General features: G+C 41.6%; 5 protein-coding genes across 6 annotated transcripts in view; 1 reads left to right on the top strand and 4 right to left on the bottom strand.

The window, feature by feature from the left end:
- LOC114573160 (G-protein coupled receptor 26) overlaps positions 1-853 on the bottom strand; it is a 4,204-nt gene extending 3,351 nt beyond the window's left edge. Inside the window, exon 1 of the mRNA XM_028605136.1 lies at positions 1-853. This exon is cut by the window's left edge and continues 66 nt beyond it. Coding sequence (XP_028460937.1) covers positions 1-608 — 608 coding nt within the window. The 5' untranslated portion in view covers positions 609-853.
- Positions 854-18,593: 17,740 nt separating this feature from the next.
- On the bottom strand, positions 18,594-26,379 carry LOC114571583 (serine protease HTRA3). The gene is made up of 10 exons (XM_028602626.1): positions 25,752-26,379; positions 24,620-24,725; positions 24,078-24,300; positions 22,514-22,708; positions 22,324-22,356; positions 21,264-21,378; positions 20,176-20,226; positions 20,029-20,086; positions 19,167-19,262; positions 18,594-18,989 (listed from the first exon to the last, which is right to left on the bottom strand). Exons 1-10 carry the CDS (start codon positions 26,173-26,175, stop codon positions 18,821-18,823), a joined length of 1,470 nt encoding a protein of 489 aa, XP_028458427.1. The 5' UTR covers positions 26,176-26,379; the 3' UTR covers positions 18,594-18,820.
- A 4,174-nt stretch (positions 26,380-30,553) lies between these two features.
- On the bottom strand, positions 30,554-48,979 carry pi4k2b (phosphatidylinositol 4-kinase type 2 beta). Its single transcript, XM_028564720.1, has 11 exons — positions 48,312-48,979; positions 42,115-42,266; positions 41,116-41,196; positions 40,842-40,961; positions 39,600-39,731; positions 38,141-38,294; positions 35,697-35,755; positions 35,099-35,201; positions 33,086-33,219; positions 32,889-32,948; positions 30,554-31,960 (listed from the first exon to the last, which is right to left on the bottom strand). The coding sequence occupies exons 1-11, from the start codon at positions 48,664-48,666 to the stop codon at positions 31,787-31,789; spliced, it is 1,524 nt and encodes a 507-aa protein (XP_028420521.1). The 5' UTR covers positions 48,667-48,979; the 3' UTR covers positions 30,554-31,786.
- Positions 48,980-51,008: 2,029 nt separating this feature from the next.
- On the bottom strand, positions 51,009-54,390 carry zgc:195282 (cysteine-rich protein 1). Its single transcript, XM_028564600.1, has 4 exons — positions 54,226-54,390; positions 51,584-51,678; positions 51,431-51,485; positions 51,009-51,312 (listed from the first exon to the last, which is right to left on the bottom strand). Exons 1-4 carry the CDS (start codon positions 54,266-54,268, stop codon positions 51,302-51,304), a joined length of 204 nt encoding a protein of 67 aa, XP_028420401.1. The 5' UTR covers positions 54,269-54,390; the 3' UTR covers positions 51,009-51,301.
- A 7,933-nt stretch (positions 54,391-62,323) lies between these two features.
- Positions 62,324-71,562, top strand: part of rnf38 (ring finger protein 38) — a 25,124-nt gene continuing 15,885 nt past the window's right edge. For both annotated transcript variants that reach the window (XM_028564684.1, XM_028564677.1), the window contains exons 1-2: positions 62,324-62,432; positions 63,452-64,133. In XM_028564684.1, the coding sequence (XP_028420485.1) occupies positions 63,530-64,133 (604 nt within the window). In that variant the 5' untranslated portion in view covers positions 62,324-62,432; positions 63,452-63,529. The remainder of the gene's footprint in view (positions 62,433-63,451; positions 64,134-71,562) is intronic.

Below are 71,562 nucleotides of genomic sequence, written 5' to 3'. Positions count from 1 at the left end.
GACCTGGCCACCCTCAGGACCTTCAGGTAGGCGAAGCACAGCACCAGGAGGCAGAGCGCGAAGCTGCCGCAGTGGAACAGCGCCGTGAAGCTCGCATAGGCGGCCAGCTGCGACCTCTTCCCCCCGTCCAGGTGGACGGTGCACGAGGCGTACGTGTGGCTGTAGCCTCCCCAGGCCATGAGCAGCTGGGTCAGAGAGAAGGAGAGCGAGTGCAGCCAGGAGTACGCCACGATCAGACACGCGTCCCTGTAGCGCATCTTGCTGGAGTACCTGAGGGGAAACACCACGGCGACCCACCTGTCCATGCTCAGCGCGGCCATGCTCAGCATCGCGTTGGCGGTGAGAAAAGTCTCGGCGAAACTCACAGCTTGGCAGAACAAGTCCCCGAGGGGCTTTGCCCCTTTGGCCACTCCGAGAAAAGTGGCGGGCATGTTGATGACAGTGAGGAGGATGTTGGAGAAGGAGAGGTTTAGGATGAAGATGCCTGGCACGTGGGATCTTAGCTCGGCGCTCTGGGTGAAACACAGCAGCACCGACATGTTCGTCAGCAACGAGACAACAGCTATGACCACGATGGACAGTTCCAGTAGGAACTCCGGTATGCTCATCTCTCGAGGCTCGGCGTTAGCAGCAGTCGTGCGGAGGATGCCGTGGGGAGTCTGCCGTGCATTGCTCTCTGCTCGTGCCTCCCCACCAGCTGTGACGGATGGTCGCTTTACCACATGCCACAGAAGCGCACGCGGAGAGAGCTGTCCAGTACTGAAATGACGACTCCAGGTTTACCACGTGCGCCGTGTTTACTCTCGAACATGCGCACTATCCGGCGCCTCCTCTCTCGCAGGCAATGCGGTGCGCCCCGCACGTGCAGTCGGGAGCTGGCATGTGACGCTTGAACAATATTCATGCACGCAGGAGTTAATGTCAGAGATGGGGATGTCATGGTGTGTGTGTGTGTGTGTGTGTGTGTGTGTGTGTGTGTGTGTGTGTGTGTGTGTGTGTGTGTGTGTGTGTGTCTCTGGAGGCTTCATCACTCTTCATTTGAACGTCGCCTTGGCACTGATTGGTTTTGATTTGCCTGTAAGAAGCCATTTGCCACAGCGCAAGATCCATGAAAATATCAGCCACTGTGTGGCATAATCTACATTACAAATGCAGTTTGAGGAGAGGAAAGATCAAGGGAAGTATGAGAGGAAGGATGGAAGTCGAGGCTGAAAAGAAAATGAAATGGATTAAGGGGGAGGAAAGTCATGTGCAGGATAGAAAAATGGATGGACTTGCCTTTCCAGAATGTGTTACAGGCAGCTGATTCTAGTTCAGGTGTTCAGTTATTTCTATAGGCTACACCTTCTAAGTATACAACAGAACTCTGCTCATGTGGTTTAATAATGATAAATAATACTACAAAAAGCATTTAGGTACATGGAGTGCTAGCGAAAAAACTAACGCTAGCATAAGGCATGGCTAACTTCAAACTTCATTCATTTCTAAAACAATGCTAGAACTTTTTTGACAGCATGGTACACATTAACGATGGTATTACTATATTTGTCCGATGTAATTTGTTACCATAAGTCGAAGAGAGAAATTGACATTTCCCTCAGACAATAATGAGTAGTCACTTGTTCTCCACTTAGCTCTTTTCAGCTCCCATACTTTTCACCTTTTTTGGTTCACGGGGGAACTTGTGAAATTGCACTATGTCAATGGGAATCAGATGAATGTTGGTATCCAACATGGAGTCCACGAAACATGTGACTACCTCGGAACCAATTGCATAACGGGATAGATCAGAACATTCCATTCCCTAGTTGGCCAAACTCTCTATGTAAATGGTACGAGCCAAGACGGCACTGCCCAGTGGAGCCATGTGTTCTTTACATTCAGAGTACACATATAATACACAAGAGATATTGACTGACTAGTTAGTGGTAGTCACGCGCACATCGCCTGGTCTGATTTAGCACTTTAAGATGGTTCCTTAATCTCAGTCATGAAAGAATTAATTCATTTAATATTAAAGACAAAAAGCTAAATAATTGTCATCTTAACATGTTTTATATTTAACTGACAAGAAAGTGCATACGTCTAAAGAAAATACAAATAACAATGTGTACTGTATTTCACTTTATTTCTGCGATTTGTTTTTATTTAGGCATTTTAAATCCTCCATACTTTCACCTCTGCAAGCATGAGTGAGCTTGTGTGGAGAGTGCGTGGGCAGCTATTACCTCAATATATACTGTAGATATCATATATGCTTGTCTGTAGGCATGAGGGTGGGCTACATACATTTTCTTCCCACCAGCTCCCCAGATGTTGTTTATTTGTCTTGTCACCAAAGGCTCCATTTATATTCAATCATTAACAGGTTCTTTGAAGATCACATATACAGTATATGCAGTAATATGCCCAATTCGCTGCCCCTTCTTTTGTCATCCTGCCATCTCCTCGGGCGGGTTCATCTTGCCGTGAAGGAAAACCCTTTTATTGCAAAGAAGGAAGAAGAAAGAGAGAAAGAAAAAGGAGGGAGAAAAAGAGGAAGAGAGGGAATGAGAAACCCCTCAGCTAGAAAGAGCCCTCTTAGTGGTCACGTGTATAGTGTTTCCAGGGTTGGAGAAGCTGTTATGCAAGCAACGGAATGCTGATGGCAGAAGCACTTAAGCCATTGCCCCTATGTGACTCTGTGCATATACTGTGAGTGTGTGCGCAATTACACAACATCACAATTCCCACGGTGGGCAACACAATATGGAGCACCCTCATAACTCTTAACTTTGCCTCTATTCCTTTCCCTGTAAATAATTGATACTCTCTGTCTGTCCATCCATCACTCCAATCTAACTGCTGCACGCAAGTCAGCCTCCGTCCTCCTGATGCTTGGTTCCCTGCAGGTGAATTTTGTGAAGAAGGTGTCTATTTTTCACCAAAATTCACTTTTTGAAAGATAATTTTTTTTGGCATTTTTAAGCCTTTATTTGATAGAATACCTTAGACATGAAAGGGGAGAGAGAGGAGGAATGGCATGCAGCAAAGGGCCACGGGTCGGAACCGAACCGAATTTGAATTCATCCTCAACAGTCTTCACCCCTGGGCGTGAAGCTCTTTACTCCTACTAACGACTGTAGTGACTGAGAGAAGAGAATCCCTCCTTTTTGGCAGCACTTACCCTGATCTATCTGATCTATTCAATTCAATTTGATGCTCAAAAAACCTGAGAGCACGGCATTTTGTTGAGGTGATGGTAGCATGCCCCTGTCTAGCGATGACGGCGATAACGACGATGGTGATGAGAGAAGAATACGAGATATGAGATGAGAAGATAATGTGAGAGGGAAAATGAGGAGAAACAAATGTCATGTGTGAGTTGTTTCCGGAGAGTGGGAGTGGGAGTGTAAAAATAGGTCTTAGCCCTCTGAGCTACAGAGCAAAAGCTCTGCACAGAAACACTAACTCAAACAGACACTCACATGTCCAGACACACACATACACTCACTTTCATCCAGGCTCTCTGTCAGTCTGCCTCCCTCCCCCTCCCTGCCTCTCTTTCCCGCTTTATCTCAACAACCCTACACGTTACTACCACGGTGACTACTTTAAGGGGAGACACCCCAGGTGAATAGGAAACAAAAATTAACTTATAGATATCACCATGAAACTACCCCAGTTGATTACTTACATTAAGACAAATATATTTTGTATTACAAGTTTTCTGTATTTTTACGTTTAAATATGGAAATGATGCATTATCTTGCAAGATATGCGCTAATTCGCATACATTTCCAGAAGAGAAATCTGAACATTGTAAAAAGCCAGGTTCAAAATCCTTCTTTTAATTTTGTTGACATACTGTATTAGGGTCAAAGGTTTTTACAGAGGGGATTTTGGATATCTCCTTTTATCACTGCATAAATTAGAATACGGTGTCAACAGCGATAAAAAAAATCCATATTCGTTTGTAGATAGAAAATGTTACATATATCAGGCTATTAATGATATCTGAACAAACCCCTCTGTTAAAACCTTCAGAATATAGATAGGAGATAGGAGTGAAAATGGAAAGTTTGGTGTATGTAAGTGCTACTGAAGTGGAGATATCTGGCTCAGAGTCTGATGTGTTTTAGATTGATTGTGTGTGAAACAATTAGAAGGAAGTGAAGTTTTAGCCCAGAAGCCATGGACAAGAAATAATCAGTTTACCTTGTGTATACTGTATATTGATAAATGCACTTGCACTTTGACACCTCTGACATAATGTGCTTTTCTGCAATCTGGCCAGTGTGTCTTGCTCTTGATCCAATCTCGGAAACCTATTGGCTATTGGTCTGATGACGATTTAGCCCCTGGGGGGCGATGGTCAATATTTTGGGTTCCGAAGTAGCCAGCAGATATCTGGATAACAGATATCTGTGCCAAGACTTCTTCTTCCGTGTGCTGGTCATTGTATACAGTAATAATAATATTTCATCACATTTAGCACTTTATCCATAGACAGTTACAGAAATGGACCAACAGATCCCGTGTCTGGACGGAGACCAGTGAAGGATATTAGAAGCACTTTTCCAGTGCTGGCTGAGCGTTACTGAGCAGCCTCCAACTGAGCTCGAAGACGTAGATGTGACGTGAGCAACCTGTCTGAAAGTTGTAAGTCTTCTGGTAGCTGTGCCAAAAGAAATCTCAATCATTCCCAATCTTACAGAGACGGAGAGCGTAGGTATATGTAAGGAGATAACATGGGCACAGGCTAATTATTGCTAACTAAAGTGCTAGTTAACATTAGTAATTAAACTTAAACAGCTAATGTAAGTCGAAACTGCCCGTGAGCTTCTCCTGTACTGTACAGTAATTCCTCTACTATGCGACAGAAAGTCGCGTGGTTATGACACAATCGTTAGCCTATTTTTATAAAAACGTCTGCTACGGAGCCATAACGTGAGATACAAGGTAATGGAGCCTTTTATACATTGTCGTGTTTCTTTAGAAATAAACAATGGACAAATAGAGTCTTCAGATGTAAAGTTATTTGCTGTCAAAGTGGCGCCAAAATGAATGGCAGTCAATGGAATGCTAACGCCGGGTGATGGCTTGTTAGCAACAAAATGGCTCCGTAGGAGCTATGGTTTGTGGACGCTCGCTTACCCACTTAGCTTTATCATAGACAAGGTGTAGCACCCACCTGGGTGCCAGACGCCTACCACACATCAGCTCGGTAGAGAGGGAGGGGAACATGTTTTTAGTGGTGGGGGAAACCGGAGCACCCGGAGAAAAGCCACAAAAACATGCAAACTCTACACAGAAAGGCCTGGGACGACCAGGGTTTTAATCCAGAACCTTCTTGCTGTGAGGCCACAGTGCTAACCATTGGGCCACCGTCCGGCCATCTCTATAAACAGATAAATTAATTAACCCTTGTGTTGTCTTCCTGTTGACCATGCAACTTTAAATTTTTCTGGGTCAAAATGTAATGTTAAAACTTTTTTTTTTGGTCATCACTATAGCTTTGGTCAGGTTTTGGCTGCACTGAAAGACAGGGAAGTGGCAAAAGATTTCACAAGTTCCCCTGTGAACCAAAAAAGGCGAAAACTATGGGAGCAAAAGGTGAAAAGAGCTAACTGGAGAGAAAGTGACTACTCATTATTGTCTGAGGGAAATGACAATTTCTCTCTTTGACTTATGATAACAAATTACATCGGACAAATATAGTAATAGCATCGTTAATGTGTACCATACTGTCAAAAAAGTTCTAGCCCTGTTTTAGAAATTAATGAAATTTGAAGTTAGCCATGCCTTATGCTAGCGTTAGCTTTTCCTGATGTTTTTGTCACTCTTTTTCCCTACGTTTTTGAAGCTTTTCTCACGACATTTTTCAACGTTCTTTTATCATTTTTTTCAAATGCTATAAAATTGAATAAAACACCCAAATTCAATGAAAGTAGTGAACTGATCATTTATTTTACTTGTGAAGAGCGTTGTCTGGAACCATCCACGTTTTGGTTGAAAGAAACCCAAATTTTTGATACAGAAACTTTTTGAAAATGGGTCAAATTTGACCCGAGGACAACAGGAGGGTTAATAAGCTAAGAAAAAGCTAAATCATCGTTGGACGATAGCTGATGGGTTCCGAGATCGCACTCTTTTGCTCTCTTTTTGATTGGTCAATACTACTACAAACAGAAACCTTTAAGCTTGCGATACCAAAATCTTGTCCCTGTGCCTACAGGTTCTGCATTCATATGCAGATATTTGTTTATAGAGATTAATCTTGTCTAAAACTGTTAGCGTGAAATCCTCTGATAGGAGAACAGAGTGATGGATGGACAACCAATTGTCCTCCCATCTTTATATCCTACCGGGAAAAAACAAATGCATTGCCATTCAGTCAAAAACTGTTGTTTTTATTTCAGCAAAATTCTAATCAGAAATGCCATACTTAACCCTTTGAATATGCAGAATTAAAGTTCTTAATGCAGAATTAAAGGCCATTTTCTTCTAGTAAACTGTCTTCTGGGCTCATTTTGGATTCCTCTTGTCTTTGCAATCCAGCAAGGAGCTTATTGTTTTTAGAAATGACAATTCTGGCCTCCGCTCAGGCCATTAAAGAACACGTGGTCCTCTACCTCTCCAAGATCCAAGATACCCAAGATTACAGTTTCCACTTCATTTGGCTGGCTTGTTGTTTATCTTCACAAATGTGTGTTCCAGATGTTTGCTGTTCAGTTTCTGGGAAAGGGAGTATTCTAGATGCTGTAGCCTAAAAAATAAATTAAAAAAAGCTTTCAAAAAACACCATTGTTTTGCCTCTTCCAGCAAATCAGGTTTATGACCACCTGGCAGCATAACGCCACCTGTACTTCTCAGAAAAGTAGTGACACCACAGCCAAAAACTGTCAGACATAACGGACTAAAAGCTTAAAATTCAAGACAAGAGGAACTCTTACCAACTACAGGAAAACGCTGGTTTCTGTGTGCGTGTGCCAACTTTACCCACAAAATCCTGGGCCTCTAGCTTGGGCACAGCAAGCATTCTCATTAAGAGCTATACAGCTTCAGTAAGAGGCAATTACTCAGTTTCTTCAAACACAAAAGAAACTGCACAGACAGAAGGGGTGATCAAGACTGTTTACACACATTAAACACACTCACACACATACAATCCGTGAGCTTAACCGACACAAACGCTTACAATTATATCGCTTATGTGAGCGCACAGACATGCAGAGGTCACAAGATAAGGGAATGCAGTTGAATTATTTAAAATTTCGAGAAATGCCTGAGTGAGTACGGGAGAAGAGCAGTTGAGATTCAAAGGCTGCAGAATGGATTTATAAAGAAAGAGAGACAGAGACAGAGAGAGAAAGCATGAGTCAGCAGTCTGCCAGAAACAGGGAGTTGAGAGACAGAGGAAGGGCTCACAGGATTTAGCTATTGCTGGAGCCCTGACAAAAGAATTTCTATGCTCAGTTTACTGTGTGTGTGTGTGTGTGTGTGTGTGTGTGTGTGTGTGTGTGTGTGTGTGTGTGTGTGTGTGTGTGTGTGTGTGTGTGTGTGTGTGTGTGTGTGTGTGTGTTTGTCATTTCCTCGGCAGGGTGTATTTGAGGCAATCCAGTTCTAAAGAATTTGCGTAAAACCACAGCAAAGCACTGGCTTCTATCTCTGCTTTGAAAGAGATTTGCTGAACAGTTTAGATCAGAGCATGACATATACTTTAATTACAAAGGAGTAGTTCAACATTTTGAGAACATTTTTATTTAATTTCTTGCCGAGCATTAGATGAGAAGATTGATTCGGCCAGCAGGCATTTAGCCTAGCCTAGCCTAGCCTAGCATAGCACCTAGCACCACCTAGCACTACTTGGACACAACACTGTCACAGCCTATACGTTGATATGCGAATGTGTTTCCTATTGACACATCCAGCAGTTGCAGAGCAAAATTAGTAGCATTTGGAGTAATGTTTGTGTCCCTCTAATGAATGTAAGTCTCCACCAAAATATCTGAATCTTCAAGTGTTACATGCTTCACTGTGTTCACAAGGTAGTCTTTAACTGTGTCTTCCTGCTGTTTGGTGCTGGGCAGGTAGCTGCTTTGAGGGCGGTGAGAGTGACCCGAAAAGCTGTGGGCCGGAAAACCAAAAAATATGAGCTGAAAGTTGCTATTAAGCTCTTAGCCTGGTAGCTTGGATGTCTAATGTTAAAACAATTTTTCTTGTATCCACCATGGGAGCCGAGAGAACATTTAGGTGTAGCTACTGCAACATGAAACAACTGCCCAGACCCAGAAACGATAAATTAGTACCTTTAGTGCTTGAGGGTTAGAGACCACATAAGAGACAGATGAAAAGACCGAAAAAATAGACAAAATATGGAAGTTAGAAACTGGAAGTACAGAAAGATGGGACAGGGAGAGAGGCTGAAAAAGTGTGAAAAGATCTCTCAGCACCACGTGTTTGCACATGTACTGTACGTATGAGAGGGCAAAAAAGTAAAAAATCAAATACTATTGTTTTTTTAGTTTGTTTTAAATCTTTTGTATAATCATCCCGTTCGGTCTGTTCGCACAGAAAGCTGTTTGGATGGACCAAAAGGACAAACAAGAAAGGAGTCTTCCACTGTCTCCCTTCAGTCCAACAACAACTTTGAAATGACTGGGGATAGACGGAGTATCTTCAGAAAAAAACTCATCACACTGATCACACGTTGCCAGGAATGCCTGGAATTCCAGCCCTCATTAAATCTTCCAAAAAGATGTGGCCTTTAGAAAACGAAATATTATGTTTTATTAGCTGTCATAAGGATACACATAGACTATCCTTGCATATACAGATTTGCACTTGAATGTGCCATTTTATCCCATTTGTGGAGGTGGAGGCAACGTATAAATTCCAGGCAGAATACTCGACGTCAACACATGGATTTCATTTGCTTTTTCCAGGACTAATTGTTGTGGAGGCTGATTGTGTGAGAGAGGTTGCCCTTAGCTGTATTGTACTGTGTGTTTAGGTTGCGTGGGTGCCTGTGTGTGTGGTGGGTTGAAAGATGTTCTTATTTTCTCTCCAAATGTCTGCTCAAAAGTTCTCTTCTCTTCTTTTCTAATGAAGTAAGATGCCCACAGTCTTTTTGGCCAGTAAGGCTCTGAGTCAAACAGAGAGTGAGAGTTGGAATCCAGACAGATGGAAGTAGTTAGGCGTGTACTACTGTATTGCCACAGTGTGACAGAAAAAAATAAAATTGAGTCCAATCTGTTTATAACTCTGCTGCCATGCCTGATACCCCAGTCTGTGCTTCCAAAGTTCCTCCAGCTTACGACTTTACTGTGAACATATCTCTTGAGCTTGATTCAATTGAAGCCACATACTGTAATTGTACTGGTTTGCCATTTTTTCTTGGAACATTTCCCATTTCCTTGACCGTATGAGAACTGGCAGGCACACACCCACACACACACACACACACACACACACACACAATCGAGTGGTGTAAAAAGCACTCAGATCTTTTACTAGGTAAAGCAATAGCACAGTGCAGAAATATTCTGTTACAAGTAAATGTCCTGCATTTAAAACTTCAGTAAGCAAAAGTACAAAAGCATTAGCATCAAAATGTCCTTAAAATACCAAAAGTAAAAGTACTCATTATACAGAAAGGTCCATATACCATATTATTGGATCATAATTATTGATGCTTTCATGTGTAAGGATCACTTTAATGATGCTGCTAAAGGTGGAGTTAATTTATACTTTACATACCTTGTATACTGCTAACTATCTTAAATGTATAATCATGATTTCTTTGCTGGTCATACTTTTTATAAATAATCTGAATCTGAAAAGTAATTAGTAACTAATGTTGTCAAATAAATGTAGTATTTCCTTCTGAGGTAGTGGAGTGGAAGTATAAAATAGAAGTACAAGTACCCTAATAATTGTACTTGAGTCAATGATCTTAGTTACTCTCTACCACTGCCAAAATCCAGAAGGTTCCTTTTTTGTTATTAGAGATTACCAGCTCAGCTGATAGCAGAAGCTTCCATCTCAGGTTCATTTGCGTGGCACATAAAATGCACGAGTGCCTGTGTTTGTTTCCAAACTGCAGAGGTGGTTAGCATCCATTAATAGCTGCTGACAGCACTCAGAATGTCACCAGGTTCTGAGGTCACGGATGACTCACAGTTTGACATTACATAGGGCATTATGATTGCGCCCTATTATAAATGTCTCTCAGTCTTTATCTCTTTCTCTCTAAATGATGAACCAAGCATCATGAGCCCACATGACTGAGCTGAAGGTCCATTATTCCCTATGGATGCCTTCCCTAGAGGGCTAAGGTCCCTGGACCCAGGACCCCAACCATAGAGCTGGGCTTAAAGCACGGGTAGGCCCCCTCTGCCTGAACTAATGCCATGCTTCATTTAGTAGCCTATTAATTAAGAATTTAACACTCCAGAACTCATAAAGCAAACATAATCTGATTTATTAGAAATTGTGTGGGAGAGATTTAATCAGATTTGATTGACGGTGCTAGCAACATAAGCAACAATCCCACAACTTTCATAAGAGTTTAATTCAAATGTTGCTAAATCCTGATTGGATTGGATGGCAATACATGACATTATCTTTCTGTCTACTTGAAAACTGAGTAGAGTTCAGATAAAAATACAAATTCAGAAATGTAAAATAGCCAAAACTGTTCGAACTTTGGCAGAAGATTGTGTGTAGGACTCCATCACTGATAGAAGCTGATTGAGAAAACAGGGTGTCAGGGCCATAGATGTTGCTCCTGGTCAAAAAGTTCCTACAGGGGAACGTCAATAAATAAAAAACCCTCAAGACAGGCCAATATACAGTAGTGTGTGGATAAAGGGTTCCAATTAAAAGGAGTACTTTCATAAGTTGGGCGACTCATGAGAGACAGATTCAACTGATTAAGAATGGTCAAAATTACAGATACAAAAGCAGAGATATCTTGACTTTTAGTCATGGGTCAAACTGCTGGATCTTAGTTTTTGTTAGACCTTCCCTGAATGGTATGTGCCCAAATCTTGCAGTTTGTAAGGCTTTCTGTTATTAATTTGTAGTCTCCACGCCCAAGCTGAGATAACCCTGATTGTTGTAATGCTTAAGATGTTAGCGATCCTTCATGCCGCTAGGTGGAGCTTTCATAATTATGTGATACTAGTTTCAGTACTCCCTCAGCTACTGTGTGTTAAGCAATGTTTTATTTGCTAGAAGAAGAATGCTAGTTCCGGGCTCGAGTGACTGTCGTTTGCCTGTCCACATTCACTATTAAAAGCCAACACTCGGTACAAACTTCATTGTGGTCCTTATGATTGCCTAAGTTACCACATATTTTTGGCGACGAGGTGAACCGGAAGTGTTTTTACATTCCTTTTTGTTTTTAGCGTTACAGTGCTAGCTAGTCAACGGTAGGCGGCTAGTTTCATGAGAGAAAGCAGTGAAGAAGAACATGAGGAGGCACACGGAGCGGCTGTAGGGCAGCGACAAGAACAAGGAGGAGAGCCTTGCATGCAGATGGCTACGTTTGGGACTATCTGTGAATTGGTGGAGGGGGACGAGGACTGGACAGAGTATGTGGAAAAGTTGGGACACTTTTTCGCTGCTAATGGAATTACAGAGGAGGCTAAACAGGGCTCTATTCTCCTGAGTGTGTGTGGGGAAAAGACTTATAAGTAATAATAAGTTGATAAGGAACTTAGCCATACCGAGGAAACCGGGGGAAATGCCATACGATGACTTGGTCAAGCTCGTCGGTAACCACCACAATCCAAAGCCATCAGTAATAGTCCAACATTTCAAATTTCACAGCCATTTTCGGAAGTCAGGTCAGTCTGTAGCTAACTTTGTTGCAGAATTGCGGCAGCTGTCAGAACATTGTGATTTTGGGGCAGTCTTAGGCCCCGTTTACACGAAGGGAAGACGCAGATATTTTCCTGCGGTTTGGCCTCTCATTTACACGAAAACCCCGTTTTTATTACAGAAAACGATTATTTCTAAAAACTCTGGTCAAAGTGGAGATTTTGGAAAACTTTGTTAGCACGTTTGCATGTAAACTGAGACAAACTGAGGTTTAGGCAGCTGAGAGAGAGAATGAGGACGTGATTGGTTGCTGTTGTTGCTATTGTCTGGATTCTGATTGGCTAACGTGGGCTTGAGCTTCTTGTTACACTGCCAGCTACAGGTCTGGCGTGCTCTTGACTGCATTGACGGCATATATACACGGGTACATATAAACAAACACTTTTCTGAAAACGGAGAGGTTGAAATGTCCGTTTATGAAAATAGCCGGCCACGTGTAAACGTAGCATTAGATGACATGCTCCATGACAGATTAGTGTGCAACATTAATAATGACACCATTCAGCACTGCTTGCTGGGGGAAACTCCGCCACTGACTTTCAAGAAAGCCCTAGAAATTTCGCAAGGGATGGAGATGGCTGCAAATAATGCAAAAGACATTCAAAAGGGTCAGGCACGATCGCAGTCGGTGGCGGTACACCACGTGAAGAGAGAGGTTTTAAAACCAGCAAAGAAAGTGGAGTGTTTTAGGTGTGGAGGGGCGCACTATGCATTTGACTCCAAATTTAAAGACACTGTTTGTCATGCCTGCAATAAAAAAGGACACTTAGCAAAAATGGGCAGGAGTGTTAAAAATAAGGCTAAGAATGAAAAAGAGAAAGCCCGGCAGGCTCAAGCGAACCACACATTACGTTGAAGAAGACGAAGGAGATGCAGCCTGTGGATTCAACATGTTTGGGGTGGACACAAACAAGGAACCGCCTATGCCCTATTATGCAACAGTAACTGTTGAAGGAATGGACATTAAGTTTGAAATTGATTCTGGAGCTACGGGATCGGTCATCAGTGAGGAGACCTACAGGAGGACGTGGGGAGACAAGCCACCTCCTATTGAGCCTTTGACACTCAGACTAAGGACATACACAGGTCAGGCCATACCTCATTTGGGAGTGTTACATGTGAACATTTCAACAGGAGATCAAAAGTGGGGCCCAGTCTTTTAGGTCGTGACTGGCTTTGCAAAATGAAGCTGAATTGGCATGAGATCAAGTATGCCCACACTACAGAGGACATTTTGCAGCAATACAGTGACGTGTTCAGAGAGGAACTGGGCACACTTAGAGTGACTGTGAAGCTCCATGTTGATCCAGATGCAGTGCCACGTTTTGTTTAAGCCCAGAGTCGTGCCATGCAATGAAAAGCAAAGTAGAAGAGGAACTGCAACGCTTACAGGCGCTGGGCATTGTGGAGCCAGTCCAGTTCTCAAGGTGGGCAGCGCCCATCGTTCCTGTTCTGAAACCGGATGGAGCTGAAAGGATCTGTGGGGACTATAAACTTACCGTGAATCAGGTGTCAAAGCTGGAGGAGTACCCGTTGCCACGGGTGGACGACCTGTTTCATTTCATTTCATTTCAGGTTTATTTAACAGGGACAATGCACGCTAATAATACATAAAGAAAATGTACAGTGTGCCAGAATTAGCCAAAAGGCTATTTTACATCTGCTGTCCCTGGACAGATCGTACAATGTCACACCTAAAAAGATAAAAGGATTATAAAAGTACATAGAAGTTTAGTCCAATACATGTAAAATTGACTATAAATGTAAAACGAAATGATCAAACATATAAACAAAAACAGCTGGTCAATATCAACATCACTACCAACACACAAACACACACAAGCCACACTGACTACGTTTACAAGCTGTCAATTTTCGGGTTATGGTCGGGTTAAGGTCACTATTCGGGTTTCTGAAACATTCGGAATAACCTGTTTACATGCGTGAGCAGAGAGAGTTACTCCTGTATACATGGAATTTGCAATATCCCGATGTAAACGGCGACGCACGGTTAGCGTCTGGACATACGGACAACCTTAAGACGCAATAACTTTTCGGTCACCTTCTTATAAATCTCACTATCTCTGTACTTTCTGCCGTCAACAAAAGATATTTTATTCATGGTTTTCACCACACTAATAAAGAAATTGGTTTCCTCCTCGCTCCAAAAGTGTGGTGCTGTGCTGCGTCTCGCCATGTTTACCTCTACTTCTTGTTTACTTCCGGTATACTGCGCGCAGGTTTTCTGCATTGACATATATATATATAACTATATTATTATAGTATATAATTATTATTATAAGTATGTTTTCTGGAAGAAATAAGAATATAGAACATGCGCAGAACACAAATAAATGTTCCTTTTGATGGGGATATGCCAATACCCGTTTACATGACCAAAATTTTGGGTTAGAAAAGGGGTAACCCAGGTAGCATATTCGAGTTTTTAAAAACCAGAATATGAGCATATTCAGGTTTTTGTCGGTGTTTACATGGCCGTGCGCGATGCTAATATTCCGGTTTTGAACGGGTTATTGGCTGCATGTAAACGTAGTGACTGTCAGTCCAACAACCTCATAGGCATAACACAAGTGACACAAACAAACAGAAAAAGACAAGATAGCAACAAGATTTTGTAACTACATGTAATGTTGACAGTCCTGATTACCCTGTTAGCCACTTCTTTAAGTTAAATTTAAAAGAAACATAAGTTTTTAAAAATTCCTAATGTGAGTAGGAATGAGGTTCCATTCACGAGCAGCCATGACTGCAAAAGCTGTTTGGCCGAATGCACTTTTCCTCAGCGGAACAATGCAGTCACCTCTTGCTGCACTCCTTGTCGATCTGTGAGCATTTGGTACTGCGTTTACAAACTGGCTCAATACATGAGGAGCTAGTCCATGTAGAATTTTGTACATAAGACAGAGATCTGTATATCTAATCAAATTTTCGAAACTTAAAAGGTTGTATTTTTTAAAAACATGACAATGATGATAGTATATGGGTTTCCTATCAAGTAGTTTTTTTATATAAAGAGAGTAGTGATTTGAGAAAAGTGTTGCTTGCTTGTGACCAGGTTGTCAAACAGTACGTGATATGGGATAAAATCATTGAATGCGTAAACATCATTGCAGCCCTTGTTGACATGCAACTGCGGACATGTCTAAAGTTTGCCAGGTTGAACGTAATGCAATTACAAACCTTCGTCATATATGATTTAAATTTAAAATTGTTATCAATGTATACTCCAAGGTATTTAAAATCTGAGACGACTTGTAGTCTCTCCCCTGCTATGACTACATCCGGTTCTGCACAGCAACTTTTACTAAAAAACATACAAACAGTTTTGGATATATTCAGTTGAAGGCAATTATTATTTAGCCATTCTATTATCTTTTGCATTGAGTTTGTTAGCAGATCAGCAGCTTTAGCTGCATTGTCAACATGTACAAAAAATACTGTTTCATCTGCATACATTTGGGTGTTGGCATTAAGACAAACATTTGGCAGGTCATTTACATACGAAGAAAATAAAAGTGGACCCAAGATCGAGCCCTGTGGGACACCTGCAGACATGGAAATAGCATCTGATTGATGATTCCTAACTCTAACAAACTGAGTCCGATGTGTTAAGTAAGATTCTACCCATTTAATGGTGCATTAGGGGAAGTTCAAAGTTTTTAATTTAGATAAAAGAACTTCATGATAAATGTATCAAATGCTTTTTTTTTATCTAGAAAAACAGCACCAACAACCCCTTCTCGATCCAACAGTGACTTGACTTTTTCAACAAATTAACAATTGGCGGTTTCTGCCAAATTGATTTGGATGTAAAGGATTGGAACTGGTATTTAAATAATTTGTCATTTGCTCTAAGAGAAGTTTTTCGGCCACCTTAGAAAACACTGGCAGGATACTAATGGGCCTGTAGTTGCAGATAGACAAGCGATCGCCTCCTTTAAATACAGGAAAGACTGCTGCTAATTTCCACACATTTGGGAACAATCCCTGTGCAAATGACAGGTTAACAATTTCCGTAATTGGGTAGACTAATGATTCAGAAAGGTCTTTCAACATAATAGTGTTCATAGACCTGTTTGCAACGTTGGCTGGAGGTAAGCTGTTCACAAAGCTGAATATGAGTCACTCTTACCAACAGCTACTGTTAGATGAAGAATCCAAACAGTACATCACAAGAAATACACACAAAGGATTATTCAAGTACAATCGCCTCGTGTTCAGAGTGGCATCATTACTAGTGAAACAGTTGTACATTTTTGCTCCCCAACTTGCACATTAAGTTTATCTATATCTATTGAAACAGTTATACATTTATTTTCCAAATTGTATATATTTTAAATATTGCTCGTATGTATATTGTTTCCTATTATTTAATGTATACTCTGTATGTGTGCTGTGTGTCTGATATTTTGCTGCTGCAACAACGTTATTTCCCATTTTTTGGGATCAATAAAAATCTATCTATCTATCTATCTATCATCCAGCCTGGCCATTTTCCAAAGGACAATGGACACTCTGTTACAAGGGATTCCACATGTAGCCGCATATTTAGATGACATTCTAATTATGGGGGCTACTGAGCAGGTGCAGTAGAGAGAGCAGTAGAGCAGGTGCTCAAAAGACTCCTTTGCATCCCTGGGAGTGGCCAGATCACCCCTGGTCTAGACTACATCTGGACTTTGCTGGCCCTTTCATGGGGCAGATGTTTCTCATAATGGTGGATGCCCACTCCAAGTGGATAGACACTCACATCATGACCAACGTAACAGCACCCGTAACCATAGTTTAAATACCGCCTTACGCGGTACTTAAACTACTACTACTACTACTGCACAGGCTACTACTGCACAGGCTCCAGCAGAGATGTTGATGTCAAGTCAAGGTTGGACCTGTTGCGTCCAGACATAAAGGCCACAGTCCTGAGAAAGCAGGAAAAGCAGAAGGAGGGTCATGATAAACAGGCAATAGAGAGACAGCTGAAACTTGGTGACAATGTCTATTTCAGACAGAAATTTCAGCAACAACACTACTCAGAAATGGCTACCTGGAGAGGTCCACTCTCATTTGTTGTTGAACTGACTGATGGACTAGTGTTCCGCAGACATCATGACCACGTCCGCCTGCGTCATAATACAGGCCCAGAGATCGTCAGCACTTGAGAGTTTCCCCTGGTGAGCCTGACTACTGTGAGTCCATCACCAGAGGAAAAGTCACAGCAAGAAAAGTCTGTGCCCTCTAGAGAGGATGGACAGTTGATCAGGGACACACAGAACCCTCTTGTGACCCCAGTGCCTGAACCACCCAAAACACCTAAACTAACAAATCTCGCATTATGTCTGGATATTACTCTAATTGTACTTTCATCCAAAAATGTATAGTTGATTAAGATTTTAGTCTGCTGAGAATGGTCATTACTGGTCACTTGAATGTGTCATTCAGTGGTAAAAATAACTTAATCCAGTGCGCTCTACTTTAGCTTCAACATTAGAAACCAGAGGTATATGTGGACTTCTATACTTCACTTATACAGTAGCCTTATAATCTGAGCATCAGTTGCCACGTCAGGACTGAATTATTACACCCAACACGCCATCTAGTGTTCAATTTGGGAATCATAATTTGGGTTGAATTTAAACAAGACTTGATTCCATTCGGCCTCTAGATGGTGATACATTCATTGCCCACGGCTTGAATGGGGCCTTATGGGAAATAAACTGTATATATTCCATTGTAGATGAACGGATTTGATGCGCATGTATCTCTAATTTCAGCCTAGAAACAGGCATTGTGAGAGGTTTTGATTGTATGTGAGCCATGTGTGAGCTCAGTGACACCGTTTTCATTTTGTCTGTATAAGGACAAACAGCTGTGTCCCCTGTCTGCCCCTCTGGCGCTCTGCTATGACAATATGTATTGTTGGCAAGACTAGAACACCTCACACACTCTCAAACAATTGGGTCAGTGTGAGACACACACACACACACACATTAAAGAAAGACTCCTGTTGGGTGATATGGTAGTAATGTGTCCACTGCGGTAGTCTCTTATTCTCTAAGCATCATTTCCCCCCTTTTTCTTGGTTTCTATCCCATTCTCTTCTCTTTTTTTCCATCATCCTTCTGTGTATGTCTACACAGCCAACAGTAACATGGCACTGTTTCTAATCAAATAAGCAGGAAGGACTGTCTGTCTGGGTCCAGTTTATGAACTGTGCACACATACAGTATCAGGTGCCAGGTGGGGTCATTCTTAGCTAATGTCATCATGGGAGGAGACATCTGTACAAATCAAGAGTATAGTGTAATGTCAAGCCACCAAGAAGAGAGTTTGCTCAGGTCTACGTATTTGCATTTTATTTTATTTTGAAGCAGATGCTACCAATTTTCCATCATTAGCTTCAGGCTGCATTTGGATTATCTAAAAACACCAACAAAGCAGCCCCACAAGGATTTTCTGTCCTTAACGTCAAGGTTCAGAGAACGTTAAGCATGTAGAATTTTCATTACCAAAACAGGAGAGGATAAAAGTGAGTTTTCCAGTAACAGCTCAGTGTGTGTGTGTGTACGCTGTGTGTCTAGGTGTCGGATTAGGTTTGTTTAAATTAGGAAATTTGTCTTTCCAAGGCAGAGTGGAAGGGATAAGAAGACATAAACAAAGGAGTCAGCTGCAGCTGCAGGACAGACACATACATACCAGTGCACGGGTTCTTGTTTGGGAGCTTTTATTCTGAAAGTCTTCGAGCTTCGTATTATATACAGTGCAATATATTTCCTCTACAGTATGTTGAGTATTGTAATAAAATACTATAGTTATTTAATGGTTGAGCACATCATTCATTCATTCCATCATTCATATTTCCCAACATGACTTGTTCATAAATCCTTGCAGTATGTTGCCCATGGCCAGGTAGACCTTTACTGACTCCTGTCCTTCAATGTACTATAACTTGAGGGTGGATGTGGAACAGTAAGTCATCATTGCCTCGGCGAATCTCCAGCAGGAGAGGCTGGTCCCGCTGCAGCACCTCGTGGATGTCTCCGGTGGTGTGGACTGGTTGTCCATTTAGTTTGACTATAACGTCACCTTCCTTAATCCCTCCACTATAAACACAGAGGAAACAAACTGTACTCCATGATTTGCTATAGTATGTCGTAATGTAAAATGTGTACATGCCAAACACATGACTGAACAGATTATGCAACAAGTCATCATTTATGTATAAGAAATCCTTTATAATAGTCCACACGTTGGGTTTTTGCATGTGTGTGTGAACGTACATTTCTGCTGCAGTGTCAGGTATGACCTGTTGCACCAAAACTCCGCTGCTGACCTCGGGAAAGTCTGGATTCTGACGTCTCAACTCTGCTACTAGACTGAGACGCACACATATACAACGCTAATGTTAATGCTAATACAAATACCAATATTAATACTAATAAACTTCTTTTCATATGTTGCAAAAACTAGTTTCACTGAGGCATCCATCACCACCCTTCCATCTTCTATGGAGGGATATATACAGTCTGTCATTATCCATACTGAGTGATTTCAAATATTACTAATTAGAGATGAAGGTTGTTATAAAGTCTGTAACGTAATATGCCTTATATATATGTAATGGTGGATAGATTTTGAAATTAACAATAAATAAAACCTATATTGAATATGCTCAGAACAGACAGAATATGTGGCATATTAAAAATAATGGACAACTACAAATAACCTAATTAATAATTATGTCAACATTTTTTTTATGTTACATTTTATTTTGATCCAGTTTACATTATTTATGTACTTTTTTTCTTAATTTATTGTATGCTATTTTACGTTATTATTAAATTGTGTGTGTATGTGTGAGTGTCTGTGCGTGTGTGTGTGTGTGTGTGTGTGTGTGTGTGTGTGTGTGTGTGTGTGTGTGTGTGTGTGTGTGTGTGTGTGTGTGTATGCACTGTATGGTATAGATGCACTGTACTATAAGACAATAAATACAGTTATAAAAACTAGTTTCACTGGAAGAAAATGGGTAATAAATCCATCATCATTTAACTAAATGCTGAATTAAATTTTTGTGATGAAAATGCTCAGGCTTTGTAATAAAAAGCTACAATCTCAAGTGTGTGTGGGGAGGGAACAACTCACGCTTTGGTTACAGCAAGCATCCTGATGCCTAAAAAATGTCTCTTCCCTTCCGACACGTCTGAAAACAACACAGTAGTATAAACTTATTCTTGGAGAAAGAATGTGACCCCCGTCGTGGAAATTTCCATGACGACAGACGCTTCTCACCTGCATCAGACTGGGGCTCCTCTGTAAGTCTTCTTTGCAGTCTGGTCTTTTCTGTCACAACAACAACAACAACAACAAGTGGGATGGGATTTAATGAGAAATACTGAGAAAGTAAGTAAGTAAGTAAGTAAAGTTTATTTGTATAGCACCAAGTGCTTCACAATAAAATGTAATACAATACAACAAATTAAAATACAAGAAAATTGAAATACAAATAGGAAACATAACAAACAACCATAAAAAAAAAACCTTGACTAACTAAAAGCCTGCTTGAACAGCAGAGTCTTCAATTGCTTTTTAAAAGATTTGACAGAATTCACACAACGTAGAAAGGGAGGCAAGACATTCCCCAGCCTAGGAGCCACTGCTAAACTGAGTGCGGGGAACCACTAATAGCCTCTGACTCTGATGAAGCTGTATCAAGTCAGAGATGTAGGGAGGAACTTGACCGTGCAGGGCTCTAAAAGTACGGACCAGGATTTTAAATTGAATTCTATACTGGACTGGTAAACAGTGAAGTGAGCCTTAAACAGGTGTGATGTGTGCTCCTTTGTTAAAGTGAGTTAAAGGCCTTGCAGCAGAGTTCTGAACAGCCTGGAGACATAGGCGCCAATACCGTGTGCCAGACTACCAGTAGGCTCCATTCATTTAAAATTAAACATTGCAGTTGGTGCTAAGTGGAGCGTCTGTCATAGTGTGATTGGTTATGTCGGTGTCATTGATTCTTAATTTCCCACGAAGCTGATCGCGGTTACGTGTCAGTTAAACTTTTCATCTCCAATCCTATCTGTATTTGTCAGAAGTGGCTCCGTCCTGAGTTAAAATCCTACTTTACGGCTTTATTATCGAGTTAATAGGCGGGTGTTCGCATCGGACGCTGTCCACTTCCTAAGGTTCTGAAATGCAAACAATTTTTGACTACTTTTTTTTTAAAGGGCGTGCGCCTGTGAGCACCCACGGAGGAAAACATAAATCGGCGCCTATGCCTGGAGACGGTTAAGCTCAAAGAAACAACCACTTTGAAGCCTATGAATCCATGTGTTCCTACTCTTATCTATCTTTGTGCTGTGCGAGCTTTGACCTCTGACCTTTGCTGTGTTTGGTCTGTGACTCTGCGAGGAAGCGTCTGATTCGGTCGGAGGGAATAGCGAAGGAGATCCCTGCTGTCACTTTCAGCGTGTTGATGCCTATCACCTCGCCGTCCTGAAATAAAATACACACATTTATCACATTTATCATTTGGATTACTACAAATACTATCTAAAAGAAGACTGTGTCTAGTCTAACACGTTAAATATTGCTATACACGCTGTATATATGCAATCATTTATGCAAATGTTAGCCAGAAAAGAAGACTGAATTGCCAGTTTACTTCATTCATTCATTTGAATAGCTCAACGAATCGTAGATGTGGGCAGACATTCAGCGGTCTATGTCTATATAACTCTGCTGCTTGGATCAGTATACAAAGTACAGCAGCCAGCTTTTCGTACTTATTTTGTGATTTTTGGGGGAAGTGTGCATTCCTGTTTGATGCCATAAATGACTTATTTTAGCATTTTTTTATGTAACAAGTTTGTAATTGTTGTCTAGCAATATTTTTCAAATCAAGTCAAATTGCATTATATAGTCCAAAAGCACATATTTCCACAGTAGTAATATAGAAGCAGTGGGGTGCTCCCCCAGGTGGGGTGCCCCACCACATGCAGAACGATTTCTAGCATGTAGGGCAGCCTATATGTGTTACTGTTAGGGCGACCTAGAGCACTTGATCACGTTTTCTCTACTGGTAGGGAACCCTAGGGTGCTATGCATTGTGTTTTATCTATCACGGCCAGAGGGAGAGTTTTATAATCTTGCAATCAGAAGCCCATGTAGAGTTTCTTGATAAGCTAATACAGAATCTTTATTGTCATTGCACATCAGGTTTATACAATGAAATTGCAGTGCTTCTTCGGCCAGTGCATAATAAATATAAACAATAAATATATAGATATGCAGATCGGTGGGGGGGTTCAGATATTTCTAATACTGATTTCTTTAAATGTATTTGTGTTCTGATTAAAAATAATAATAGTTTATGTGGACCTCTGACAGTCCCATTGAACAATCCTCCACAATCATCCAAGTCATCACAACACTACTCACCAAGTTAAGAAGAGGTCCTCCAGAATTTCCATACTTCTCACAGATCAGATGAAATATGAGACAGAGACAATCACATCAATGACGTTTGACACAAATGACAAAAATCCATATACAATAAAACATCTCATCCAGACTGAATGACCTGTGTGTGTGTGTGTGTGTGTGTGTGTGTGTGTGTGTGTCTCATCACATTAATAATAGCGTCGGTCTGGATGTAGTCCATGTCTGAGTCCTTGATGCCGAGCTCCTTGCCGTCTCTCTGAGTGGTGCTGACGATGCCCGTGGTGACGGTGTTCTGCAGGGCGAAGGGGCTGCCAATAGCAACCACAAACTCCCCTGGTCTCAGATCAGCTGAATGGCCCAGAGACAGCACAGGAAGCTTTTTCTGCTCCCAAATGGGCGCACGCGGATCAAACATACCAACACAGGTAGACACGTGTCAGATGGAGACAAGAAGACAGAAATGGTGCCAAGACAAGTTGTATGGCCCAGTTATGGAATCGTCTATTAGATATGGACGCAAATAGGTTGACAAGGAAAATATTTCTCTGGGATAAACATATTCTTGGTCTTTGGTCTTACGACATATGCAAATTGTTTTGTAATTATGGTTTTGGGGATTTGTTTCTTAATAATGAAAAGCTGAATATCGGTTTGTTTAAAGAATCTGTGTTTGCTAAAGACAAAAAGCAGTGGGCTGATGATACATAGGCTAAGCCAAAATTGCGTATTTTTGTAATGATAAAACCAGAATATGGCACTGAGAATTATGTTGTATATAATTTGTCAAAAAGGCAAAGATCCTTATGCGCTCAAGTGAGATCTGGTGTTTTGCCTTTGACTATTGAAACAGGACGATATGTTAATGTAGAAGAGGAAAAACGGATCTGCCCTATGTGCTGTTTGAATGATGTAGAAAATGAGGTCCATTTTGTTTTCTATTGTCTTTTTTATCGTGAGCAGTGTGATTTTTTTGTTTTGTAGGATAAAAGCAAAGATTGATTTGGTAAATATGGATGATGCTGAAAGATTGAGATGGCTGTTCACATATGAAACATATAAATTGGCCAATTATTTAGATAAAGCCTGAGAGAAGAGGAAAAAAGCTCTTTATCGAGTGTAGATGAGAACTAGTTGTTTGTGTGTGGTATGTGTGTACGTGTATATACATGTATGTATGTGTATGTCTATATATTTGTATTCATGTATTTGTTCGAAGGATTTGTATATGCAACAGGAAGATGTTTGTTGAATAAGTGAATTTGTGGTATCTTGTAATCCCATGTGGGACGGGCCAAGATGTTTGGCATGACACAGAAATAAAATATAACTAACTAACTAACTAACTAACTAACTGTACAGAGAGCAAGTTGCAAAGGATGAAGGGAAATCAATTAGGAAAAGAGACAGACAGAGAGGGGAATTAAGAAGAGTTCAATGCTTACAAAACTGTCCAAGTATTTGAGATATGGGTGTGAGAATACACACATCAGTGCGGTGTCTATGAGTCACAGAGCTGGTGTTTAGGAAAGTATTCCCGCTATGAATGTCTAGCAGAAAACCGTTGGCACAAGACACGTGTCAGGATGTGGGTAGTGTGCAAAAGTTCAAGAGATGTCTAGAATATACATTCTAAATACTAAAGTACTAAAGTAACATTACTTGAATTTGGCAAAAGGGTGAAGAAGAGTGATGATGAAGTTGCCTGGGCTGGATGTAAAAGCCCCTCCTGTGTGTGTTCAGCATGCTCTCACCTGGGGGTGGACTTTGATCGTGGCGATGTCCGCCTTCCGGTCTACGTCTCTGACCGTGGCCTCGTACGCGTCGCCGTCGTTGAGCTGCACGCGCAGCTGGGGCCTCCCCGTCACCGTGGTCGCTGTGGTTACCACGTGAGCGTTGGTCACAATCACACCCGAGTGGTTCACGATGAAACCAGAGCCGCTGGAGAGACGCACGTGTTGACCAAACAGGGGATGTCTGGAGACAGAGAGAAGGGGAGAAGGAGACAGGGAATGAGAAGGAGGCACAGGACACAGGACACATGTTGGAATTGTTGAAGTTGTATCACTATAATGAAGTACGTACCCAAGTAATGCCATAGGAGTATTTTGTATTTAAAGTTAGAAGGGGTCAAACTTCAAAAACACTCTGCTAAGACTGCTGTGTCTTTTACTCAACACTCCATGTAGCTGTAACATCTCTCTGTACACACACACACACACACACACACACACACACACACACACACACACACACACACACACACACACACACACACAGACATACACACACATACCTTATGAACAGTTCAATGTGGACAACAGCAGGTGCTATTTTCTCCACTACGTCAGCGATGAAGTTGAACTTGTAGCGAGGGCTGCTGGGACGGACCAGTGGACGACCTGTACTGACATGAAGAAAGCTGCATTAACAGAAACACACACACACACACACACACACACATTCAAAAATAACAATTCAAATTAGTGCGGCAACTAGGGATTATTTTTATTAGGATTAATCCGTCTATTACGTTTTTGATAAATCGATTATAAAATATCATCAAATAGTGAAAAATATCCATCAGTGTCTCCGAGTCCAAAGTGAGGTCTTCAAATAGACACAATACAATATTAAAAAACTGAGAAAAGCAGTAAATCCTGAAATTGAAGAGATTGAAATCAGAGGATATTTGGGGGTTTTTTGCTCGAAAATGACTGAAAACAATCGGAAATAGTTGCTGATTAATTTTCTGAAAATCAACTAATCGACTTATTATTGCAGCTCTCAATACAGAAGGATCAGTACGTCCAGAAACACTATTTTGATGGTAAGATGAGGCAAGGAGAGAACTTACTCTTACTCCATCCAAACTTACGCCATACTCCATCACTAAACCTGTTCTGTGTTCAAGTATGAATGTATATGTATGTCTCTCTATTGAGGGAATTTATGCAGCTGCATGATATAGGAATGTTGTGTTCCAGGATCGTCTCCTTTTAAGGCCAGCGTTAAACACACACACACACACCTTACTGACAAACATACGCCCGCAGCCTGTCCCCAGAGGGAGATACTGGACTTGCAAAACAACATTGATTTAGGTGAGCATCTGTCATGGCGCCATTATTAATAACTTAACTTTACATAACCCAAACTTGACATGTGTTCAGCATTAGATAAATGTCTCTTGGAAATGCAGAGTGCCTCAGAGTTGGGATGGCACTAATCCTAAATCTCCTCTACCGAGATTTCAATAAATGGTTCAAGTCTCCCAAACTTCACGGATCCAGGGTCGAGCTGCTCCTGAGTTTTCCCTAACAGTAGCACTGTATACTATTAAAGCTATATGCCAAGGAGACGATGTTTTATGAATTTGTATAATCATATGTTTTCGTTAAACCCAAAAAGTGAATGTCTTCCCATACCTGCGCCGGAAGGTACACAGGGTCCTTTGTGCGCTTGGCTAACTGCGGCTCTCCCCTTCTGCTCACCTTTACGGCTGGCCGCTCTCATCTTACACACATTACCGTACGTTTTCCCGTCGCTTCCACACACTTCATCCTCCATTTTACACCGGCAGACCCCCTTGGAGCCTCGGCGCCTCCCCGCAGCGAGCAGCTTGCACTCCAATCCATCCCCGCAGGGCAGGTCGTTTTTGCGGCCGCAGGGGTCTCCCTCGCGCGGTGAACACGCCAGGCAGCAGTTGCATCTATCCGGGACGTACCCGCCGGGACAGCTGGGGCTCGGACACAAGCTCACGTCGCAGCGGGAGGCGCACTTGTCAGAGCGCACAGCTCCGGTGAAGTCGTGCGTAAAGAGAAGCGCCGCTGCAAGTAAAAGGAGCTGCATGGCGATGAATGTTGAAAGCACCAGCCAGAGAGCTCGGAGGGGGGGGGATTCAATTGGTTCCTTAGATCGTCATATTAAATGTATCTCTACAAATGTGTCCCTGTGTCCAGATCCTGAATAAATAAATATAGAAACACTCCACGTGTTACTTCACTCCACAGAGCTGTGGCGCTGTTTGAGAAGCGATCGGGCCTATGAAGCTCGTGTTCTCTGCTCTCTGCAGATTGAACTCACGACATCGCTGAGTCAACAGTGCCTGCGTATTTTGACAGCCTGGTGACTGGATACATCACTCAGTTGTGTGAGTGAGAGCCCGAGGTGAACTGGAGCCAGGGAGCCACTCACTTTCTCATGATGGGAAACGGATCAACACCATTTAAAACCAGCCGTTCAGTAACGAACTCGTAAAGGGCCTGTTCCCCCGACTAGTCTACTAGAGCAGAGATCTTCTTGGACTTTGGCTCGATTCTACATTGTCATGGTCTGATCACATCAGCAAAGTTGTTGCTAAAATGGGCAGAGCTGTTGCAGTAATGCGTAAATGTGCACAATTTTTAAATTCACGGTTGTTTAGTTGTGTTGTTTGTACATTGGTTTTGTGTCATTTGGATTATTGTTCTGTTGTATGGTCTGCTGCATCATGCAGTCATTTAAAAAAATTACAAGTGGCTCAAAATAAGGCTGCTAGACTGGTCCTTGGTTGTTCTTTGAGAACTAGTGTTGCAGAAATGCATGAACGTCTTGCTTGGCTGGTGGTCAAGCACAGACTATCTGCTAATATGTTAGGATATTTTCATAGAATTATTAACACTCGGATTCCAAAATTTCTTTATGACAATATAATTTACTATTCAGATATGCACTCACATTACACAAGAGGGGCGAATAGTCGACAGATTTCTTTACCCCTACCTAAATCTGACTCTATGAAGAGGACCGTGTTTTATAGGTCAATTGTGTTTTGGAACAATCTTCCAGTTGGGGTTCGGGATATCAAGGGAAAAACTGGTTTTAAAAAAAGACTAAGACTATATTTGTTTTCAACATCATAATATTGTCTGGATTGGCTGAGAGTTGTTGTATAACGTGCTATGTTGTTTTGTATTATTTTACTATTATTCTAATCAGTACTTTTTGTATTGTTATTTTTTATGTGTATTAATATATGATATTTTTGTGAGTAATTGTGATTGTAATTACTCACATATACGTTTTGTATGTATTGTTTGGACCCCAGGAAGACTAGCTGTCGTCTCGGCGGCGGCTAATGGGGATCCTTTTAAATAAACAAATAAACAAATAAACAGGGGGCTGAAAGGGGGGCACGGGGTGGCACTGGAAATTGTTTAAAAAAAAAGTGGCAGACTGAGCCTATAGAAAATGGGTATTGTATTCAGATATACAATTTGTTTAAAATGAAAAAAAGTGAAACTAATAATGAATGTGATGTTTTATTTAGGTACTAAAGGTAAGATTCACTGTGCCACATGTATGTTTAACATTAAAACATGATTTATAAAATCATGCCAACCATTATTATTTTGATAGATTAGTATTATATGCAGTTGAAAGGTATGTATAAAGGCTTTAGGCCGCCCTACACGTTATTGTAGGCCCATTTGAATATGCAAAATCATTTTATACAATGCTCCATTTCTCTTTCAGCTAAGGGATCCTTGGGCTAAAAAACGTTGAAGAACCCTGTACTAGAGATTCCCTCTAGACTGCCCTACTTTAATCTAAAACCAGATTAAGTCCGTTATTTTGCACTGAACTGATGAATGACATCTTGTAACATGAACATAAAATACATTTATTTATTTCAACCTTTGTCAGAGATTCTACAGGACATGTCTGAAAACTTAAACAAAATATGTTTTATTAATCATATTCATACTTTGTTATTAATTAAAAATAAAATTTCCCTCCCTGCACCTTCAGGCAAAATAAGTAAGTTGCTCCAGTGTTAGAGTTTTAGTACGCCCCCTGCAGGCAATATGTGCAATAGCTGCATTTCTTATATCTGTGTTTTTTGTGTGTGTGTTCTAATGTCAGTAGGAAACACACAGGTGTAAATACTCCAATGAATGATGGCTGAATCTCATTTAGCTGCTTTAGATTCAGGGTCCTGGTATTGCACACACTGGGGCACTTGAACGGAACAGAGCCATTGTTAATAATGTTAAAGGTGCAGTAGGTAAGACTTAACAATAATTAACCCTAATAAAACTAACTTTCTGTCATATTTGCTGAAACTGACCCTATGTTCCAGTAGAACTACATGAAGCAGGTCATTTAAAATTTTTAAAAAATCCACCGCTCCCTGTTCAGATGCACCAATCAGGGCCAAGCGTTGGGTGTCTAACTGCGTGTCAGTCGCTGCTCATGCACAGCATTCATTCTCCCTTGTGTGGGGAGGAGCTTAGGAGAACGTTTTGGGCTTTAGTGGAAAGGGGGGGAGGGACTGAGAAGTTGTTGATGTTCAAATTTTTTGGCTAAGTCCTGGATCTTCACAATCCTACCTACAGCACCTTTAACAATGGCTCTGTTCCGTTTGTGTGCTTTTCCTACTATGACAAGTCCTAATGTGTGCTGTGTAAACGGCCTATTGTGTTGACACTCCTGCTTGTGACTGTGAAGCACTACAGCGTCATACTGCAATCATAATTCAAAAAAATAGGCCCGTTTAACTCAAAATATGACTGATGTAAACAAGCAGTGTAAAAAATACCAGTTTAATATTGGTCATTGTTTTAGAAGATCTGTCAGTCAATTTGAGTGGTAGTAGTAGTAATTTGTTTTGGTCAACAATCAACAATTTTCCAAAAAGAATGCACAAAAAAATAAAATAAATAACAATAAAAGGGGAAAACGAAGCCAATTCCAACTACTGCACTTTGAATTTCATGACATGTGCCTTTAAGTTTAGCAGAGTGAATGTTTTCCACATGGTGGCAGTGTTAAGCTATGTGTCCCTCTACATCTTACTGCTGACACTGATCATATTGCAACAGCTTTTTCTTTTATATCCGCTTTCCTCTCACAGTATGTGTGGGTGCCGAGGGATGAGTGGGTGGTGACACCTTTAACTACCTCACTTCTACCAGTGTTACGGTTGAAGGGGCATACTGTGGAGGTGTGTGCATGTTGCTGCGTGTGTTTCTTTTGCACATACATGTAGAGATGTTTTAATGAGTGCATTTCAATTCTGCACGTGCTTGTGTTCACAGGATAACATCCGCTCATCAACGCCTCCATTCAACTCGTTAGATCAGCTTAACCTTACAGCGTGAACTGTGGATCTGCCCACTGACACACAATCAAGGTTTTAGTATCACTACTACCGATTACCATGATGAACCATGCTAAATGATAGTTATTACCCCCCTCCCAAATCCTGAAACTATTACACAATTCATAAATTTGTCGAATTTCGATAATCAATTTTCATTTGGAAAAAATGCCGAATATTATTCAGTTCAAGCATCTCAAATGTGAGGATTTGTTGCTTTATTAAGTTTTATATTGTTGTAAATTGACTATCAATTTTACGACAATTGTAGAAAGAAAGAAAAGCAAGGGTGCCTGAGTAGCTCACCTGGTAGAGCAGTCCGTATATAGAGGTTTACTCCTCGACACAGCAGCTGTGGGTTCAACTCCGGCCTGCGGCCCTTTGCTGCATGTTATTTCCCCTCTTTCTCCCCTTTCATGTCTTCAGCTGTCCTATAAATAAAGGCCTAAAATGCCCCCCAAAAAAATCTTTAAATAAATTGGACTCTGAACATAAACTGTAAAAATGACATTGTAACTAACTAACTAAATGATTACTTGATGTATATAAAATGATTTTTTTTTAGTAAATCAATCCTGAAAAAGTTAGGTAAGATACATGACTGAATCCCCACAGTACAATCACAAAAGACCCATGTTATTGACAGTACTAATCATATCTCTGTATTTAATAGCTATTGTTTTACGTTTAAAATGTACACGTGTTTTCTCTTTTCCGTTTTATGGATATACACTGTATATTCAAATCTTATAAATTACTTTAGTAAATAACTCAAATAGTGTTCATGTTAGTCTGCGTTTGTATACAACCGTTATGAATAGCTCCCTTTGTCTTGATGTATTACGGTTTTGGAGATCAGTTAATCATTAACTCTACAAGTGTAATGGTCCGGCCAGTCCCAGGTCTCTGCTCTACACACCTTTGTCAACAATGTTTGAAGGCAGTTAATGTACACAGCTGTAACCCTGTGTACCATTTTGCATCCCTCAGCAGTTAAGTCAAAAAGCAGATTTCATCTTTATCTCATTCCTTACACAATCACGCGTTTTCTGTGAAACTGTAATATACAACAGACCAAAACAAAGATTTAAATTTCCCAAATTTTATTTTTCATCTGTTAAATATACAACTTTACTCATACAATCATCGAGTTGGAATACAAATTTCAAGATGCATACATAAGAAAAACACAACGGCATCGAGCAAGTGTGAAATATCGTTCTCCGTTTTTGTTTTTCCTCTTCATATAATGTATTGTAAAGGTCAGGGACGAGGTAGCCTTCCACCCATGCCACGAGGTTCAAGAGAAAGCTGCTGGCCAGCAATTAAATACATGTCTAACAACAAATACATTCATTGTTACAAAAAAAAAGAAAGAAAGAAAAAACTATTTTTGACAGCATTCACTCGTATTGAAATGTTTAGGAGCAAGAATCTGTGTAGAAACCGTAAACAGATTACATTCAAGCAATGTGTTTATTACTAGTCCTCCTACCCCCAAATGTCATATTCAAGTTTCAACAATATTCTCTTCTTGAGGCTTTTAAATATTCCTCCCACAAGCAGATTTTGGCAGTAGTGAGAGTTGAAGACACTGTTTGTTCAACAGAATGGGAAAAACAAACACTGGATAAAAAGTGGTTTGACGCGGTTCTGTAAAACTAGTCAAACACCTCCAGCAGTGCAAGTGCACGTCTAGATTTTAACAAGTAATCCTACAAGGCAAAGCAAATAGTTTGGGACTGTAACCCCAGACCAGGAACAAAAATCACTTCCTGGAGAGATCTATGAAAGCAGTCCTTTAGATTCCCAAACATAGTGGACCACACATCTACTTCTGTGGTCTGCAGGTACTTTTCTTTGGCCATTAACCCCACTAAGAGACCTTGCAAGAGACTTCATTAGGTACTTTAGGTGGGTGAAAAAAAATAAAATAAAAAAAATCTCCTTTCTGCCTTCTAACAATAAACAAAGCCCACCTCTGTGGAAAAGCCGATTATCCAATCAAGTCACCATGGTAACCACAAACAGCCCCAAGGTCTCAAGGAGACAATGGTATGCCAATCTCTCCAGCTGCCATGCTTCTCGCTGTTCTCTTCACAACCACGAGGAATGCACAGAAGCCAAGTTTCTTCATCTTAACTTTCTATCATCCGTGTCTTCCTCTTCATTTCTTCTCTCGCCAAAAGAAATATGTGCCGGTGTGTCCAGTGCGATATTCACGTCTTCTCCCTCACTTCAGGACGACAAAAAAAAAAATTAATAAAAAGAGCTGTTGCAGAAGTCTTTCCTCAGCTCGCCCTCCTCACCCATCTCAGACTACCACGAGGAGAAAAAGGGCCGCTTGCAATGGAAGGTCTGTGTGAAGGCATTGCCGAGCGTGACCACGCGTCCGTGGCCGCCTGAGCGGCTGCGCTCCACTACCACCCGGGGCATCTGCACCAGCTGGATGGGGCTCCTCCCGTCCTTTAGCGCCTGGGTCAGGTTCAACACCTGGTGGAGACAGGGTTCATGATGTACACGTACACAAACCATTTTTTACATTCTGGGTATTGGTTGCATTGGTTGCAGAGTGTCAGTGTGTGTGTGTGTGTGTGTGTGTGTGTGTGTGTGTGTGTGTGTGTGTGTGTGTGTGTGTGTGTGTGTGTGTGTGTGTGCACCTATGAAATCTGAAGCAACATGGATCAGCCTAATCTAAAAATCGGTATAAAAATGCCTTCAACAATTAACAAATCAAAATAAGTCATTTTCTGTTGAATCGAATAACCGCGCCGGCTCTTATTCAATGTTCTGAGTTACTAAGTCAATATACTGAGATACTAAGTCAATATATTGAGATTCTAAGTCAAAATTCGGTGTTACTTAGTCAATATAGTTAGATACGTAGTCAATATTCTGAGATATTAAGTCAATATATTGAGATACTACTGGAAATAGAAGAACACAACAACACTGGGTATAGTAAATTATGGGAACTACATATAAAAAAAAAAAAAATAAAAATAAAAAAAAGAGACTTGCTTCATGGAAATAACTGTCTGCTTTGTGTTCCTTTGACCAACGTAATCATTATGCTATGACCATAGACTGTTATGGCTATGACACACTCAGTGGTCATTAATCAAAAAAGGTAAACGGTTGAGATGAGGAGTAGAAATGAAAGACATGAAAAAGGTGAGGGCTGTAGGGCAGTAGACAGGAGGGTGGAGGGTGAGAAATTAGGACAAGACGGATGGTGATTAAGTCACAGAGCAAACAACGAAAGTGACTGAAAGTAGGGCACGGGAGAGAGGAAGGAGAGCATGGTAGGATAAAAAAAAATATATATATATATATAGGACACAAAAGGAGAAAGACAAGGCAAAGAGGCTGATAGCAACAACAGTCAAAAATACTTTCTTTAAAAAGAAAGAAAACTCACCTGTCCCCTCATAACCGACATCTGCCTCTCAAACATGGCTTTGTCAAAGCCTTTATCCGTCTGAAGAGAAAAACAATAACTCCTGTTAGCAGGGGTCCTGTCTCATGTTACCATGCCGACAGACAGCTCTTCTCTTAATTGTAATCTGTCTAAACAGAGAAATCAGGGAGAGAAGAAAGTTACGGGGTGGCTCGTACCTTGAACATTTCATAGAGGTCCTCACAGAGGTCCTGGACAAAGTTCATGTCGGAGAGGCGGGACAGCACCAGGTCTCTGGTCTCCTGGGAGAAGGCCACCTTAGCCTGGGGGAGCCATGCCCAGTGGAATGGGTCTGATATGGGGGAGGCAACGGTCCACTTTGTCACAACACGCTGGATGACATTAAACAACGGTTGCCTGCCACTACAGTCATAGCCTTCCTCTCGCACAACTGTCTATAACCAGTCCCTCCAGAAAAACGTGATTATGAGATTGCATAATTCAATGCATAATCAGCCAAAGTCCGCAGATTCATGCGGGGGCCGCATTTTTCCAAATACGCCGCACTTTCGCCGCATAAATTGCAGATTTCCGCGCTAAATATGCGGGGCTTGCATGATTTCATAATCCCCACATTTTCGTTGCAAAAAAGTCACATATATCTTAGCAGAAAGTTGAAAGATGTTGCGTTTACTTCACACAAGAACAGGCATTTTCCCATGTTGCCATGGAAACGTTATGAAGTGACGTAATTACGCGACATGAACATCATCGAAAAGCAGGGTGTTGGGGAAAAAAAATCACTTCTTTTTTTTCCCCCTCTTTTTCAACAAACCGCAGTTTTTGCAAGTTCCTGCAATTTATGAAAGTTCCCGCAATTTCATCGCATAAAATTGCATAAATATCCCGCATATTCCATTGCATTTTTTAAGAAAATGTGCCGCATAATCAAGGATTTTTGCTTGCAACAATCACAAAAAACTCTTTTCTGGAAGGACTATATAACTATTTGTAGAGTACACACTATCTTGTTATATTATGTTGCATCTATACCGTTTTGTAGTGCATTTTTACTGTTGCTTTTATTTATTGTTAACCGTCTTACAACTCATCATGGCGAGAATAAACAAATCTAAATAAATAAGTGGTTAAGTATTTGAGGGACAGGCAATTAAAAGAATAGTTAGAAAAAACAAGCTAGTTCACGTTGAGAGCTCAGCTAGGAGGACTGAAACCACTCTCATGTTTGTAGGGTAAATATGAAGCTACAGCCAGCAGCTGGTTGGCTGAGCACAAACACATGAAGCCTGGCACTGTCCAAAGGTAATGTTTGTTTAATCCGTACAAAAAAACAATGTGGTTGTTTTTTTCTTAACCTTTGGAAAATGCCTAGCTATCCATGTGAATGTGAAACCAGTAAATGTGTAGACAAATCTGTAATCTGTCAATGCAGACTTCGATAGTAATGGCTGAAAATCACTTTGCTACAAGAGCTGGAAATACAGACCGACAAGTCATCAGTTACTACTCAGGCAGACCTCTTAAAAAGGTGCTGCAGGTAGGATTGTGAAGATCCAGGACTTAGCCAAAAAATTTGAACATTGACAACTTCTCAGTCCCTCCCCCCGTTTGTGCTAAAGCCCCCTCCCCCCACAAGAGAGAATGAATGCTGTGCATGAGCAGTGATTGACACGCAGTTAGACACCCTCCCCCCTGGCCCTGATTGGTGCATCTGAACAGGGAGCGGTGGATTTTTGCAAATCACACTACAGGCTGGAGGTGGTGCCAGAGGAGCTGGATTTGTTTTTTTAAATGACCTGCTTCATGTAGTTCTACTGGGACATCATGACATGGTCAGTTTCAGCAAAGATGAAAGAAAGTTAGTTTTATAAGTATTACCTTCTGTTTTTTTACTTTTATAAGTCTTAACTAATTTAATTGGCTGTCTTTTTACACATGATTGTTGCTACACTTCTGCTGTGGCAGAGGTCTGCCAATGTGTGTGGCGTGTGTGGAGATTTGTCTGTACCTGTCCCATCTCTCTCCACATTGCGCCTCAGTAGTGCCTCCATGTACACATTTACAAATCTGATTACGCATACATGGATGGACACAATTTACCACACACGTGTGCAAATACTTCTGCTACAATAATGCCCCCGTAAGAGACAGTGAACAGAAAAAACAGAACATGTATAAAGAGAAGTGAGGGAGGAAATAGACCAACATACAGGCTCTCCATTCGTCCGGGTGTTTAAAGGGGAAGGCCAGGCCGTTGTCGATCGCTGCAATCTTAATGCAGGACTCGGAACTATTCTCTGGCCACTCTGCATCCTAAAGTGAGAGGAAAAGAGGATCACAGAAGTCATCACCAACAACCGACAGAGGGATTCATGATCGATGACCAGACGAGTCATTGATCACGGTCCAAAGGCTGATTAATTGGACAGATGGATGACAACCTTTTGCTCATTTATCAACGCATGGCAAATGATGATTAATGATGGGGAGGCAGACCGTGTTATGGGATCTGTAACCAACAAAGTCTCTGGGGCACTGGTTTGTTCCAGACCTGCAATATCCAAGCTATTGTCTGTCAATGTGGGCCCCAATGTGTCCTGCATATGGATAAGTGACAGAACATCAAGTACACAAGTGTGTGTGTTTTAGCGTTTGTGTGTGTGTGTGTGTGTGTGTGTTTTTAACATGGGATGTGTCCCACAGTGACAATGTATCAGCATTCCAGCAGTTCAATTGCATGAGGCAGGCTGAGAATTTGTTATTTGATCAGTCTGAACACACCCTAACTATGTGTGCATTTAACCTTACCTTTTGTCCCTCTCCTCCTGACTTCTCATACTTGATCAACCAGTTGTCATTCCCTCGATCTGAGGACGAAGAGAAAATGGAAATAAGTATGCAGGTAGGAAAGACCACAGCCAGACAGCTAGCTTTTATAAATGATTGGCCATAATGACGAGCACAAATTCAAATGTAACACACTAGTGAACTTTCAAAAAGGCTGACAATGTCAACACACAGCAATGTAGTGCAATGACTGTAAATGGCTAGAGTGCAAAAGAAAAACTCACTCTAGTAAAATAGGACGAATGGCAGTTTTGTCATTACCAAAATCGGTCACTCAATACAAGTAAAGTGGCCAACATTGTAGGAACAGGAACGTGAAAAAGTCGGGAGTGATGGACTGTTATTACGGATGCTTATTTAGAGTTATTTTTTTTTTTATTTTTTTTTTTTTTTTTTTTACAAATTACATTGGCAGACCTTCCTCCACAGCGCTGCGAAGGAGGGTCTGGCGAGACCACACAGCATTCAGGCATGGGAGAAAAACGTGCTCTGGTTTGTTGGCATTTCTTTAAACCAATCACAATTAGGGCTGGGTACCGAACGTCGATACTTTTATGGCACGGAAAAAAATTCTCTGATACTATGAGTATCTAAAAATTATAAATTTTTCGGTGCCAAATTTCGGTTCCAAAAGCGTCTGAACGCTTAAGCGCAAGCTTATCTGTCCTCTCTGCATACTGACAGCGAGCAGAGCTCCGACACACACACACACACACACACACACACACACACACACACACACACACACACACACACACACACACACACACACACACACACACACACACACACACACACACACACACACACACACACACACACACACACACACAATTTTTGTGTTTAATGTATTTTTGTTGATGTTGAAATGGATTTTAAAACATATGGTATCGAAAAAAGTATCATTAGGAACCGGTATCGAAACTGAGGTATCGAAATTGGCACCGGATCGAAAGATTCTGAACGATACCCAGCCCTAATCACAATCACGTCCGAGCCACGGTGCATCTGCAAAATAGCCTCGGGAAGGAACATGGTGGAACATGTGTCGGGCAACAGAAAAGTCAGATTGGACAGATAGTCTAGCTAGCTGTCTGGATTTACCCTGCAGAGATCTGAGGAACAGTTAACAATAGTCCTCAGAAATCCACCGGAGTTTAGAACGCCAACACAAAGAAAGAGGAAGGAAACGGACATCCGGCTGAAAAGAGTGACATCCGGAGGAATTTTCTGGCGGCACCGAAGCAATCCCAGAAGTGGAACGTCGTTGATATAGACTGACCGATTATTGACATTTTTCACGGCAGACATTTTGTCATAGTAGGAAAAGCACAGCTGAAATTTATAACCTTAACGACGGCTCAATTCCATCAAGTGTCCCAGTAAGCTATTTCAGTGAGTCAGCATGCACAATACCAGGGCCTCTCCTAAGTGGAATGCAGCCATCATTAATGGTTTTGATTACACTTGTGCTTTTCTTACATGTCAACATGTCTGCCGTGAAAAAGGTCTATTAACTGTTAAACGACAAGCAGGCAACAGAGTCCCAGTTCTCCCATCTGTGAGGCTAGGACACACTTTCCTGCATATGCAGAGAGCTGCAGACTTGTACCGGCTGCGCAAGTAAAATAAATGATCCGTTCACTACTATTATTGAATTTGGGTGTTTTATTTAATTTTATAGTATTTGGAGAAAAAAAATTAATAAAAGAACGTTGAAAAAAATGACAAAAATGTCAGAAAAAAGGTTCAAATTGGAAAAGAACAACAAAAACGTCAAAAAAACAAGCACAGATAAAAAAAAAAAAAAGAAAATCAACAAACTTAACAAGAATAAGTGACAAAAGACTTGGAAAAAAGAAGGGTTGTGCTCAATTGAAGAAATTCTAAGTCGACTAACACTCCTTCAATTGTATCGACTAATCGATTACTTGATTTAATCGACAGATCTGTAAATCTGAGTTTCTCCGCAAAGAGTCATGCAAAAGCACCACTTTAATTCTTGTGTTTACCAGAGATGTGCTCGTACGTTTCTTGGAAATAAGTCATTCAGCGTGAAAGAGCATAAAACATGACTAATGGACTAAAGAAATCTAAGTTGACTAAGACCAAAATGACCGATTAGTCGACTAATTGACTAAGAGGGAGCAGCCCTAGAAAAAAGGGACAGAAAAATAAATGTTTGAATTTTAAATTTTGACCCCCCAAAAAAAACACAAGGGTTAAAAACATTGCTTTTAACAGTTCAACTGATAGTATTAATAAAAAAATAAAAATAAAAATCGGTCAAAATTCTTATTTTCAGTTAACGGTTAATCATTACCATCCCTAACTGCAATGCTGTGTTTAACTTTAGTACACAGTGTGTTGAATACATGTCAACACAGACCCCCCCGCCCCCTCACCTGTGTTTCGGATAATGTAGTCCAACACTACCAGCCGCTCAAACTGTGAGTGCAGCTGCTTCCTGATGTTCTCTGGCAGAGGTTCTGCCTCAAAGCGCCGCAGCCAGTAGTCCGCTTCACGGTAACCCTCCACAAACAGCTGAAACGAGCCCACCTGGAAACAAAGACACACCTCATCACATAAACATAAAAAAAAAAAAAAAAAAAAAAAAAAAACAGCGTGTTCTGAAATAGCAAGCAGCCCGTTTATATGGTAATGATGTGGTGGGGTGCAATGATGTAACGTGAAATTGTGTGATGTCAACAGGCTAAAATGTCAGCAGTGCGTGACATTTGAAAACATGAAGCCAACTTCCTCAATACGACTTCCTGAACACATTCTTCCAGCCACCTTTTTTTTTTTTTTTTTTTATAACAGCCAACACCTACAAAGATATATGGAACGAGCTGCCTTTACACATCAGACTGACTCTCTTGGTGTTTTTAAATCTCGTCTTAAAACTCATTTATTTTCTTTGGCTTTTAACTCAGTTTGAGGGTTGACTTTGAGTTTTGTATTGCTGTATTCATTTTTATTGTTTTATTAATATTGTGTTGTGCCTCTGTTGTATGTTGTTTATTCATAGACTGTGTTCAGCACTTTGGTCAACAGTGTTGTTTTTAAAGTGCTTTATAAATAAAGGTGGATATATATATATATATATATATAAAGAAGAAGATGAGACAGAGGGAGCTGCACAATACGTCGCTTTACATGTTTTTGATGAAATGCTAAACTTGGTTTCAGGTGTGAGTACAGCAGACTGCAAAAGAGACAAGACTACACAATCACTGTTTGAAAGACGGTGAAAAAAAGAACACAATTCAAAACAGAGATGGCATTTATGCTTCCTCTTCCTACCTTATTTTCTTAAACCCGTTTTTTTCAGAGAGAGTGTGACACGATTCCTTTTACCGTCCTCTGCCAGGCAGCTATTCTGAGCCCTCTGCTCACTGAGAACACAGCGCTCTCATTTCATAATGATAAGACAGCAGACCATGTGCAAATGTAAAACAAAAACGTGACATTTAAAGAAACTGTTTTAACATGTTGTGTTAGCAATACAAATATTTTTAGTACACATTAGTATTTGTTCTAATTACACCATTTGTATAGGCCTTCTCAAACAAAGAAAGAGTGGCAGCAGCGTTGCCGTCATTGGTTCGATTTGATTAAAAAAAAAAAAGAGACGTGCGCGACGTCGGCTCGGCCGGATATTGCATAATTTTGACGTCACGATGTCACGCGCCACCTTGGATGCATGCGCAACCAGATGTTTGAATAGTTCAAATATTCGTTGTTATTTTAGAGGGAATATTCAAACGTAATTTTTTAAGCGATTTTGACAGCCCTATTGCTCATACAAAACAGCTTAATGTTGGGGACATTAGACCATGAAGGGGTACCACTTTCTGTTACCTTAGGTGGCAGGCCCACTCTGTGGAAGCGTCGTCCCACCTTGGGGACTTTCTCTAAGGCGTACTTCTTCCCCCTGGATTTGGCTCGGTCGATGGCGCTGTAGTGGAACGTGTCACTGGCCAGATACACCACCTGATAAAAAAGGAAGGCACTCCGTTACCACTGGTTTAGTTGTACCTTGTGACCACTGCTCGATAGTTTCTCTTACAGCTAGAAAAAAGAATATCACATCTACATACATATTCTGTTTCAGTACATTCACAGGAGTTCAGAATTTAGTCGGATTTCAGTCAAACTGTAGACTGGGATCTGCCGGCGATTTGATTTCACCCTGCAGCTCAGGCTGGAAACGTGTACGTTTATGTATCCTGCTTCCGTTACAAATTTGCGGAAACCTGGCTTCCACCTGGCAAGCCACGATGGTGATAGAGAAGCAACCAAGCAGCTTCTTGTTTATGTTCACCAAGCCGGCCACCGAAGCGCAGCGCTCCATGGCAGCAAGCCGTTGATGCCACTGTCGCTGCTACGTCACCCGATCGTTGGTCTGATTGGTTGAAGGACTATCCAATTGCGTAGAGAGACATTTGAACTATGCCCGTTGATCACGCCTCTTGTGCAGAGAAAATACAGAGCAGACTCCCCAGACTAATGTTTCAATCTTAAAAGACTGAGCTTGGTCTGGTGATAGCCACACTAGTCAAACTGTGACATGTTGCAAATTCAAAAACTTTTAAAGTGCTCATATTATGCTTTTTGGCTTTTTCCCTTTCCTTTATTGTGTTATATATCTTTTTTGTGCATGTTATAGGTTTACAAAGTGAAAAAGCCCAAAGTCCACCCCAAAGGGACTTACCATCTCCAACAGAAAACACTGTTCACAAACTGCTCCAAACAGCTCTATTGTAGTCCAGGCTTTACTTCAGAGTGCTGCTAGCGTACCACGCCCTCATACTCTGCTTCTGACTGGCTAGTAGTCCTTACCTAGCCACTGCGCATGTGCGACTCCCAACAAAGATGGAACAGGAGTGAGTGCCTCACTCTGTAGCTCAAACAGGGAGCTCAACACACAGGGTGAAAAGAGGAGCTGCAGCAATGTACAGTACAACACAAAGACGGTGTTTTTTGATAATTAAACCACATAAACCTATTCTGGTACAACCTCTAAATACAATTAGGAACCTGAAAATGAGCATAACATGAGCACTTTAAATGCAATAACACGCATGCTCTCAGAGCCCCCACCTTGGTTTTCGGCACCACTCCCAGGCCGAGCTTGGTGTCAACCAGCGAGGCAGCAGCCTCGGAGAGGTAACCCTGGTTAGGCAACAAGCAGCCTCGGCCGAAACAGCACGGACAGCACAGCTAATGAGAGAGGGCAAGAGAGAGGAAGAAAGAGTGGGCAACCAGGAAACGTTGAGAAAGCTTTTAAAAAAAAAGAAAATTGGTTTAGAGTGTTGTTGGCTAATACTCCCTCAGATTGTTAACACACACGTAACAGATCAGTCACACAATGTACCTTGTGAAAATATTTGGTCCATTTGGGGTTAAGGTGACCGTAAGGTTCCTCTGACTTTGGCTTGAAAACACCAATGACTTTCTGTAGAGGGAAAAAGACAAGGAAAAAGAGCATTATATATCAAAATGCATTTTGCTATACATTTGGCACATGGGAGAATACAGCACAGACAGGGATATAACCGGGACAGAACTAGCCATTATTCATGTTATGGCACCTTTAAAAGAACAAGACTAAAGAACCACAGGCACGCCATGCAAAGTTATGAGCAACAATCGTGAAGTGACAGAGAAGCTGCTAACATGTTAGAGATCAATATCTTTTTCCTGTTGTGTGATGCTAACCGCGCATACTGCCGGAGTCCACCTCCTGCTCTCTCCGTTCAGCAGCTCGACTCTGGTCTAGAGCAGTGTAGAACCACCTTAAAAGGGAGCTTACAGTAAGCTAAATGTCACAAAGCTGGCACATTTAATCACCAGCTAGAATTTCTACACTAGCTGGGTAAATCTGAGGGGGGAAAGTGACTATATAATAGAGATGTTCCAAACATCTCTATTATATAGCTCCGATACTGCCTGAAACGCTGGTATCGGGAAGTACTGGAGTTTATGCACCGATCCGATACCACGTAATAAAGCCCTAAAGAAAATCTACGTTAAAAGTAGTTTATTTATGTTCTTTTTCCGTTATAACTGACTGTCAAACTGGACAATAAAAGAAAGTTCTGTGGCGTTCATTGTTTGTGTTTGTTCACGTTTCACAAAGATAGAAATAATATCACATCCATACAGGGATAATAGTATACAGCTGTTAAAACATAATAAAATATATGACACACTGGTATCGGATCGGTACTCGGTATCGGGCGATACACAAGTTCAGGTATCGGAATCGGGAAGCAAAAAATGGTATCGGGCCATCTCTACTATATAATGCTTTCTTAAATCTCATAACTCCTATTAAAAAAGGCTAATGTACAATCCTCTATGTGCTCCTCACCCCTTTTGGGTCTTTGACAAAGTAGCTCCCGCTGGAACCCTGGGAAATCCTCTCTGGAAAGACGCAGTTCTCTATAGCTTGTTCCGCCCTTTTGATAATATCTGCAAACTCGGGATCGTCAGGGAAATGGTTGAAGTCTCCACTGTTGGTACCTAGAGCGGGACAAAAGTTCAGACTGATATTTATATTTGCGTTGTGGGTGATCAGACCGTGCCACAGTAAAACAGCAACGGCTTTTCTTATGATAATGTCATTCATGCCACTTCCAAAACATGGTGTTAAATTAAATGGCACGCAGTTAAAATCGTTGGCAATAAAGTTTTGTGAACATCAAAAGCACCATCAGGAAATATCCATGGCAACCTGTGTCATAGCATATAAAAAAGGAGCCAATTGCCATGAAAGACAGTCTTTTTAATCTGTCTGAACGATGAAGAATATAGAAAAACACATACTGTAGGTCATCTTTGCAAACCCTATTACAAAGTAAAAAGATATTTCTCTATAAAAAAAAATGCCATCCAAATAAACAGTTTTGTATTAAGATCATTTATGTATATACAAAATCCACTGAAAATAGTAATTTCATCCAAATAATGATATTTCTATATGCTTGTAAGCTGATCTACAGGTCAATCTTTTCCATCTGCTGCTTCTACTCTAACTACCCTCTCCACTCATGCACACGGTTTGTATGTCAGAGGCAACTGGAGCCATCCATCCGTCCATTCTTCTTCTGGGTCATGGGAGGCTGGAGCTTTTCCCAGCACTGCACTCACTGGGAGAGAGCTGGGGTACAACCTGGACAGGTGGCTAGTCTATCACAAACAGTCACACTTGTGGGCAAATTAGAATCACTATTTCTGGTGCACCCTGCTAGCTCACCTGGTAGTTCTCTGTGTGTCTGTGTGTCTGTCTCTCTCTCTCTCTCTCTCTCTCTCTGAACATGCATGTCTTAGGACTGTGGGATGAAACTCGTACGGAGAACATGCAAACTGCACACACAAAGGGTCCAGTGGGTCAGTGGATTTAAACCCAGTACTGTTCTTGCTGTGAGGTGACAGAGCTGATGAGTGACCCTGCCACACATCAGAAAAATGGCTATTTTCTATCGCCTTGCAGGTCTGATATAATGCCATGAATGTGAATGCTGTCTAATTGGTATTGGCCGCTAATTATTCCTTTGATGAAGGCCCAACCATATGACAAAACACCTTCTACCGCCCCCTCTCACAGGGCAGAACTGTCAGCTGACAGAAAGGCTTCACATGCTCTGTATCAGTCACACTAAAGCCACAGCGGGACGCAGGGAGTGATGAAGGAACAGACACAGGGATGGGGGGGGAAGAAGGGACGTGAGGACAACTAACATGCTATTTGTCACAGAGAGATAAGGAGAAACAAAAATAGCTTTGAAGCTAATTCACTTCCACGGGGGCTGAGAGAGAAGCAAATTAAAAAGAAGGAAGGGGAAAATAGCAGGATGGGGATATGCAAAAATTACATCAGGGACCTGGATTATTTAAAAAGTAGATACTTGTGTTTTTCCCTAACAAAATACATTAAATTATCATAGTCTGTTTAGTTTCTAATTCACTTTTACTTACCAGGCAAAAGGACTTCCACCCAGTGTTTTTGTTCCCATGTTGGCTGATTTGTGCTTTTATGGATTTCTATCTACCTGAAAACCACCAGCGTCAGTATTATCACTGGCATCGCTCTCTGAAAGCCACATACTACTGCATTTTTTATGTTTTCAAGGTCGGTGCACGAGATGCACCTCAAAGTAGTTCTAGAGGCTACCAAAACTATGTTTTAGGCGAGGCTATGCTTGTGTTTTGTGCTCCATTTGGCACTTGTGTAGCCTAAAATACTGTGTAATCATTAAAAGCATGCCTTGAAAGTAGAGTAGAGCGAGATGATTTTAAGACTTGACTGTCAAGACAGCCCTCCTGATGAAACCAATTTCCATTAAAGTAAAACATATATAGTTTATATATTTATTAGTGCTGTCAGTTAAACGCATTATTACGTTAACGCAAACCCATTTTAACGGCGTCATTTATTTTAATCGTGAGATTAACGTTCTTTTTGGCCTGGCAAACTGTCATTTTTTTTCCACATGCTGTAGCAACAACTAGTAACGTTAGAAAAACTACAACACCACACCGGATCTAGCTAGACCGGAAACAAAACAACCGGCACGCCGCACACACTTGTTTGGGCTTGCGAGCCGGCCGCAAAATTACAAATCAAGACCCGCCCTACGAAGCAGCTTGATTGGTTGGGGTTAGACATTTGACCTCAAGTGGTTAAGGTTAGGATAGCCGATTGGTCAGGGGATAGGACCTGAACAAATGGGGTTACGTTACCTTGCGTTCTCATGGATGCCTGGCCAATAAATGCCATTCAAGGGACGGGTCTTGGCGTGGCCATAGTGGGATTCGTAAGATCGCGAGCTGGTCAAAGAGTAGTAGGCTAACGTTACGTTTTAAGTGGATTGCAAGACGGCAAAATGGATGCCAATAAGATTCTGAATGGAAAGTTTACTTTTAAAAAGTTGCCAAATGGTTCCATTGACAAGACCAAAGTGATCTGTGTGTTTTGTGGTTGTGAAATGAGCTATTATCGCAGCACGTCCAGTCTGAAATACCACTTGAAGCACACAGCTGATGCAAATTCTCCGCCCCCTTGTCAAAGCCAGGCGACAAAAAGCACAAAGCAAGCCGATCCACTTTTCCATGTTGATAAGAGCATTAAAATGAGAAAAAAAAGGGACAAAAAGAAATCAAGGGACATTTAGAATAGATAAAAATGTGCGATTAATTGCGAGTTAACTATGACAATGCGATTAATCGCGATTAAATATTTTAATCGTTTGACAGCACTAATATTTATAGACAGTTTACATGGAGTAGAGATTCCAAACTTGATCAACTCACACACATGTTGTATGTGTATGTAATTATTTTGCATCCTAGTGGTCCAATTGGAAAATACTTAATATTAAAAAGACATGCAACATGTGGTCCTCTGGTTTTTTGTGTGTGCCATGCCATCTTCGCCCGATTACCTACTATGAGACGGGTCATTTGCCTCAGTTAGGCCACAATGCAGTGCACAGCAACCCCCTGAGGTTGTAAGGTCTTCTGGTTGATGTACAATTACAAAGTTCTAATTTGCCACCCTGCCAAAAAGTGTGGCCATGTTTATTTTGGTGGTCTGCAGGGAAACTGGTTGTTATTTAAAAACAGCTTCATCTTGACTTTAATATGGAAATAATACGGTGTCAACATAAACCTAATGATAGATTGTGATAAAGTACTGCGGGATGCCACTGATTTATAACACAATATATCGGCGTGTGAGACAGAGCTGACACAATATTTTATCTTCATTTAATTTCCAACAATAAATTCAGTCTGTTTATTCAGCTGTCTTACCTGATGATAAATGTATGCTTGCACTGGACTGTACTGTTGATGAAAGTCTATGATAATGTCATTGTGCGCTGTGACAGCAAGAGGCAGAAATGTCTCGCTCGCCTTCCATTATTCTCGCCCCACAGAAAGCTGGAGTGAAAGTAAATACACATGCGTGTCTGTCTGTGGGTTTGCTTCCACAAAGGCCTTATTCAATTGAATGCCCGTCTCTCAGAGCCTCGGTCAGTTAACGGGCCCAGATGTGCTTTTTCACAGCAGGAGCGCCGCTCACTCAAAGCTCTAGAGAGCTGCTGACCTGCAGTGCACACAAACTGTCGGAGAAGTCGCAACACTGCACTCTGAAAAGGGTCACTGCTAAGATGTGTGGTCCCACTGAGCTTTACACACAAACGTATGTTAGCCATTGCAAGCTCGTATTCTTGATTCATTAGCGCTTTACTTATTACACACCAAAATCTTTGTCCTGTGCTTAGACAGCTACATGATTAAATGTGTCAATGTACGGAAATGTTTCAATCAAGATTAAATGTATTTTGCATAGCTTTAAAATAAGAATTTCACATTGCTTCCTGCACACTGCTAACAGTACTCACAGACAATTGACTCAGGTAAAGGAAGACAGTAGAACATGTAGTTTGGCAGATTATATAAATGTAAATTTGAGCTGGAAGGACAGGATGGTGTATGGCCAGGTTCCATGAGATATCCATGGTAGAATTGCCCTGCCAGAATTTTATATCATTACAAAGTGACACAGTACAACAGCTCTGAGGACTATGTGTGACTTCTAATTTGCAATGCACTGAATAGAAACTGCGTTATAATCGTAGATCCATTAAAAGGCTATAGGAAATGGGAGACTAACACCTGCCATTTCAGGCTCAGCGTGTGTACCTGTGGCCTAGATTTCTGGCCCAGATAGAACATGGTCGAACAATAGATCTCAGAGTCAGCAGAGAGAGAGAGACAGAGAAAGAGAGAGAGAGAGAGAGAGAGAGAGAGAGAGAGAGAGAGACCAACAGAAGTGAATATAAAAGGAAACAAATGCTCCAATATTGAGTTGCAGGGGGAAAAAAGGTGGGTGGTATGAGGGGGAGTGATGTCCAATTAGTAGTTCAGTCAGAATATGTGCCGCTTCCATGGTGACTAGATCACCTTTTTCTTTTTATAGTCCAAAACAAATCTAGTGCTGTGAATCTGTAAGACTGACCAGATACGCAACAAAACAATACAAAGGCAAAAGATAGATTCTCTTAGCCTCCTATATGAGAAATCATCTGTACAGAAACCTAAACACCTGCTTGATCCAAAGTGGCATTATGCAGTAAAATGTTTTCGAAACAGACTATTATGAATGTGTGATTTAACAGTGTTTAAAGTGAAGACATTTTTCAGTTACTGTTAACTTGGGCTTATCCTAATATAGGTCATTTCATATATCTCTAACAATGTAAGCCTACATAATGATCTAGATTTCTGGTCATTTAGTCTAGCCTATATGAAATAACCACATGGCAAAGCCCATGTTTGTATATTACTGAGCATAACAAGTGAAATTATAGAGAAAAAAACATTTTCCCAGCTATATTCTGACTATGTTTATATGTATGCATGCACATATATACTGTACTGAGTAATCAGATTTAGTTTGAGCCCCTGACACACCAACCCGACAGCTGACCGTCGGCAGAAAAGGCAGTCGGACTGATCAGTCTGCTCCCTGAGGTCCAAAAAGTGGCTCGGAACACACCGGAGCGACGCCGTCTTGAGCGTACGTTCTGCGCGTGTGCAAGACATAATACAAAAAAATGAAAACCGAAAATGACAAACGCGTCACGTGGGGCTGGCTCCTCCAAGCAGATAGTAACGTTCGAAATACGATCTCTTATTTTATGAAAATAGTTAACTGAAACGGGTTTCTGAAAACATTTTAAGCGAGAAATAGGCCATGCAGTTGATGAATCTGTCTTCATTTCAGATCGCCAAAGGTCAGTTTAAAAGATTTGTCAGATTTTGAGAGACATTCATCACTCATCCCACTCATTATTTCCGGGTTAGCACTCCACCAATCAGATTGGCTGCCCGCCCTCCAACCCAGCAAGTCAGGTCAACCAAAATTTAGGCCGGACGACGGCACGGAACACACCAAACAGACTCGAGTCAGCGACCTCGCCAGACTGTCCGACGGCCGATTATCGGGTTGGTGTGTCAGGGGCTTTAATCCTATTAGTGATAATGTGATGTAAAACCAAAACCAGTATTCAAATGATATTCCTTCAAAATATTTCACATCAGATTTTGAGAAATTTGAGATAGTATGTGCTTGTTATCAATTTAGATGATGTTATTTTGCATCACGATATGATTTTATTGATGGACGATAAATAAATATATTGAATTATCGAAACTGTCAGGGCAACAAGTTAGCCAATATCCTATCAATATTCAACACTTCAGTTCCCCAAATCAGGCCCAAGACACTACAGGGGCCCTTCAGGAGCTCCCAGTGGAGAGCCACAGTGAAATGGTTAACACTCCTCAGAGGGCTTGCATGACATCATAGCGTTATGACCACGTTGCATTCACTGTTATTTGTTAATCTAATCAGCCTGATATTCAGCACTAAACCATATGCAAAAAAAAATATGAAATACATGTTCCTCAGGACATACCCTCGTTGAGCATGGGTTCCCTTACTTAACTTAATGTACTTATTTTTATCAGATGTCGAAAGCATTGATCCCAAAAAGTTACCTGGGGAGGCCAAGGTGTCTTTATCCGACGACGAGCTGTGTCTGCTCCGCTTCTCTCGTACACCCCGCGGAGACGACGAGCTTCCTGCTAAACACGGTAACAACAGCGCCTCTTCGCTGGAGCCGTCTGTCTCCAGCTCGGTTAAGACGCTTTCACAAGAGTCCGAAATACGAACAGCGACTCCAGGGTTCGCCGCAAGTCCCAACCCGATCCCATTCCTGTCAAATAATACCTTTACAGGCTCTGACGAGTAAAAGTTACACTCTGAAACAGGTAACGTTACCGCTGTTGCTTCGGTGTCCAGCACGGGCTCACTGGTCTCCGTCTCCGGCGGCGGGTCGCATTCTGACATCATTGTGGCTCAGTTTTTAATAAATGTATACTTAAATACACTGACTTTCCTTTAAGCTGTCAGCCTTCCATTTTAAAGCGACTCCTTCTTTCCATGAGTTTATAAACCCCAGATAAATGATTCAAAAGCAGCTGCTTTCGCTCATGTCCACATAAGCCGTCAACTCAAGCTAGTCTGTTCTGCTTCCTAGTTGGCTCACTGCGCATGCGCACCACAATAACACAGCTAAAGTTGCCTTCAAGTACTCCTTGTGAAGTCCGAACTCCCGATTTCTAGGTTAAATTTGCTCTTTACAATCTAAGTAGATTGACTAAAGAAACCACACATGTCAGCTTCACATGGTTAGACTATAGCTAATGCAGGGTAAAGCCTAAACCAAATATTAGCTTTAAAACATATGCTTTCAATCTCAACAAATGGCATACAGGCTACTGCTAATCATGTAAAGAGGTGAAAACCAGTTGCTGGCTAGTTCAATTTGGTTCACCTTTTGGCCTGCTTTGAAACAGCTTTGGCTGTCTTCCCTCCACTCTCCAGTCGCATATTTCCAAGGGAAGCCTCACTGCAAACAATGAACAAGACCCAAAATAAAGCACCATTTAAAAAGCAACATCATCTTAGCTAATCACAAAATGCAAAGCAGCTCCAATACTTTTTCATTCATTATGACAACTTTCCCAAAAACTTAACACAGATTAAAATGTTTTATGGTAGTGGGCAGATTTTTTTGAAATTTAATAAATAAGCCACTACTCTGTTACACAAACAGCACTGGTATTTTGACATGTTGTGTGATGCCCTCACTGTCCACTGTCTTTCATGGCCACTAGATGTCGACAGTGATACACAAATGAAGATTACAGTGCAAGTGTTGGAGTCCCACGCGAAGTGACTTTCCTTAGAAACATAGCCTACTACTTCATTCCATTCTTTTTTTTATCTTGGATGTAAAGAAAAATGGTGCTCCTTAATATCATTTCCTCATCAATTGTCATCATTCGGAGTAATTCCTTGCCTACACACAGACTGTCTCTGAACTTAAGTTTGGGACCACAAATGGGCCTTTCCTGGTGCAGCCGTCACATAAAGATATGATACATTCTATCAGTTCTGCTCTTTGGAGCCATGGTGAATTACTGCAGGTTGAAGAACCCCTGCTTTAACTTTGCCAGGCCTAATACACTCATTTTCTATTTCTCTATTTGACTTCTCCCTCTCCCTTCCTGTCTCCCCCCTATAAATCCGTGGCCTCTCTCTTTATTCTTTCAATTCTCGCAGTGTCCCTCAATTACCCAGCGCGCTCCACAGCACTTTGCTCTCCCTAACCCTCAGCCCCTCTTCACCTATAACTCCCCTCTCTACCTAATAACAGAATGTAGCTGAACCACATGCAAATGAGCAGTCAGCCAGCTGTTATCACAGCCGTCATGTGATCTATCAAGGTAGGGGGTTAGGGGGTGAAGGAGACATGGAGGGAGGAGGGAGAATGGAGGAGGCGGAGGGCAGGAATAGAAGAGGAGGGAGGATGAAGGAGGGATCTTGGGGGGATAAGAGGGAGACGGACAGGTTCAAAGACGTGCTCGAGAGACACACAGGCCTCCCTCTGCTAGCTCTTTGCTAGATGTTAAAAATAATCCCATCAGCCCTCTCTCTCTCTTTGTCCCTCAGCTTTCTCCACACTCTTTCTGCCGCTGCCGCCTCCTTTATCCTTTTACTTCTGTATCCCTCTATCCTTCAAGGACAAATACCTGAAATGTCACTCGTGTGACACATGACACTTTACAGGGAAGCACATCAGCACACTTCTTTCTCTATGTGTGTGTGTGTGTGTGTGTGTGTGTGTGTGAATGTACTTCACCCACCACTGGGTGACAAGCCCCTGCAGCAGTCAAGGCACACTGCACAGCAGTGTGCATGAATGGATGTGTGTGTGTGTGTGTGTGTGTGTGTGTGTGTGTGTGTGTGTGTGTGTGTGTGTGTGCGTGCGTGCGTGCGTGCGTGCGAGCGCGTTTGAGATCCATCTTTGCCTCACTGTAGCACCCATTCCAGCAGATTGTGCTGGCATAAGATCTGGTTTACCCTGCCAACATCAACCACCCTCATCCATTCCTTCCTTCCTCCTTCCTTCCTTCCCTCTCCTTTCCCTGGCTTATTGAGGAGGCAGAGAGGGAGAACCCTATAGCTCAACTCATTTTTTTTTTATGTGCATGTGTGTTGTCGGTGATTAGAGTATTTGTTAGTTTGTGAGCGAATACATCCACCCTGCATGCCCAGATATGAGCATGTGGGCTCATGATTACAAAGTCCACCACAGAGACTGAGACATCCACCAGGGCTTGACGTTGGCATGTTTAAAAAAAAAAATGCATTTATTAATACTGACTTACAATTTGCATGTAACATTAATTAAATTATAAAAGTGAACAATCACATACACATGGCATCAAGTGGTCATCACATTTATAAATACATCATTTTGTGGAGTATATATGATAGTCAACTAAAGCGGGTGGACTGTTAGATATCTGTCTATCATGCCAATAAACAGGCTCGGCATGTCTTTTGTATGTCAGCGTTTGTCCTTGTTGGCTCAGTCTGGTGTCTGTGAAGGAGCTGCACTGTGCCATGGCGACACCAGTCACCTGTTTCCTGTCAAGAAGGATTCACACAGAGAAAAGACATTCAGACAGTGTGTGTGTGTGTGTGTGTGTGTGTGTGTGTGTGTGTTTGTGTGTGTGTGTGTGTGTGGGGGGGGGGGGGGTAGTACCTCTTGGACCAAACATCTTCAGGTAGCAGTGTGAACAGTATGGCTTCTCATCATACTGAAAAACAATTAGCAGGACATATTTATTGCCCCCTACTCGTTTCATTCACTTTTTCCTCACATATTCCCTCATTCATTGTCCACGTACAGGCCTACCTCAGCATGTTGTCCAGCTGTGAGCTGTCTGTTGCACTTTTGACACTTGAGACACAGAGGGTGGTAGTCCCTCCCTAAGGACCTCTTCTTTTCACCTGTGCCAATGACAAATGAGGACTGTGATAATGAGAGGCAGGCTGGGACATGTTTTGTAGATATATCTAATCAAAAAAACGCAGAGGAATTTTGCATTTGCAAACATACACTCTGGAATATGGGACAATCCCTTCAATCAAATTATAATATTTTTTATTTAATCTTTAATCTTTAATTTTTTTAATTGAATCAAGTCATAGTCAAGTCTAGTAGAACTTTATTTTTGCAATTGATTGTGCAACAGTGACAACAGTAATAACACAAGATCAATTAAATACAACATATAATAATAACAAGTAGTAAAAACATAAAGTAAAAAGCCGTATTACAGTTTTTTTCGATTGCTAAACGGCAGTGGTCACAACTGTAGCCACATGTGCAAAACTCTAACTACAGTCTGCATTACCAACAGTCACCTGAACTAAACAGTTCACATCTCCTGCAAAACTCATTCCTAACAACACAACTCTTCACACACATCTCAGAACAGGCTCAGTGCAGCCACACACTCACAACACACTGAGAGTAAAAACACCAAGACACAAATTACAAACTTTTCATCTTTACAGTTTGAATAATTTAAGTCACTTTACACTAATCAATAGCTTCTTTAAAGAAAAGAGTGAAATTTCTTTCACATGAAAATTTTTATTTTATAATATATCCGTTTTTGTAGGAAACAAAAAGGAATGAAAATCAGCAGTTTGCTTCAATAGATAAATACTTTTATTTTGCCTGTAGTAGTTAATGTAATGACTGGAATTTATTTTTTTTAAACTAAAGGTACGTAATAAGAAAGAACATTGGATGTCCTGGCTTGCCATGCACCTGTGTCATCTCTAAATACAAATGACTGTGGTGTTCCCTTTACTTCCACCTCCATTACTTTCTGAAAAAAGTCCTCAGTTTTACTATAGTAAAGATATAGTGTTTTTCACTTTTGTTTAATAGCTGTGTATAACCTCAGACATCTTACCTGGACATATTGGTATCTTTGCTCTTTTACCTGTTCACTGTTTCTCTCAAACAGTACAATGAATAACTGTTTCATTCTTATTTGGTGTTTCTTTATTTCCAAATAAGGCTTTCTGAGCTTTCCCTATATACTGTATATACAAGGTATGTTCACTAACAAGTCTAAAACACGAGACCATTGCAATCAGCAGTGTTTGATAGGCACCAGACTGAAATCTATTCTGTTTTGAATGTGTGGTTAACAGTTTGGACAGCAGTGTGTTAGCATTTGAACCAAGTGCTGTAGATCCACAAAAAAACTGTAATATATAAGCGTGGTAGGGGGGTTAGGCTAATATTACCTATTTCTATTTGAGTTCAGCAGTGAGATGGCTGAGGGCATGAAGGAGTGTTCATATCTGTTGGTTTGGCTAGTGGGCATTTGAAGTGGGAACCAGAAGGCAAGTTCTGAAAACTCTAGGTGCAGGGGTGGGTGCTGTCAGACAGACAGGGTTAACATGGAGTGGATTCTGCTTTCTTTAACTTTCACTTGAGCTAACTTTGTTATACAAATCACACAGACGTTTCTGTTGAGTACCTGTCATACTGCTGCAGACCTTGATCACATTTGTTAATGCATTTTTCTCTTTTGGATTTAGAGAAACATTCTTAATACAGATTAAGGAAAAGGTTAAAATCAATTTACAGCAATAAAAAATTAACATGAAATAGTGAGATTCAGGTGTCTGGTTCTGACTGTAGACTGCTAGTCTCATCAGTACACAGAGAGTGTGGTGTTGGCCAGGTCACATCTGAGAATTTGAACTTGGCTGAATGAATAGAAAAGTAAAACTAGAAAATGATAGACTTGGAATAGATGGTTTAAGTGATGTTTTGTATTTAATAGTTTGGGAGGGGACTCAACTAAAAGAAGGTAAAAAGGAAACCCAGAGAGCAGCGCGCAAGCTTGTTCGGCTAGACCCACATCCTGTTGTTATCATGGATATGTGCATGTGCATGTGTGCGTGCGTGTGGCTGTGTGCGTGTGTGCGTGTGTTTTTGAAAGAGAAGGAGAAAGCCAGGGAGAAAGACCTCCAAACAAAGAATAATGCCAGATATATCAGCAAATGGACCTTTGTAGCGCGTATCAAAAGGAAAATCAAAGCATATTTTTCAAAGCAGATATATTGACTTATGATATGTTAACGATGCCCCTGTTTCCTTTAGGTGTGTCTATGCACTCAATACCGGTGCATAATCTAAATGGAATGCCGCCATTGTTACATTACTAGTTGCCCCTGTGTTTGGCAGGTTATAATGTCCACTGTAAGAAAGGTATAGTATTACTCTGTAATATTTTGAATACATAATGTATTCAAGGAACAGGGGAAAATGTATTATACATTTTCCCCTGTTCCTTCCTTACTTACCGTTTTGTGACTTAAAAAAGTAAAATAAAGATATTGAGAGAGAGAGCAAAAAAATCAGAAAGAAATAGAGAACAGGACAGAGACAAAATGCCAGACAGACAGAGGAAGACAGACATATAAAAAAAAAAAAAAAAAAAAAAAAAAAAAAGAGGTCACACTTACCAAAGTAGACGGGCTTCCCACAGATCGGACAGTAGCCTACCATGATGCTATATAAAAAACAGTGTGGGTGCGTGCACTTTAGCTAGTGTAGTGAGAATATATATCCTACGAGAGGAGCATATGTGAGCATATGGGTGAACTGAAATTGACAGCGAAAGCGTTAAACTGCCGATACGTTGGCCTCTTCAAAACCAGGATGTGGTGAGTGGAGACGTCACAGGAAGAGTGAAATATGTGATTTGAGAAGCTTTATCATCAGTGGGAGAAAAAGAGACAGGCAGCATCTCTAATCACATCACTTACTTCTATATATGATAACAGCTATAAAGCCATGTAAATAGGCATCATTGTATGGGCAGTTGTCTATATGTTAATGGGTACACAGCCATGTCACTGTAAAGAGAGACAGAAAGAGGGAGGAAGAGAGAGATAAAAGAAAGAGGGGTGAGGAGAGAAGGGACAAAAACAGCTGTCAGCAGCTCAAGTTTCTAGCTATCTTCTCTCTTTTCCTGCTGTTTTCGGCCACTTTTCTAGATTAAAAACAAGGAATTGAGCCTCTGAATTGAAAAGAGAAACCTGACACTTGTGCCTTTCTTCCCTTCTTTCTGTCAATCCTCTCTCTCTCTCTCTCTCTCTCTCTCTTTCTCTCGCTCTCTTTCTCTCTCTTTCCTTGTCACATTCTCACACACATGCACGCCCCCGCTCACTGACTCACACAGACACACACTATGCATACCCTTTTATTCTCCCACATACACACACACACCCAAAAAGCTGTACTTCTCCTTAATGACATCACATAAAGAGGCTGCAGCCAAAGAGCAGAGGGAGAGGCAGGATGAGGTCGGGTTGGTTGAGGGACAGACAGAGGGGGAGGTGTGTGTGTGTGTGTGTGTGTGTGTGTGTGTGTGTGTGTGTGTGTGTGTGTGTGTGTGTGTGTGTGTGTTGGTGGGTGGGTGGGTGGACGCAGTTATCCCCTCGGGATACATGATGGAAGTAGACCTGGGGAGGGACAGGGGTGAGGAGAGATGAGCGAGACAGGGATGGAGACAGTAGCCAGCCTCAGCTCAGCAGGGACAAAGAAGATGAACTCTGATGAACTTGGCAGAGCAGAACGGGGCCGCTGGACTGTGGAAGACAGGCAAACGTCTGTGTGGTTCGATCCCTATCACTGTCAATAGGACTTGTTTTTCACTTATGAACGACCGCAAGAGACGAAAAGCACAGCGGTGGAAGAAGTATTGAGATCTGTTCCTTAAAGTAGTAATACTTCGAGGTATAATTACTCCATTACAAGTACAACTCCGGCATACGACATTTTAGTCAAAGTTTATAAGTATCAGCAGCTAAATGTGCTCAGAGTGTTACAAGTTAAAATTCTCATTATGAAGAATGACCTTTTTAGTGTTATATTGTGTAATATTAGTACTCTTGATGCATTACTGTCTGCAGCATTTCATGTTGTAGTTGGTTAGTTGTTTCTAAAACGTTAAAGTGACAAGGTAGTACAAAATGTAAAAAAAAAATGTCAGTACTAGACCTTCATCAGGCAAGGTTTATTTCGAGATTAAGGTCTAGTACCGTTGCCATCTAATATATCTTTGCAAATTAGACAGTGTGCAGGAGTTTGTTTGTAACAAACTAGCTCTAAATTTAAGCAAGACCAAATTCATCATCCTTGGTAAACGTGTAACACTATTTCGAAGCAAATGTATGATAAGTGATGTTGAATTTGAAGGAGTGACTCAAATCATTTTGGGGAGTGATTATGGATAGTAAATTATGCTGAAAAGTAGATGTAAATGATGTCAAAGCAAAGATGTTAAAGTCTTTAAATACTGTATCAAATGAAGGACTTCTTAAGTCAAGCTTCTTGTTCACTTATACTTCCATACATTATTTACTTTGTGAATGTGTGGGCAAATACAAAATGAAACGGAAGTAAAGTACTTGAGTAAATGTATTTATTTACCAAATACATGTGTATACGTACACCCTTGTATACCACATTTGTGATGTAACGTATATTCTCCCTCATCACACACCACAAGCATATCTGCGTCTCATTCCTGTTGCTGATAAACTTCAGAAGGCCATGAAATGTATGAAGTGTTTCATCATTTGCATATTTCCCAGCATCCCTCTCCTGTGTACCATGCTTTGCAGAGGTTTGGAATACCAAGTAGTTATTTTATCTGACCAGTCTTCCCTACAGGATAACCTATCATGGCTCTCCATCAGCATTGATTGTGTGTGGACAGCATTCGGAGAGTTCCATCCTGAATCAGAGGCCTATACGCACAGTTACAATGTTTCTTTATGCAAATGGAGAATGTCATTATTTTAATAGAGAACACATAGTTAATATGCACAAGAGTTTACTGTCATGTTAGAGCGAGAAGGATAGCTAGAAGGAGAAGCAGAGAGGATTTCCACAGGTCGACTTAGAGGAAAATGTAGAGGAGAAAAAGAAGGAATTACAAAGAGAGGGAGCGGAGAAACAGAGGCGATGTAATTGTGAAATGGAGAGAGAAAGGAAACAGGAGGAGAGAAGAGAGGGGGTGTTAAAACCACATTTCCCAGTGGATCTTTTGGTAAGGCTGCGTTGAGAAAACTGCCAGAACTCTTAACGCACACATTCTCGCACTGGCACGCACATATGCATGGTTCCCTTCTGCCAAGATAGGAGATACACCAACACACACTGGATGGAGAGATGTGGGAATGTGTGTATGTGAACAGGATTTATAGTAACATTTAGTGAGTGGTGGAAACAGACAGAGTTCGGAGGAGAGAGAGAGAGAGAGAGAGAGAGGGAGAGAAACACTGGCTCCTCTCCTCCGTCTCCTCTGGTGGGTTGGATCTTGCCGAGGCCAAACCCTCCGACGCCGGCTTTGAGAATTGTGTGCGGGGGGGACACAGGAAGAGGCTCAGGAAAGAAAACAGCTGGAAGGATTCCTTCTTCCCACACATGAACGCACTCCCGATCACACCAAAGTACACACACACACACACACACAGAGCGAAAAGGAGCCTTTGGAAGGCTTCCTTTACCCCACTCACTCTCACACAGCCACTCGTCATCACGTTTCAGTTCTTGGCATCCTCCTTTCTTCCCCAAGCCCAGAATATGACATGGCTTTGGGGTTTGCATCTCTGCCGCATACACACAATGAGCCTCACAATACGAGACACATTGCAAACAAAATCAAGCAGCATTTCAAACATTTGACAGATGAAGATAACCAAAGGGCCACATGATGATTTACTTTCTGGTACCCGCTTTTTTTTTTCTTGCTTTTCTCTGATATTATCATCATTTGTCAGTGTGAAAATATATGTTTTCAGAATGACTTTCCTTGCTTCTTTTGAATCATCAGACTGTCAACAGCAGAAAACGGAACAGCTTAAGCTTTTCCAACCGAGCCAACAAAAATCTCTCATCCTTCACTGTTTTAAAGCCATTCTAGTGCTCATCTGGCACAGCTGCTTGGGTATTTTGGTACACAATGGTGTGGCAATCCATTTCTGGGGTGTGTTTTCCACAAATATGCCCCTCTGTGACGGCCTTTCTGGAGTCAGACGATCTAAAGGCTATAATCCTCTACTTAGGGTATCAGCGGATGGAAAAGTCCGAAAAATAAGTCCTTGTTTTTCACTATTAATCTGGCAAAGCCTATAAGTCCCCTCATGCCTCTATGCGGTGATATGAGTATGGCATTGGTGACTATTACTACATGATTAGTAGCTGTGAGTAGCTGGTTCAGTCAGATTGCATTATGGGATATTTTGTTGTTTTGTATGGTCTGTGAAGAAACCAATGGAGGAATCATTTTACTTTCTGTGTGTGTGTGTGTGTGTGTGTGTGTGTGTGTCAGTAGCATACATTACACAGGTGTTGATGCCACTTTGGATTTCAATTCTCTTAGGGCTGATATGTAATGCCAATCCTCCAAATGGCTAACACTGCCCTACCATACAGACACACACACACACACACACACACACACACACACACATGCAAATACAAGCCATGCCATAAATACCAAGAACTAAACTTCTAGCATCCATTTGTTGTTGCGTTGCCATTAACTTTAAGAGCTGCTTAACAAAAGATAGTAAACACAGTAAAGGCCAAGTTGAGATTTTGAAGACATTTTTAGCCCAGCTAGTGGAATAGTCTTTCTGTCATTTTTTCCAGTCCACCATCTTGGGCCAAACTGAAATGTCTCAACTATTGGAAGGATAGCCATGAAATGTAGTACAGACATTCATGTTCTCCAGAGGATAAATCCTGCTTACTTTGGTGATCCCCTGGCTCTTTTCTCTAGTGCCTCTATAGCTTTAGTAAAGTGCTTTGACAACTAGTGGATGGATTGCCATGCAATCTATTTCTTAGCCCCACCAACAGTTCACACTTTTGACTTATTCAGTTAATTTCTCAACATCTACTAGGTGGATTGGCATTAATTTTGGTATAGACATGAATAAATACCTGCAAAACTAGTGACATCATCAGCATACGTTAGCACAACTAAGATGGTGAACACAGTCAATAATATTCCTGCTAAACATCAGCATGTTTGCATTACAATTGTGAGCATGGTAGCATGCTAATGTTAGCGTTTAGCTCTTAGAATCGCAGTGCCTAAGTAAAGCCTCACAGAGCGTGGCTGTAGACTCGCTCTGTTTCAACACAACACACAAGAGGAAATTTCCAAAGTGTGAAAAATGTTTTAGAAATGTAACTTTTTTAGTATCACTTGTAGTAGACACACACTTTGGCCAGCCGGAGGGCCAGTCACTACAGACTCAGGCCATGCAGCGAAACATTGATCAAATCCACAGAACTTTGTATTAAATTCTAATCCTAATTTATCAAAGGCCCCAGATATGTCAGACTGAATATGGTGAAAATGTGTATAAAATGATGCACAAGACATCTAAAAAAAAATCCATTTGATTAATTGATGCAGCCATATTTCACTCAGTGTAAACACCATATAGCTTCAATGAAGAGTCAGAACAGGCTGAATATACAGTATGCTATATAACACAGTCAGACTGTGTGGAATAAGATGATTTTTAACAACCTTATAGCTACCTAAGGGGAAACAAAAAAGGAAACCGGTATATTAAGGGAATGATATGCTCATTATACACGGTTTCAACTTGCAGAGTTGACCTCAGTCACTCAGCAGGGTTCTGAGTGCAGAGCGCTCGGTTCTCGTGGCTGGTCCCACCTATTGTTTAGATCTGCTTGGGGAAACAGAGAGGCAGGCAGAAGGAAAGAACCTAATGTGTTGCTTCTTGCCTGTGCATTCTTGGCATATCTCTTTGCCCTTTTCATTTTTTTTTGACTGTGATTTTTTTTTTTTTTTCTTCCTTGCTTTAATAGTGAAGCCAAGGGTCCACAGCCAGCCAAGTCCCACCGCTCCAGTCTGGCTAAGCCACAGAAAGCTTGGCTTCCTCTACTCTCTGCTCTCCCTCTCATTCTCCATGTACGACTAAAGTATGCGTCCCTCTCCCTTTCTCTTTGGATGTTTCTCTACGCCGTCATGTTTGTCTCTTTCCTTTCTGTTACATTTTTTTGTGTCTGTCCGCATTGGTCAATCTGCTCAATTTTTCTTTTCTTTTTCTCGTGTCCTTTTCTAACGCATACACACACACCACCCTGTCTATTTCCCTGTCCGCCAGTCTGTCATAGCCAGCGGGCTGGTTTCGCAGGCGGGGTTCAGCTGGGCTCCACAAACACATGGCTCTCAATCTGCCTTCTTGTGTGTGCTGGAATGGTATTTCTTTTTCTATGCTGTTTCATGCTCTCTATTTAATCTTCTTTTAAGTTTATGGACATGTATAATATTTACATATGGACTAGTAGACACCATACTACTATATATGGCCATATGTGCTTCTTTTTTATAGACTAACAAATTTCAACCACTTGGATCTTTTGAAATGTCTTTTTTTTTGTCACGTAAACCCTTTGAAAACATATTGCATAACGATTAGGTAATGCTGGAGGTATTAAATCATCAATTTACTCATCAGCTGTTCCTCAGCCTTTTTCTACACAGTACAAATACATGTGATTTTGAATGTAGAGACAGCGTTGGCAATTTGCTCCTCTCTGCCTCTCAAGTGAAATTGAATTATAGATCAAGAACCCCTTATGTGCACTAGACTTCTACAACTTAAACAAAGCCTGCTCACTCTTCTACTACGCCCATTTCTATCTGATCAGCACCATTCATTCTGCCACTTAGACAGGAATCTAATTAGACCAGAATATCAACGATAAAACACTGGGATATATCTGGCCCCCTCCCTCCCCTCGCTCTCTTTGTTTCTCTGCTCTTCCCTACAGCTGGTGAGAGTATGGTTTGTGGCTGCCCCTCCCCCAGCATTTGAACAAGCCAATAAGAGAGCACGTCAGCAAAATACCCCCCCTCCACACACCATCCCTCGTTTTCCCTTACCACCCCACCCCCTCCCAACCCCATCCCCCAGAGCCCTCTCTACACCCCATCCCCCTTTCCTACCACCCCTAACCCACTTACTCATCCTGCCTCCACCCTCCACACCCACAAGACTTCCCCACCCTCTCATACTTTCTCACCCGTGTTCGTCCTCCCCTAAGTCTTTTTCCCCTTTCCTCTCACTCTTCTACCCACTCACCTTTTTTCCTGGACACCCTTTCTTGACACTCCCTTTCCTTCAGTACACCCACTTGCCATTTTCCTTATCCCCATCTCTGCCACTGTCCTCTCCCCCCTCCCCCCCAACCTTTCTCTCTTCTCTCTCCCTCTGTCTTCTGTGGCCTTATCATATGAATATCGGTAGCACACTGGGTGAAAAATTGATCCTCCCAGCCTGTCTGTGGACGCTGCCACAGCGCATTAGCCTGTGTGTGAGTGTGTGTGTGTGGAGGCTTGCTGCTTGGGAGAGGGGAGGGGGGGGCGGCGGCAAGGAGGGTGGGAGGGATATTTGCATATCATCAAAGTAGGGAAAGGGGGTGTAATGAGGAGAGAATGTGTGTGTATGTGTGTGTTGGGTGTATTTGTGTATTAGGAGTGGTGCTGATGGGTTGGGGATGAGAGTGTGTGAAATGAGAGAACAAGACCAAGGGAATATATGGGAGGTGAGATGACTGGGATGGGTTTAGGTGTGTGTGTGCGCGCGTGTGTGTGTGTGTGTCTCTAAGAGAAAGAGAGAGAGAGAGAGAGAGGACAGACAGAGATCACATACATGCTCCCTTTCACATGCTATCCATCACACCCCTCACACCCACACAGAGGGTGCATTGAATATCAACACTACACATTATTTATACTAGTTTATGTCAGAAATGTTTCATATACAGGCCATATCCTGAGCTTTGACACAAAAAGCCTTCCACAAAAGTGCTCTCTCTCGCCTTCTTCATTGCTGGAAAATGTGAGAAATTGCTTTATTCCAACACATTTAAATATAAGGAACATAATGAGCTCTGTTGGTGTGTAGTGATGACACATGCACAAACTTGTTCTATCCGTGAGAAATGTGGCTCACAAGCACAAGGTCACACAAGCAGACTAACCTCTTTTACCCTTGATGGTGAAAATTGAATTAGGACAAGTTATATCAGACGTGGGCTAAATAAACCAATTTGGTCACTCTTTATTTTCTTCCTGTCTCTGTTTTGTTTTCTAGACACTGTAAAATGGTATGCAACTTCTGCAAACACAGCACATACTTATTCTCGAAGCGAACTTTTGGCTCCAGAAGAAACAGCTGCAATGGGTAGGCTTGGTATTTGTAAATAAATAATTTAAAGCCCCGTATAGCCTGCCTCTCTGCTATCCGCAGCTTCTGATTTAACAGGAGACATAATCGATTACCGATCCTCAACTAATTCATATTGCCAGTAAACTCGTGGTTCTAAAGCATAGTGAACTAAAACAAACCACATTAAACACTTTTAAATATAGTTTCGTGTTCATTTGTTCACGGCGAATGTGTGGGAGAGGTGTATGCTAAAAGCAACTACAAACGTTTTCTGTGTTCTGGTATCGATTGGGCGTGCCTGGTGAAATCCGACTTGAGCGTTGACGGTCTGTCACATTTCACGCTGAAACCAAGCGAACACTGGGCGCACACACACGCTGGGCTCACCATATTATCGACAGATCCGAGTCAGGAGTACCGTCGATGAGAGCGCATTGTAGGTAAGTTGTTGTGAAAAAAAACTTATCAGGGCAGGGAAATTAGACCGGATTTCAGTGGTAGACTCAGAGGCTTTTTAGCTGTGGTCCTTTGTAATTTTAGGTTGACCACTTTTTTTTTTATCTTTCTCTGTGCGCTTTGCCCCTGTTTCTGGGGAAACATTACCGGGTCACCTTAACTCAATGAAATCAAACCGAATACGTTTTTTTTTTAAAGCAGTTTTGTTTTGTTAACATTAACCAAGCAATTTAAAGGGATTCGAGGCGTGGGTGGCTAGCTACGGGGGTTTTCTATGTGTTGGTCGGTGGAGGAGGAGGGGTTGGTTTGGCTTGCCAAGCTAGTGAACGACATTACGCAGACTTGCAAAACAAGTTTAAATGTTTTTTAAAGTGGACAAAGTTGCTTTAAACTCAGTAAGGGGATTATAGTTATGAGAAAGCGACCGGGTATGCTAACAAGGTTGTTGTACGGCTAGAATAAACGGAATAACGCGTTTACCACAGTATGCAATGCTATGCGCATTTACGTTAGCATGTCCCCCCAGCGTTAGCTTCCTGTGAGCTAGCGAGCCATGGCCGTAACGTTACTCATTGCTATGTTGTTATAAACTAAACGTTGCTGTTGAACCATGAGATTTATTGTTGCTATTATTTGAGAGTAGTTACATATTTGTTTTTTTACAGTATACCCGACTCACGGCCACAGTTGTGTTTCAGTTAAAAACGCGAGAATATCGATATGTCGAGTAGACGATGTTTAGCTATCTAGTTGTTGAACCAGTTGGGGGATTTAACGTCACGCTGTGTTTAGTTACGTTAGCGTTACTTCACTTGACATACTTGAGACAGAGACGGTCGGTTTAGTGTAGAGGATCTTTGCTTGAGGGAAGTAGCTACCTCAAAGTTGGAAACACATGCTTCTCTAAATAAGCAATTACGGTTGACACTGAGTGTTTGTGTGAACAGTGACAAAGAGCCCAGTTTAACTGTTAGCCACTCTCCAACTTTGTATTTTTAAACAGTGACTAAAAGCTCTTCTGTGAGAGGAAACGAGAGGAAAACGCAGAAAAAAAGAAACCGAGGAAATCCCCCAAAAGGAAATGCCAATCGCAGCCGCTGGACAGCCAACGACTCAGGAGCCTAGAGTTTGCCCCCGGCTGCCCTCCACCCCGGAGCCTGTCCCTAAAGGGGCTGATTTATTCGACGAGGCGGGGGCGGCGGAGTCGGCGGAGCGAACAGAGTACGGGGGCGCGGAGGGGGGCAGAGGACTCGGGGGCTATAGTTACAGCCATAGCGGCGCTAGGGGCTTTGTGCAGCCCGGTTCCACCAACGGTTCTCCGCCGCAGTCCCCAGCCGCGTCCTCTTCTTTTCTCTTCCATCCACTTCACCCCCACCAAATGGCCATGGAGCCCCCAAGGACTCGATCGCGTTCTCGGTCTGGATATTACCAACAGTACGGTGGTGGGAATGGCAATGTAATTACCGGCAGCGGAGTCATGGGATCTAACCATCATCACATCCACCACCAGCAGCAGCAGCAGCAGCAGCAACTACATCCACAGCAGCAACACGGTGCCGGTTGCGCACCACTTGGAGCTCACAGCAACCACCCGGAGAACCAGCCGCGAGCCCCAGGAAGTAACTCCTCTCCCGGCACTCAGAGGCTTCCTTCGGTTCCCGGAGCGCACCGCATCCCGGCGGCAGGTAAATGTCCCTACTTGTCATTGTCACTGACTGTGTATTGTAGTGTACCCTCGATCATGATAGGTAGATGAGTCGCACAGCACGTTTTTATTTGACTTTTGTCTTTACATAAGCGCCAATTTGAAGTGATTGAAGTCGAGGTGTTAAATACCTCGGGGAGGTTTTTAGAGGCATATTGAGAGGAGGGAGGGAGGGGGGGGGGGTAGGCATGGCATGACAAAAGTATCTGCATGTGTGAACACATTTGTTCCATTCTAATTAGACGGGGTGTTTTATGTGCTTGCCACAGCTGCAGTGTGGATGTGGTGCACAGTTTGCACATACAGTAGGTAAATGAAAAATAGCAGTCTGGGGTAGCCTCAAGCTTATTGAACTGCTGTGCAGTTACCCATGACGTGTTTCTTAAGGCACTGTGGCACGTCTACTTTTAGTCAACTACACAAACATTGATGTAGCTAGGTAACAAGTCTACAGTGTGAACATGCTTATCTTTGTCTAAGCTAGGTATAGGTACAACATGGATAGATAACGCAGGGGCTTTGCTTTGTGGCCTGAAATCTTAGCGAGTGTGCATGGACCGGTTCTGGGTGTAGAACACATGAGTGAGGTCACTCCGACACAGCCAATTCAGTGCACTGAACCACACAACATAGAAACAGCGCAGCTAGAGTTTCACATTCAGCGAGGCCATGGGAAAGCTTTTCTTTCAGCACACCTAACAGGCTTCTCAGGTTAGGAAAATGCTTGGTTGGTAGTTGTCTCCTGCGGTGTTTTGCGGAATATTTTTTAAGTGGTAATTTCAGAATGAAAGAAATTAAAACGCTAAAAGAAAATTGATTTAACTTACTTTTTTTTTTATACATTTCCTTATGTACAAATCATAGTGCAAGTCACAGACACATTTCTTCAAAGTATATACATCAACATGTAAGGGCTAAATGAAATTAGTTTAAGAATAATTAGTTGCTCATCTAAAACATTTCAGGGATTGTTTTGCTCTGCCTTTAGCAGAGTGACTACTCATGCTAATTCTACAATACATGTTGGCATACATATTGTTCTTTATCTATGTTGGCATAATTTAACATGCACAGACTTCAACTACACAGTAGCATTAATCTAATTTGTATATGAAAGCACAAAACAATATTCTACCAGTCCAAATTCCACCCTGACAGCATCACTTACAGTCACACTTTACAATCAGTGTCTTTACTGATGCCTTTTAAACAAAATGTGTCTGCATGCATGAGAACACAAGAGACTGAGCAACTGTATATGGGGACTGGAATTACCTGTCTGGGAGAATGAGAATAAGAAAAAAAAAAACAGCGGAACATACATAAACAAGCAAAGGCCCTTTCTGGACTGCCAGCCTCTAGGTTGTGTAGCAATATGTGTGTTATATATCTAGCTTTGCTGGGTTTGAGGGTTGGAAACAGAGACCAGGAAGAACTGGGATTTAAAAAAATGGTATAAAAGTAGAGCTCAGTGTCCCACTGCATCACCACAGACGGCGAACTAGTCATCAGCAGAGTTTATCGGTCTGCCATGACCTATGACCCATAGTCTGTCATAGTAGCTTGGCTATGACATGTAGGATAGCATAAATCAATGGATAGAATGACTGTATTGTATTTCCATCCAAATGGATTTCGATCTAGAGGGGGAGGCGCTGGCTCGAAATTCTATAGACACTCAGTCATTATCTAGATTAATTTCAATTAGACCTAAAAGCCCACAAAAGAACAGTAATACAGAAAAAAAATATAGGTGTGTATACATTTGTATTTATACTCTGTGTAAGTAAAGTCTAACTGTAGCAAAAGTGCAAAAACATAAAGGGTATGCTTCATTTATTGGCTGTGAAAAGTGCTTCAAAAGTGAAGCAGTTGCTTCATTTTGAAATAAAAAACACAGCATTTGAGTTCTATTTATATTGTTAACTTAGCAAAAGAAAGCCTAGGAAGAATATTCTCTTACACAAGTGAAGCAGCTGGTTAGCTGGACCTTTCCCAGCACTACACACCTTTTATTAGACCTTTTCTCTATATCCAGAAAGGGCCCTGCTTGTTGAGAGTGAGAGAGATACTTAGACCATTCTTCCTGTGCTAGTCACCTGCGTTGGGCATGAAAGCTAATAATATCCTGTACTCCTCAATCCCTCCCCTCTCTCTCTCTAGTCATCTATTCTAAATCTTTTGGCCCCTTTTTGTGCCTTGTTCTTTCAAGCTCGTTTTATACAGTTTGTAGTGCTCACTTTTTTTCTATCTTCTTCTTTTTGACATTCTATCTCATGTACTGTTCAGATGACTTCGCTTACCATTTGAAGGGAATTATCATGTCTTAAGAGGTAAAAAGACTCCTTAGAGCACATGTCTGCAAAATTTAGACTTAAGGTGCAAAAGAGAAGCACAGAAAATGTAGAAGTACTTGAGTTCCCACCAAATGCATAAAACTGCTGCCAAATTGGTCCAAGGGTATAACTGTAGCAGTTGATATCCTATCCTGATTCTGACCGACCTCTGTCACAGCCTGTCCTCTCTTAGCCACATTAATGTCTCCCTCCCCTTTGGATCAGTCAACCCTTTCTGTACCCCTCCGGTCCATTTTCTCTGGCCTCCTCCCTTATTTGTCTAATGGAGGGATCGTTTTAATGGATTGCCCAAAGCATTAGACGGGCAGACACTCCTGCCACTCTACCTTTACCCTTCCACTCCACTCCACTCCTATCCCCTCCATCCTTCTGTCTGCAACAGAAGTGGAAACATGCACTCTGTTTTTTTAATTTATTTTTTACTTCCCTTTTGTGTTGTCGCCCAGGCAACCCCCCCGCCTTGTTTAAAGACAAACTCTTTCACTTGGATCGACCTGGTAGCAGAAGTTCCCTGCTACTCTGTCACTCGAAATAAACAACAAAGTAGTCACTTTGGTTAGCAAGAGAAGATTCTGGGGTAGAGGACCTTGATCTCAAATTAGCTTTAATCCCAATGGATGGGCTCTGAAGAGAGAATGTAGCCTAACTTAAAGCCTTAACTAAGGCCAGTCAGTGCCAAAACTGAACTGGAAAAGGGTCAGGAAAGTCAGCTTTAGGGCGCTGACACACCAACCCGATAATCGGCCGAGTCTGTTTGGTGTGTTCCATGCCATCGTCCGTCTGAGGGGCTGTTGGCCTTCATTTTGGCCGACCTGACATCTTCAGTCGGAGACGGGGCAGTCGGGACTCACCCGGAAATGACTAGCGGAATGAGAGTGACTAGAGTCTCTCAAAATCTGACAAATCTTTTAAACTGACCTTTGTTAGTCTGAAATGAAGACAGATTCAGCTGCCGGTTTTCATTTCTTGGGCAACAATACAGAGTAGCGCCGCCTGCTGCTATGGAGACGTATTACGTTTTGCGCACGCTCAGAGCGTTCACTTAAGTCGATGTAGCCTCACTGTGTTCTGAGGCAGTTTTTTGGACCTCAGGGACCCGACTGATCAGTCCGACTGGCTTTTCTGCCGATGGTCGGCCGTCTGGTTGGTGTGTAACTGCTTGTTAAAGAAGTCCTTGGTTGGATTAGGCAGTTATAGGAGTTGATGTTGGGAGGATGTGCAGTGTATGAGATGTAGGAAGGTCAGGTGCAGAGAACTGATGAAGGAGGGGTGATTACACTGAAGCAAAGTAAAAAATGACAAATGGAGGCTGTTTGGTGGTCTTGCGCAGACTGTGGTGGAGACACAGGACGTCATGAGTAATATTGTAAGCCAAGCACAAAGTGGACGCATGCTTCAGACAGCAGTTGAGTGTGCAGTGCAATCTGAGAGGAGTTGGGAGACACTGGCTGTAGAGAGAAAGATGAAAGTGATTGGCTGGGAGCAGATGGACGCACAGTAGAGAATGGGATATAGGTGGTTGGAACTGAGACTAGAGGCATTGTTTGAGTGTAGGTAAAAGTATGTGTGAGAAATGCATGAATGAATGTTAAGTGGGGAGTTAAGGGGGAGGAAATGAGGAGAAGGAGGTTCTTATCTATTCTTCGATTCAACGTAAAAAAATAAAGCCACACTAGAGCGCCACTTACTGGCCTTTATTTTCACAGGACAGATGAAGAGATGAAACTGGGGAGACCGAGGTGGGTAATGACATGCAGCAAAGGGCCGCAGGTCGGAGTCGAACCCGCGGCCGCCGCGTCGAGGGGTAAACTTCTATATATGTGCGCCTGCTCTACCAACAGACCAACCCGGCCACAGAAATCGTAATTTTTAAAACGTTTCTAAGTTGGAACCGGTTCTCGATGTCCAATCCTAGTAATGACATGGGTGCAAAACCATGGTTCCGATGTCTACTGGATGTAGTTCAGAAGGAGTTTGTCTTCAGGTAGCTGGATTTGTGTTGTTTAGAGCTCTCTCTTACAGCCTCTCACTGACTGGACTGTAAACATCATATTACCTTTTATACTATTCTGTCAAAACCTATGCTGTAGGAATCTATGGCGGTGCTGTCATTAACCCCTTTTTATCAAGTCTAAGTAAGATGATTCACTTCTCACAAGCCACTGCTCTCTCACGCTTGCATTTAGGCTCCGGTTTCTTCTGTAGCAATTCTGTGTCCCAACAACTTTTTCTTGTCGTTTCAACATAACCCCTGTCTGTGTCCTTCCCTATTTTCCCCCTCTTGTTGTCCTCTCTCTGCCTCTGTTGTAACGGCTATGCAAAGCGAGCTGCACATGTACATGGACTGAATATCCGACTGCCAGTCTGAGTAGAGTTGTATTTGTAAGAAAGCACGCCTTTTTTGTTGTATTTTGGCAAAAGGACTATTTCTAACATACTACTTGCTTCTTTCCTTCTTTTTAAATTCACTGATTTTTAACTAACCTTTTCAGACAGTCGACATATGTAGGTGACCTGTTGTAAAAAAGCCACTGATCACACTAATTCCTGTTAAATCATAAGACATAGGCTAGCTAATCATTTTTTGTTTTTTAAAGTGTTTTTAATCCCTGTTTTGGGGATCGTAAACACATCGTTTTGTAGGCTACTATACATGTCCTTGTTGCATTCACTAAGATCTAATCTGAATATTTCTGTCATTCAAACACCTCTGAGTTGTAGTTTAAAACTTCTACAGTCCCCTTAATAAAATCTCTTTTATTCAGGCTCAAGTCCATAAATAGAGTTAATGGATTCAGGCACGGAGAAGGCTCAGTTAGCAACGGTTAGCTCTGTTATAAATATATGGAGTAGAGGAGACGGGTAAAAACCAGACTCTGATAAATGACGTTCAGGGTGTATTGTATTGTACAAGCATACATTGCGAATACATCAAAACATAAAAGTACATTGATAGCAAAGATCAGTATTGTTTTAACTTTTTTAAACTCAACGTGTGCTTCTGCAGCGGTGTGGCCACGGCATTTCTACGGTTTGTTAATACAGTTAATCCCACGGTAAGACCACCAGCCGCATGTTAACTATAGCCTCTGAGCCTAAAGTGAAGTGTTGACGCGTTCCGCGTGTCGTGCACACGGAACGCGACTTCACAAGGGGTGAGGGGCTGGAGGCCGCTGGTCTTTGTGCACTGTAAAAAATACATTGTTGATTGGGGGGGAAAATGTAATTGTTTGACCTGGGCGGGTCTCAATCTACATAGGCGGTGCACCCAAGTAGAAGCTATGCATGGGAAACACTGGTGTGTCTTTGCTATGGTATTTCTTCATCTAAATAGAGTTACACCTTTTTATTATTAGCATCATACAGCCATGTAGTGCAGTATCTGTGGTCGCTTATTAAGCCAAAAATGAAGAATACCTAAGGAATAATGATCTCAAATTCAGAATAAATTATTATTTTGTATGTACTGCCATTGATCCTGGGGGCTACACATTGTGCATTGGTTGCCCCAAAGTCACAGCACAAGTACATTTCTTACAAGTTATTTCCATTCGGCTCCTCAAAATGTAGTTTTAATGAGTTGATAGCTCACTTTGTGGTGCTAGTGTTGAGATTTATGATGGAAGAAGAGAATTAGGACGGTCATCTGTGTCTACCACTCTGTCCATGACTTTCTCTTCTCCAACACTCCCTCTCAGCTGGCTTCTCTCTTTCATTGGGAATAAGGAGGAGAGGGAGATAGTGAGGACAGGAGGAGGAGTGATGGAGTAAGGAGTGTGAGGCAGTATGTTCATGTACCTCCTACTGCCTGTGTGTGTGTGTGTGTGTGTGTGCACACGCCTTGCCAATGCATACATACGGAATAACGTCACCGTAGAAACATTATTCTGTTACTGCAAGAGATCAAATGTTTTTAGTAGAGCTATTCCACTGAAACATCAACCAGCAGCAATACTCTAGTAGCTGGTGTTTATCGAGCACTTGGAGCCTGGAGAACATGTTAGAAAACCTAAACGTTTTTGAAGGATTTATTTTTTAATGTATCCGTGTTTTGTATCCCTACAGTGTAAACCAGCTTGTTAGGATTAGCATCTGTCTCGCTAACTTGCTGCACAGCTTCTCGGTTCTGTGACCAAAAATATAACCCAATGACTTAGAGTCAGAGATTAAATGGGTTCATTTTAGGAGTTGCCAAAGACTTTTATTTTTGTGTGTGTGTGTGTGTGTGTGTGCATTGAATCTGAGAATATGATGCAAATATTTTCATTTCAAAAGTTTAACTGCAGGACACGAGATGTGTCTCATTTCACTAAAAAGACCTTTCTCAGCGCAGTAGAGGTTTTAAGTTGTCCATATCACACTTGTGTGCGCTGCAATGCACACTTGATCAATTCAATTTTATTTATAGTATCAATTCATAACAAGAGTTATCTTGAGACACTTTACAGATAGAGTAGGTCTAGACCACACTCTATAATTTACAAAGACCCAACAATTCCAGTAATTCCCCCAAGAGCAAGCATTCAGTGCGACAGTGGCGATGGAAAAACTCCCTCTCAGGAATATATCTCAGACAGACCCAGGCTCTTGGGCACTGACGGTGCCGGTTGGGGGTGTGAGGAAAGCTTGGAGATTGGTTTTCAAACTACTTGTGATCTCACAACATCGTCCTCGTACGTACACGTCTTAAAACTAGATCTAAGGTGAGCACAGAGCCTCCTCCCCTTCAGCAGATGAATGTGAAAACGATTGTCTAGTGGTAAAACTCTGCACATGCACCATTTTGTACAGCAAAAGGTCAATTATCCAAGTGAAATAACATCTAGCAAAACACATTTTTGTGTGGAATATTTTGGAGTAGAAACTCTTACTTTGAAAAACACCAGGGTTATGAGGCAAACCAAGGCCTTTTTTTTATTTATTTCTAGAAGGCTTCTGTTAACCACATAATACATTCTTCCAAGCTCAGGTGTGTGTGGAGTGTGTAGAAGTACCAAAACATCATAACATGCCCCAGCAAAAATGATATCAATCAATCCCCGAGAAGGGATG

Source organism: Perca flavescens, chromosome 2, assembly GCF_004354835.1.
Source record: "Perca flavescens isolate YP-PL-M2 chromosome 2, PFLA_1.0, whole genome shotgun sequence".
Classification (NCBI taxonomy): Eukaryota; Metazoa; Chordata; class Actinopteri; order Perciformes; family Percidae; genus Perca; species Perca flavescens.
This window is presented reverse-complemented; position numbering and strand designations above follow the sequence as displayed.

What these genes read in the sequence shown, in the direction of transcription:
- LOC114571583 (XM_028602626.1), bottom strand. Translation starts at nt 26,175, where the DNA reads ATGCAGCTCCTTTTACTTGCAGCGGCGCTTCTCTTTACGCACGACTTC. An exon ending in AGACCGACGCTATTATTAAT is followed by an intron (nt 22,357 to 22,513) that starts GTGATGAGACAC and finishes ATCTGTGAGAAG; the next exon opens with TATGGAAATTCTGGAGGACC. An exon ending in ACAGACCAAACACAGCAAAG is followed by an intron (nt 20,227 to 21,263) that starts GTCAGAGGTCAA and finishes TTGTTGTGACAG; the next exon opens with AAAAGACCAGACTGCAAAGA.
- pi4k2b (XM_028564720.1), bottom strand. Translation starts at nt 48,666, where the DNA reads ATGATGTCAGAATGCGACCCGCCGCCGGAGACGGAGACCAGTGAGCCC. An exon ending in CCCGGACGAATGGAGAGCCT is followed by an intron (nt 33,220 to 35,098) that starts GTATGTTGGTCT and finishes CCCCCATATCAG; the next exon opens with ACCCATTCCACTGGGCATGG. An exon ending in TGTCGGTTATGAGGGGACAG is followed by an intron (nt 31,961 to 32,888) that starts GTGAGTTTTCTT and finishes TGTCTCCACCAG; the next exon opens with GTGTTGAACCTGACCCAGGC.
- zgc:195282 (XM_028564600.1), bottom strand. Translation starts at nt 54,268, where the DNA reads ATGGTAGGCTACTGTCCGATCTGTGGGAAGCCCGTCTACTTTG. An exon ending in TGGGAAGCCCGTCTACTTTG is followed by an intron (nt 51,679 to 54,225) that starts GTAAGTGTGACC and finishes TCATTGGCACAG; the next exon opens with GTGAAAAGAAGAGGTCCTTA. An exon ending in CAGCTGGACAACATGCTGAG is followed by an intron (nt 51,486 to 51,583) that starts GTAGGCCTGTAC and finishes ATTGTTTTTCAG; the next exon opens with TATGATGAGAAGCCATACTG.